The following is a 72089-nucleotide window of genomic DNA, read 5'->3' on the forward strand; positions in this document are numbered from 1 at the left end:
ATCGAAAAGAGATGAATTTTCCATTTCTATAGTTGGTTTTTATAGAGGTATTCACCAAAAATAGCTACAGGAGGTTTTGTAATTTTGGGGCATCCTTAGTGCAAATGCTGATTTGATGTTTCCAAAATGAAATAAGATCAGATATGTTCAGATTTGTTTCATATTTGATTTCATTAACTAGCTGTAAAGGTAAAATTGAATGTTTTAGAGGCAATTGGAAGTAGTGAATTTTTTGCCACTAGTATAGTTGAATTTCACGGCAAAAGCAGACGTGACAAAACAAAATTAGATTTGAAGCTCCAACACATATTATGATGTGTATCTGATATTTTCTTCAAAGAATATTTTGCAAATTGCTTTAAGGGGATATATCAAATATTTCTACAACAACATTTATGATTTTGATTGCAGGTAGATGAAGAAGACTAGTTTCAACAACATCAGGATGAAGACAATTTTAGTAGGAAACATGTTAGAATCATATTACAGATCTAGAATTTTCTTCTCCTCTAAAAATCTTTCTTCTCTACTCTTTGTATAGGTTCCAATTTTTATGACTAGTGAGACCACAAGGTTGGCTCCAGTTCTAGAGTTGTGATACCATTTTCTTCTTAGTATTCCTCTATTATGAACAACAACAATGTATTTCTTTTGAAGCATTTTATACTACAAAGTCATTCCTTCATGTTGTTTTCTAAGTTTTGACACACAGATGATGTATTGGTTTTAATGAGATTAATACAAGAGCTTCATTTTTCTCATTTTCATTATGATTCTCATCTCCTTCCTTTGTTATTTGCAATGTTTTGTATTTAAGAATAAATACTCAATTGCAATCCCTTAAGATTATATGTCTGGATAGATTTTCTATTGGAATAGAGAGCCATGTAAATGCTTATTTACCATGATAGGGTTGCATTTTTCACCAGGAGGATACTCAATAAGTATGAGAGTTCTTATGAAAATAGATGTCTATTTGCAAGTCAGATAGATATATTAGATGTTTGGATCTATGAGTATACTTCAGGTGTCCATGTATATGTTAAGGTTTAGTTGATGCCCGATGGATAAGGGATTGGTTAGCTTAGAAATTGCATGTTCTCTACTATTGCATACCTAGGTTATGCTGAGATCTAAATCTTTAATTGACTATCAATTTACCATTTTATGTACTAAGAACTAAAAGTGTTGGTCATTGCTTATTTGTAGACAATTTTTGGTTGTAGTTAGCTACTATGATCAAGAAATTTATCAGTAAACCATAGAAGAATAGTGACCATTTTTGCTATAGGGGATAGTCTCTTAGAGAAGAGTACAAAGTTAATAAGATCAATCGCTAAGGTTTTCCCACCTTGGCCCTACAGAGCCTAAAGTGAAGTGAGTCCTGATGACTCTATTAATGTTAGTCTAGAACTAACATTTAGCCTTGCTGAATATAGGATTTAGCTCATCCTTAGGCTTGTCCCTATCTTATGCTTTATGGTATTAGGTTTAAACCCACTTGAAATGTTCCTTACCTAGAAACAACTCCAACAAAATTCTTGTTGATGAAGAAATACCTTTGTCATTTCTTCTTTTTGTTGGGGCTATTTATTGTGGTCTCAAAATGCATGCTCCACTTTCTCCTAGAAATGGGGACTCCCTAGTAAATATTTGTCTCCCAAACCCTTAGTCTGGGGCCTAGGTCATTTTTGGACTCCCCCAGGAGTCCAAGTCAAGCCTTAATCATTGAATGGGTATCTGATGTGTCGAAACTAGAGAGAAAATGAAAAAATTGTGTTTTTAGTGCAAAAATGTGCACTAGCACACATGCACACCCCATTAGGGTGTGTAGGTGCACTCAGTGCATAAGTGTACATTCATCTTCCTCAAGAGATGCACACATGTGAACTTGTATGCACCTACAAAGGGTGCACACCCTGGGTCCAAGGTCTATATAACCCCCCCCCCCCCAACACTTTCATTGCTTTCTCAACTCTAGTTTTCTTCACACCTCTACACCCCATCACGTGCACTTCATCCTTAACACTTGCACATAACACAAACAATGTAAGACACCAGAAGGTGCACACATGTACACCTCCTCAAGGTGTGTATGTGTGTACCTTCTTTCACTTTTAAAAACCTAACAAACTAAAAAGAACAACACCTAAGTCATTAAAAGGTGTGCACACCTTTTAACCTAAAATTGAGTGAAGAAACCTAAGGAAAAGGTGCTCATGTGTACACCTCCTCAAGGTGTACACATGTACACCTCTTTATACTTTCCAATGCACAAAGGCATATTAGGGTGCACATGTGCACACTCTTTGTGTACAAAGCATCAAAACTTAATCTTTTCCCTAATATACATTGCCACAACACATGTTCGCACCTCACCAAGGTGCACATGTGCACACATGTGTAATTGCACATAAATGGTCAAATAGGGACTATTTAACACACCTAGCACACTTGTTAGGGTTTGTTAGGTTTTCTAATTTGGATAATAGGGTTTATGGGGGGGAATTTATTGTTTCTAACTGTCTTCGATGAATTTGTGCTAGGTTTTGATCTTTTAGGGGTTTCTTTTTGTGGTCTAATTTTAGTTTTTCAAAATAATATTTCTCTCTTATGCAAATAAAATTGCATCATCACCCTTCTCAATGGTAGAAAAGATAGCTTCTAGACCCATTTTTTTCAAATACCAAGGTTCACCCAGAGAATCTTGTTTCCAAGATGGACATGCTAAGATTAGAGATACAAAACTTGGTGACACTGACTAGAATACATTCCTCACCATTTGCAACAAGCTAAAGAACATATTTTCCATGGTATCTGCACTTATGTGTTCAAGCTTAGTCAACATAGCCTCACACCCAACTTTAGTATAGTCCTCAAAGTTGATTATGATGTTGGCAAAACATTATGTGTCTAAAGAAAATGTCGTTAAGAGTGTCAGAGTGGAGATAGTCTTGAACCTGTGACCTAGGAATATTGAGAAAGAGTTCCATCTCCCAAGAGTCGATCAATATGTGAAGATAACCTATGACTAGGTAGAAAGAGGGTATCAGGAGAATAAAAAGGAAGCCAAATAAATAATTCAATCTTCCTTCATAATAGATAGAACACCAGTAGGTCGTAGAGTTGACAAATTGGATATGACACAAGGGTACATGAAGGATGATATTGGCTAAGCAATTGTGCTTTTGAGCAGAGTAATGGGACTCCCTATGGTTGGACATCTTTACACATGGATGGTCCATTTTATTGATACCATTAGGATGACAAAAATGCCAATAGACTAGGATACTATCCTTAGTGATAATCTCCACAAGAAGCTCATGGCCATTAAAGCTGATCCAAGATTCTATATGACATCATACATGGTGTACTTATTGCAAGAAAGGTCCACAAACTACCTAGGACTTTATAAAAAGAGAAGCATGCAAGATGCTAATGTCTAGCCTTATGTGGTGTACCCTCAACTGGTCAAGAAGAAACTTTCAGAATAAAGCATAGACTATAGGGTGGTGAATGACAGTTTTATATTTGCAATCATTCAATTCATAGAGGGTGATTATTCCAAAAGGATGTTAGTGGAAGTAGTGGCCAAGATCACAGAGGTTGACACATACTACATCCAACTTAAAACATTCACTTACCTAAGGGTAGCCTGTATGTTGGAAAACCTAAAGAAGCTCTAGAGGTATCCACTGGATAGGCTCATTTTGTTGGAGATTACATGCTAACTTACATCTGAATATGATAGAGTAAAAAGACATCATAAGAAGACATGGCTCTAGCCCATGGTAATTGGTTCTTTCAAGGTCAAAAAAAAGTAGGATATAATGACCTTCAATTTGGATTGGGATCAATATCCCCTAGAAGAGTACAACTCCCCTTGCCCTTACTTCAACAACATAGGGATGGTGCATCATATGGAAGGGAAGCAATTTGTACATGAAGATGCATTGGAAGACCATTGGATGAATGCAATAGATGACTATGATATCTACATAAGGGACCATTGTAAGATGACTCTGTATTTGTTAGAAAAGGTGCTCAAGATGAAGATCCCATTAAAGGTTTTCGAGAAAGACACAAAAGATATTTTGGATCCTCCATATAATAGGGACAAGATTTATGATAGGCCTATTATGAATGCAAAGATAGGAAGAGATAAAAATGTAGAAATTAATCATAGATCTAGGCACATAATTCAATTCACAAAGGAATGAATCAAGAAGCCTTTCAAACTCGATCTAGTTCCTTAGGCTATTCCTCTTCAAGCCACAAGACACCCAATGAAGGGTAAGGGTGCAAAAGTTATAGTACCAACCTTCCCTACTCAATCCCTAGTGAGGCTAGAAATGGTACATCAGCATGAGAGGGAGGTTGAGTACTTTATGGTGAATAAGGGAAAGAAAAAAAGGAAGAGAGTTTCTACCAAGGAACAAGAGCCTAAAGCTCAAGATCTTGAATAAGAGGTCAAAAAAGTGCCCAACCAAGAACCACAAGAGCCCACATAGGAAGATTAGGTGAAAAAAGAATAGGTGGAGGGTGAATAGATAGAAGATGTATAGCTAGAAAATAGAGGGTACCTATAGTAGTTGCACCAGAGGAAGAAGCCTCCCCCATCACTCCAAAAAGAGCAAGGATAATATCTACTATGGTGGGGACACGAAGGAGAAGATTGAAGAAGAAAAAAATCCACCCCCATAGGTTCCAAAAACAATCCCAGATGCTGAAGCTAAAGAAGAAGAGGGTGAACAAATTGAATATGTCCCCTTAAGTCAGAGGACTCACTAAACATGGGCAACAAAAGAAGAAATGAGAATAAGCTCAACCTTGACCCCTCCATCTCCTCAAAAGGAGCCCATTCACATTTCAATATCAAAGGATAAACCACAACAATGGATAGATGATATGGAGGGGAAAGAAATAGATGTCTTTAATCTCTTCGATTTTGACTTCATGTTAGTAGGTACTAAGATGGTGGGAGAAAAGATAAGAGATACCCTAGGAGTGAATCCTCAGGAGAGGATTGGAGTCAAATGCAACCTCTACCTCAAGGACCTCTGGGTATACCACCACCACCATCTCAAGATTTTTCATTCTTAGACAAAGGCTCAACAACACCACTTCTACTCACTATAGAAACAAAAGAACAACTAGCAGAGGAAGAATAGCCCCAACAACTGCAAGTTGATGAAGTATCGAGGGAGAGGCAAATACGCAAAGAGCCTCAAAAAAATCCTCACAATATAGAGGCTAGGACCTTAGCCTAAGTAGATATAGAGACTCCAACTATTGATCTTTCTCAAGGGGAGAAGACTCCAAAGAAGACTGATAAGGGGAAGGGGCCTAGAGTAGAAACCACCTCTTGAGTCAAGTACATGTCTCCAATGGGTAGTACACTGACATGGTTGGAGAGAGAGGTTATGTTTCACAAAAAAAAGGTAGTTGGGTTTAACTGTTGATAAGGGAATGAACCTGTTACACCATATTTAGTCAAGTGTGGATAAGTTTGGGTCTATAGTGAGCCATTATTTTGGGTTGATGGATAAGGCAAAAGACCTTCAGGCATTGACATCAATACAAGGTCAAAGGTATTGTACACTCATGGAAGTATATACAACTTAGGAGCTTGATAAGCCCAATGATTGGATTGAGAAGATGTATGTTAGGAATAAAGTCATGCAAGGACTGTATGAGGATATTCAGAGATAAAGGGACCAAAATCAAGAGAAATTTTTGGAAGTAGAAAGGTACTATAACGTTGTTTGCCTTGAGATTTTTGAAGATGAGTGAAAAAAAAGCTCAACATGATGTAATCAGTGGTCCAAAAATTATGAGGAACCTTCAAAGATGCTTCATCAAATGAATATATCAAGAAAACATTCAAGACTGAGGATGTATTATTGGAGCTAGACACCAAACTTGAGGATTTTGCGGCAACCCATATAGAGGTCAGCAATTACCAACAATTATTAAAGGATAAGTATGGAGCTTTAGATTTACCAAAGGCTACCAAAGTAACATAGATAATTGAGAAGTTAAAGGGGAAAAATCCAGAGATCATTTTGGTGTAAAGGGGAAGAAAACCCAGATGCTAGAAATTCAATTTTGACACTTGGGAAAATTTTACATTTTTGGAACCTTTCATCAAGGTACATAGGTGCACTATTCTTAGAGGTGCATCGACAATTTTGAAGAAGTAGTAGTGCATTGAGACTTAATTGTCAATTGCTATTTTAAGAGCATTCCATGCATAAGAAACACATTCTAACAATAGTTCAATTATCAGAAACATTCAGAGAAGGTTAAGCTTCCTTTTTTAGAGCTTCTAGTGACTCTGAAATCCTCTTGCAGGTTCCTTCTTCTTATCTACTTCTTTTTTCATTGCTTTAAGTCATGTAAATGTTTATGCACCCATTAATTGATATAAACCAGGGTGGAGACCTACTTAGCACCATTTGGAGAGTTAGTTTGTATATAACTAGATTTTTTTAATTAGTTTTTTGCATGAGTTGTATTTTAGGAACTCTCTCTCCTAGCACAAAGGGAGGATATGATTTCTTACAAATACATGGATGTAATATGTACTCCAAGCTATTATTTTGATACAATAATATATGCTATTGGTGCTCTTATTATGAGTGTAGTTCTTGTCAGAGTATGTTATTTTTGTGAATGCATGTTCATGAATAATAATGGAGCTAGTGGTTTTATCATGTTGTTATGATTGTGTGACCTTTTAGTCCAGGTGTTTGCCTCATGTTAATGAATTCTATTAACATACTGAGTTGGAGAAAAACTCACCTATTATTCTTGCATAGCTTCTTGTCTCACATGAGCCTTCTTTCTATGGCCTTGTAATTTGATGAGAAGTGAAACATCTTTTGGTTATTATTGAGTTCCCATCAATGATTGCATCAGTGGAACTAAGGAAGCACTGCTCCTATTTTCATTAGTTTCCTACCTGATCTTTTGGATGATTTAACTCACAAACATGTTGTTACTATGGTTTATGTCCATTAGGAATTTTCCTTTCAAGTTATTTGCTTTGATCTCTCGTTACCTGATCATTGTTATTTTCTTTGCTAACACTTGGTTAAAATAGGAATTCATATAGTTGCATCAATAAATTGCATTCATGATAAAATAAAAGATACCAAAAATATATCTCTTTTGTGGTTACTTTTCAAAACAACAGATCAAATATCTTTTCTAAAATTGGATGGAACCAGCAAAGGCCTCCTCATGAACATACACATTTATCTTCAATTAAGAAGATTCTAGTAGGTCGTAAGATCACCTAGAACTTTGGAGCTGATCCTAGATTAGCTTTTCAAGAGAGGAGTTCGAAAGGATTCCTATCGTTAAGCATCATGCAAAATGATAGCTCAATAGGACTCAATCTTTCTTTGATCAAACCTTTTTGCAATAACTCTTGCACTTGTCTGTTAAGTTCTTCATTCTCAGGAGGGGTCAATCTATATTATGTTTAATTAGACAAATTAGCTCTAGGAATTAGATCCATACAATGACTTATTCTTCATATTGGTGGTAAACCATCAAGGATATATCCTACAAAAATCTCCTTGTACTTGTTCATTAGGCTTTTGATTTCCACTGGCACTCAACCAATACTATTAGGTGTTGCTATTACTTGGCCTCTATTGTCTTCTACCATTCAACCATTACTATTTTGTATTAATCGGCCATTACTATTTTTTTTTGACTTATCCATTACTACCACAACTCAGCCCTTTAGTAATTATAGAAAAAAAAAACTTGGTTCTTCTTCATTTTCATCTCAAATTATTTCTCATTGACCATACAAACTCTAATAGAAGTACAATTTACCTCATTTGGAACTTCAATCAAATGCAACAATTTTTTCTTCACTCCATTCACCCAAAGAGTATCTTGATTCAATCTACCATCATGCAAAAAATGTCCATCATACTACCAAGGTCTGCCCAATAGAATATGGCAACAATCCATAGGCATAATGTTACATTGAACTTCATCAGAGTAGTTTCCAATCTTGAATTTCACAACACATTGGTTACTTACCAAAAACTTATGCTCATCCTTGATCCATGAAACATGATAGGGTTTAGTGTAATGCCCCAACACAGAACCCAAAGAAAATAACCTAAAGTTTCACTAAGTTTTCCAAATATTTTTTTTAAACATAAAGATAAATAACAACAATAGTTATAATATAGTGGAATCAATAACTCACATACATACAACCATCAAAACATATTACATCTCTTAAGGTTCCATGACTTTGAATCACATTTAAGTTTAATTAATACTAAATTTGATACATAAAAAATCCATATCAAAGAATAATCATTAGTACAAATCCATTAAAATAATATAGAATTATAGGATGTCACTTGGAAATAATCAGAATGTGTAATCATCCATTGTACAAGTCACAGGGTATGAACAACTCAAAGAATATACATTATCTTCTAAGATCTTTGAAATCAAATATAGTACAATAGAATATAACCATCCAATATAAATATAAGATCATAAAGAAATGTACAACTACACAGGTACTATTGGAAATATAAGATAGGCTAAGTTACTAAGAGGGGAGGGCTGAATCGATAACTACTAAAACTTAATCTTAATTCACTAATTAATCATTGATCTAATTGCATGCATGAAAAATTGAAAGAATTAAATATTCATAACACTTTGACACACAATATGGTGACCAAAAAACCTTCCAAATAGAAAGTAAAAATGAGGTGGGGATGATACCCACAAGCTTTAGTACTGCAATATAAAGTTGGCCTGCTAAGGCTTGCAATGATCACTTCTAATGATCTACACTATTAGGAGCAATAAGGACTACTAGGTCCACCTTGCAAAATGATTTATAAACATACAATGAAGTATGCACTTGGTAAAGAGATTTACAAAAGACTGTTAAGTCTACCTTGTGAAAGGATTTAATTGTTCCATTTGTTATGATGAACCAATGGCTGATCTCTGATCTACAACTTTGATTTTCTGAATGAGATTCCTTTGAGTGTAATGATCACCTTGTTGTAATAGATAAATCTTTGTTGCTCCTTATACAACTTGTAACCTTCTTACTTCGCACTTCTATATTTCAATACCTCTTTGGATGTAATACAATGCAATGCATATATACCAGTCCAAATTACAATTCATCAAAGTTAGCTACAATACAAGTTTCATAAAAATACACAAAGTCCACTCAATTGTAGATACTTGGGTTTTGAAGACAAAATCAGTGAGGTTCTGATATTTGGCAACCATTGTCAATGGTTGACATCATCATGCACTCGGTAGATGTAGAAGCTTAGTTCATACCAATCACTTCCAAGTAGTTTGAACTCGGTCTACACCAATGACTTGGTGAACACTTTGAAACTTGTCCTATAAACTAAATCACTTGGTTGACATTGCATCACTCAGTCAATATTATCACTGTGAGCTCAGTATAAATTGAATCACTTGGTTGACACTATATAGCTCCACTAACACTAGATTCACATTGTTGAAGCTGTGAACTCAGTAAGCACTAGAGAACTCATTTTGCACTGAGAAACTTGATAAAAACTATGAAGCTTGTTTTACACTAATAATCACCAACTTCGTAGATACTGCTCAATGCAAACTAAATATTGTTCCTAGAACTTGGTAGCAACTGTAGAACTCAATAGAGCTTGAATTAATTGGTTAACACTTTTAACTCTACTATAAGCTCGGTAGCTACTAATCATCTAAATAAGTGTGTATGTTACTAATAAAAAAACTTGACTTTAATGTCAACAATCTCCCCCTTTGGCATTAGTGACAAAAACACTTATCAATCAAAACCGAATTCAAAAAGTTCAAAATAATTTTTAGTCTCCATCTTGTGTCTTCAACTTGATGACATACTCTGTTTTTGAGATTTTCCAAAATTTCTTTTGTAAGAGATTTTAATCTAAATATATGTACATGTATATGTATAATATTATGATGCTCCCCCTTACATATATATTCAACATACTTTACACATTATATACATCTTCTCATCTTCTACCTTTTTATTGTATCATTACATATTCTCCCTTTTACATATTACATCTTCTCCCCCTTTTTGACATAAATTCCAAAGGTGTATGCTACATGGTTATTCGAAAATGTGATAAGAAGTTATAATGTACCTTTAAAATCAGTGACATTGTCTTGTCTTAATTTTTTTGCAACACCTTGCTTGCACCTAATTCAATCTGAATTTTTGTTGATAACTCCATCATGTGATCAGCTATGGAGAAGTTGTTATCATGGATGAGATTTTTAGCATGTGTAATGTGTTTCTACAATGCATCCATGTTTGGAAGAATCATGCCTTGTATATCTACAAGTGTGGCCCTTATCCTAGATTCTTCCCTTAGTAGTTCTTCTTACATATCAATTAGAAATATGATCTTTGTGTAATGAGCAGAACTATAGCTCAAATCAAGTGACAACGGTGTGCACTTGCCTTCAGATCTTCATCTATCTTCGAGAGTTTATCTTTGATTTCCTACCAGAAGATAGATGTATCACATAGTTTACCGAATAGAGAAGTGACATTTTTGGTAGAGGTTTCCAATGAGCTAAGAATAGTAGATAGGTCTACTTGGTATAATGCAATCTTTTGTGCTACTAGCTCCAATACTTTATTTTCAAATTTCTTCTCTGCTCTTTGCAACAATTTCTCTTGCCCATTCAAATATTCATTGAATTTCTAGACCACTTCTGCTAATTGGGCCAAAATAGGTTGAGAAGTGTCAACCTCAGTGCTGAGTGCATCTATAAGAATGTTCTTTACATGTTCAAGAACTTGATGCTCTCTGTTTCTTTCTTCCCTAAGCCTCTATTGCTTAGCTTTCTTCTGCAAAATCTCTCCTACTATATGGATTTGATCAGGATTTAGAGGAGAGATATCCCAATTTGGGATAACTATATCCTCATCATGATCAATGTCTTCTTCCTTATCTTTGCCTTTGTCGGAGACCTTAGTTCTCAGTTGAGGCTTGCTCTCAACTATCTTAGTACTAATTATTTGTATACTCAGAATAATAACAATAGTGGAAATGGAAGGACTAGAAACAAAAGTAGATATTACACTTATTGAAGAAATATCTTTTTGCTAAGTGGCCAAAATTAATGAAGGAGGAAGCACTAACTGCTCTGTAGATGAAGTGTTGGTTACTTCAATTAGTGAGATACTAAGCTAAAAAGGTGCAAAGATTGGTTGAGTGCTTGGATTTGTAGTGTTTGTCACAACCAACTTCACAATAGCTTTCTCTGAGCTTGATGGATTTAAATATTTTCTCATAGAGTGAGGAAGTGGGGCTATAACTGCTATTGCAATCTTTTCAAGGTCATTTTCCTTAATGCTTTGAATCTCAGGAGGATTCTCCTTAGTGGCTTCCTATTCTTGTTCCTCATTATCTTTATTATCATCATCTATTTCTTTTTCATCATTTTCCTCTTCTTCCTTATCATCTTCACCATCATCTTTATCACTGACATTAACAAAAAAATCATGTTGTTGATGAAGATTGAAAATATTCTTCCATGTATTAGTGGCATTCTTCAATACATGTTCAATGCCATTGATCAATATTAAACAAGTGTTAAACTTTAGAGTGAGTTTTTCTTTGTTTTGCTCCATGGACTCTTTCACTTATTTTTCATTAAAGATTCACATGAGTTGCCTCAGAGTCTACTCATATATGTCCTTTGTCATTTTCTTGGCATGTTCCCATCTTGGCTTAATTCTTTCCATTAGTTCATTGGGAATCTATTGGGCAAGTTGGTCAAGTGAATATTTCCATTTACCTATCTTAGACATAACCATATCTTCAACTTGCATCTTCTCATCTGCATTTCTAGTCTCATACCTCAATGATTTATGTAAGGAAACTCAGGTGCAAAAACAACTTCCTACACTAATCCCTTAAGAAAAGTACTATGCAAATTCCTATTAAATGCTTACAATTTCAGATTTGATATTATGTAAACAATAATATTGCAAGAAACCATGAATATAGAAAATATATAGAGAAAGAAAATACATAAACACAAATATATGCTGGTGGGGAAAAACCTTTCGATAAAACAACCCCATCCCTTCAGAACCTGCACAATGTGTTATCTTCAACATAAAGGTTACAACACACTTGCAATGCAAGTTCTTTCATGACACGAAACACAAATCTAGTAGCAACCAACAATACACTTTTCACTCTCTCCTATCTACAACCATAAAAATGCTTATATCATGCACTTTCCATTTTTAGGGCAACTTCCAAAGAGCGACCATATTAGGGTTTTACCATTCTCTGAAAAAGTAGGAACCCACTAGATAGAGACTTGAGTGTACAATACTCAATGATCAATTGCCACGTCTTCACATTTTCACCCATCATCATATCTTCCAAAGATAGCTCTTACGCATCATAGGAATTTTTCATAACCATTTTAGTCATTATCTCTTTACAAACAATTCAAGATGCTAACACATGCAAGTGGAGTGACACATCAACATGCCAACTAGACATGTACACTCACACTTAATTACATTATTTGTAAAAAATAAATTTACAAAAAAAATAATAAGAATAGGAATTATCCAAGGTTGAGACACCTTATTCCTAATAATTTAAAGTTTTCCATGCCAGCTCCAAAATCAATCTCTTTCAATTTTTCTTGAAATGTGGGTGGAGGCCGTTTGAAAATCACATATTTTGCTTCTTCATCCAATTTTAGTTTCTTTCTAGATGTTCTCCTTGTAAACACTACAATAGATGAGTTGGTAGGATGGTTATGATAACCTCACCTTTCTTCTTTATTGGCTCTTCTTCTTCTTATTTTGTTTCATTTGCCTCATCTTCTGCATTATCTCCTTCTATATCATCTCCTTTACCTTCTGTCAATAGGAGAGTAGAGCTAGTTTGTCTTAGTTTTGCTATCCTCTTCTTTCATTTGCTAAAAGCCTGAGGAAGCTTTATCTCTAGTTCTATTTGGGCTTTGAATTCATCATATGTACCAAAATATGTGGCCTTGGGGTCCATCAATTCATTCAACAATACCTCAACAATATGCTAGGTGTCATCAATATTAACCTCATAGCCTAGAGGCTTGACCCATACCACTCTTGGTCTAACTACTTGTATATACACTTTGTCACAATCTATCATAAAATAAATATTATCCTTGTAATCTTCTACAAGTTTCTTAGGAATTATGAATCTGTCATTCATCTTATCCTTGAATGAATCAAAATATTTGTCCATGATATTGACATAGTTTTCACCCATCTCTGATATATACTCATTGATTTGATATAGTATAGGTAAATACTTTCTCCATACAATTTTACCTTTTGAAGGGAAAAAATTTTTGCACAAAGAAGAATAAATAGGTTAAAAGTGAACCAAACTTAAATAGGTTATTCTTTGATGTCCTGATTCTCTCCATGTTTTTGTTGAATTGATTCAACAACAACTCGGTAAGGTCAAAGGATATGTTGTTCTTCACCACCTTGAAAACAAGATCCACTACCTCACATGATACACTATTGAGTTTACTGGAGCTATATATCTTGTGTGCAATTATATGAATTCCAAACTTTAGCTACATAGCTGATCTTCATATCTCTTCCATCCCATTCGACAATGGTTTTCTTCTCTAGTTCTACCCAACTTAGGGTTTTAGTGGTCTTTTCCTTGGCCAATATTGGTAGCCCTATGATCCAATGAATCATTTTCTTTATAATGAGAATAGGCTTCTCCAACCATAATTGCCTATTGTACACACAGATAAGGATAAACCATATCCATTTTATCTAAAATTCTTAGGGCATGTGTGGAATGTGGGTTAAACCCTTGGTTTCCAAGTGTTGATGCTCGAGTTTTAATGCACCATTCACACATAGCTTTTCCAAAGTTTCATCCACTTATAGGGTTCCTATGTATTGAATTGAACAAAAAAAAATTAAGTGGATATCATTAACTAGAAGTACCTTAGATGGAATCTATGACTGAGCTCTAGTAGGATCAAGTGTTTCCACAATTGCTGGACTCAACTTGAAGTCAGGTGCTTTCCATTCAACTGCTTGAACTAACATCTCAGATCCTTTCTTAGTTTTTTTGTTGGAGGATACCATTTCTCGATAGGGTTTATGAAAACACCAAAAACCTCAACAACAATTTGCACAGATCACTTGGATGCATATAAATCACTCTTCACATAAGCTCTTGAAAATTCACGATGACAAATGAGTTGCTCAATGATAGACTATCTTCTACTTGTTTTGAATTAATTGCTCAGTATAGCCATTTATGACTCAATGTCCACACAATGACTAAGTTTCTCCTTACCTTGCTCGGTAGGGTCTTGCAATCTAACCTAGCTTGGTAAGGTCTATAATTTCCTTAGATACTCGATGATCCTTTTGCATCTTGAATGTTGATATGGATCTTTCCATCTAACTAACTGGAACTAATGTAAGATGTCTACTTTAGAATCTTATTTTCAGTTATCCTTTGTGGGAGATCAAGTATAAATGCTTGAGTCACCTAATTCTTGAGTGACATGTGCTTCATTGCTCAGACTAGCATTCTCAAAATATTTCATAATCCACTATTGTCTCATTTTTTTTCTGATGTAATCAGCCTCAGCTTTCTTCCCATCTTCAATTCCTCCAGTGTTCATATAGTTCTTGGAAAGATGTCTAAGTTTTTTACAAATAAAACATCTTGTAGTGGTGTCTCTTGTCCTCGTGTGATGTTTTACGTAGTTTATTCCAATGTGTCCAAATTCTCCATAGTAGTGACATCTGCACCAAGTGTTGTAGTCCCAACCAAATATAACTTTTACAATCTATTTTCTTGGATTCAATATATTAGTTTTTCATTTAGAAGATTTGTGCCCATGATTCTTGTATTTGTGACATTTTCCTTCAAATTTAGGTTTCTCTTTGCATTCATTAGCTCTATGACCATGCTTATTGCAATTGTAGCATTTTCCATTGAATTTAGCTTTACCATTGCTCCAACATTTGTTTGATGTATGACCTACCTTACCACAGTGACTACAAGTAGGTCTTTGATTCTTTTGAGCTCCTTTCTTGGATGATTCACCTTCTTCTATATATCCAATTCCTACTTTGCCTTTCTATCTATATTGGATTTTCTTATTTAATTGATCCATGTATATTTGAGATTTCATCATCCTCTCATTGATTTATTTTCTTTAGTATTTAGATCATTCTCCAATCTTTCATTTTCTGAACTTAGATTCATGATTTCTTCATTTACATTAGCAAGCTAATCAATGAAGTCTTCCTTTTGAAGGGATAGATGCCAAATTTCATTATTCTTTCCCTCTAACTCTTCTTTTATCTTGCTTTTCTCTTCCACAACTTCACACAATCTTATCGATAGAATTTCTTGTTCTTTTTTTAGCTTTTTTACTTCTTCTTGAAGTGTACCATTCTTTTCTAATAGTTTTTTGATTGCCTCATTAGCTTCATCTGAATTACTTTCTAAATGAATATCTTCAATTCTTTCTTCAATGTAGAGTTTGTCATTCATCTGTATTGCAAGATCTTTTCTTCTTTTTCAGGATTGAGAGAGTTTCTCCTTTGCTTTCTTAAGTTGTTCAATAGCTAATTCCAAATCTAGCTTTTCATTGTCAATAGTCTTATCAAGTCTGAATACATCCATTGCCTCTGATCTTTGCTCAAGTTGTTAAACTTCTTTTTTGAGAACCACAAAGCTTGAATACCAATTGTTGGAAATATAAGATAGGCTAAGTTACTGAGAGGGGAGGGGTAAATAGTAACCAATAAAACTTAATCTTAATTCACCAATTAATCCTTGATCTAATTGCATGCATGAAAAACTAAAAGCATTAAACATTCATAACACTTTGACACATAATATGGTGACCTAGAAACCTTCCAAATAGAAAGTAAAACTGGGGTGGGGATGATACCCACAAGCTTTAGTAGTGCAATATAAAGTTGGCCTATTAAGGTTTACAATGACCACTTCTGATGATCTACCCTGTTAGGAGCAATAAGGACTACTAGGTCCACTTTGCAAAAGGATTTATAAACATAAAATGAAGTATGCACTCAATAAAGAGATTTACAAAAGATTGTTAAGTCTACCTTGTGAAAGAATTTAACTATTCCACCTGTTAGGATGAACCAATGGCTGATCTCTTATCTACAACTTTGATTTGCTGAATGCGATTCCTTTGAGTGTAACGATCACCTTGTTGTGATAGATAAATCTTTGCTAGTCCTTGTACTACTTGTAGCCTTCTTACTTCACACTTCTATATTTCAATACTTCAATACCTCTTTTGATGTGATATAATAAATTACATATATACCAATCCAAATTAAAATTCATCGAAGTCAGCTACAACAAAAGTTTCATCAAAATACACAAAGTCAGCTCAATTGTAGGTACTCAAGTTTTCAAGACAAACTCAATGAGGTTTTGATACTCGACAACCATTGCCAATGCTCAACATCATCATGCACTTAGTAGATGTAGAAGCTCAATTCATACTAATCACTTCCAAGTAGTCTGAACTTGATTTGCACTGGTGACTCGGTGAACACTGCAAAACTTGTCATATAAACTGAATCACTTGGTTGACACTGCATAACTTAGTCAACACTATCACTATGAGCTCGATATAAACTGAATCACTTGGTTGACACTGTATGGCTTAGTCAACAGTACATTCACATTGCTAAAGTTTCAAACTTGGTAAGCACTAGAGAACTTGGTTTGCACTAAGAAACTTAGTAAACACTATGAAGCTCAGTTTACACTGATAATCACCAACTTCATAGATACTACTTGGCATGATCTGAATATTGTTCCTAGAACTTGGTAGAGCCTAAATTACTTGGTTAACACTATTAACTATACTATAAGCTTGATAGCTACTAATCATTTGAATAAGTGTGTGTGTCACTAACAAACAAACTTGACTGTAATGTCAACAAGGTACATCCATCAATGACATCCAATGATTATATCTTAATGGTATAAGAAAAATGCATTACCACCCAACCTTGTAGAAGCTAAATGGCCCACTCACACCATGCTGAGAAGATAAACTCAAGTCCTAAACATATATCAATCCACAAGTCATAACCAACATCTAGGTCAAGGAAATCTCGATAGTAAACTATCTCAAAGGGTACCGAGACACAAGTATCATCTAATCCTAGAGGCAACAAAGACATGTAGGAAATCTACTATGTAAGTGGGAAAGTGTAATCACATGAACCAACTCTAAGATCACCCTAGTAGCCTTTATGGACTTTGGCCCCCTAGTGTCTCTATGTGGCACTAGTATACTTTCATACAGACAAGGCATACTAAAAAAGAAAAGTTGCAACCAAGCATCCTCTCTACTCCTACCTTAGCCTGTACTAGCACTCGAGGCATGGGTGAGGAAAAAAAATGACTCTTATTAATTCATTTTAAAACCCATTTAATGAAATGTTATCACTTATTAAAACAACTTACAATGGGTTACCTAGGTAACCACTTTGGGCCACAGCCTCCATTGCAAGCCACTTCCCAACGTACACATAGATTACCTACCCTAGGTTCATGAAAGTAAAAATCATATAATCACAGTTTTCACCTCAACCCTTTACGAGCAACTAGAAAACACCTAAAAACATAGTATTCACCTCAGTCCTTTGTAAGCAACTAGAAAGCACCTAAAGACAAATCTCAATAATCATCTCAATCCTATACAAGCAACTAGAAGGCATCCAAAAGACAGAACACAATAATCACCTTAGTCTTATACAAGCAACTAGAAAGCATCCAAAGATAACTGATCGAAGACTCAAAGGTTACAATAGAAAAGTTACACCATTCACCTCAATTCTACACAAAAAAATTGGAAAGCACCACAAACATTTGAACAAACTCATCATAGAAAAATATGTGACAAATCACCATGGTTAGGTATAAAAGATCATATACAAACATCATCACATAACAAAACTCACCAAGCATCTAGTAAAACATCCTATTTGTTCAACGTACTAACTCAAACCCAAAAACCCATAATAGCAAATCACACATCACATAGAGTACATGCAAAAGTAAATTCCATAATTCATTAGGTTTGAAAAAATAAAAGTTCAATTTCCACTAACAAATTTTCAAGTTTTCTTTTTCTTTTTCAAGTATTACAATTGATAGGGTTTTCAATTACAATCCAAGGTTCACATTTTTCATTCTTCCAAAAGTAATCATAATTGATAAGCTTTCTTTTATGTTCTTAAAAGAAATAAAAATCAATTTCGTATAACTGAGTCCATCTTTTAGAAGTAACAACTCTAAAACTCAAATGAAAAGTACTAACAAATAAAAAACATGTCTATTCTAAATATTCAATATAAAATAATTACTATTATAACACCTTATAATTTAATAATATTATTAAATATTATTAAATTATTAACACTAATAACTATTAAATTAGTAATAAAAATGCATATAATATATTATTTATTAACATTAATAATTATTAAATTAACTATTACAATAATAATATTAATCTTTATTACAATTAATATTTAAAATAATTATACAATCAATGTATGCTCTGCTCTACAAACTCAGCGAAAATAACGAAAATAGCGAAAGCAGTGAAAAACCTTTCAAAAAACAAGCGCCTCAAATCGAGTTTTAATGCATTTTAGAAAAATTTAGGAAAGCAGCCTCCTCTAATGACCTATAATAAATTCAAAGCCCTTTCACAGTGCAGTCATGAACTAGGCAGCATTTGGGATGCAAATATAAACAAATTTGAAACTTTCGTCCAACAACATATTGAACGAAATAAGGACATTCATTACAATCAGTCCCATAATAAAGAAGATGGATGGCAAATGATGCACAAAAGGAAAAAGTGACCACAATTTTGGTATAATCAAAATGGAATAGGGGGAAAAGTTCAACAACAAAAAACCTTCTATAGTAAAACTAGATATGCGACGGATCCAAAGTTTAACCCTAGCCCCAAATTAAAAATGCCAAAAAAGCCTTTAGTGGTTTCTAAGGCTAATTCTATCCCCTTAGGAAGGGCTCAAAAAATCATTTCAAAAATTAAAAGCCCCTTGGCTCCCTCGAAATAGAATCTTGAGTGCAACCCTTAGATTAGAACTCCTAGCAAGGAGAAAGAAGTGTACATCCCACCACACTAAAAAAGAGATCAATTCACCTTTAAACAAAATGTGGAAAATCATCCAAAGCCTAGCTTCATGGAGAGATACTCAAAAGATGAAGAAATTATAATCAGCAATGCCTACAATGAAGGGAGATGGAAAGACTGTGAACATAAGGGTATCTATATGTATTGGAATGGTCCGTCAAGGAAGAGATCCAGTTTGGTGCACATTATTTCAAAGATTTGGGGTGACAAGATAAGTAGCATTAACTTTTTTGCTGAATTTTTTTGGTTTATTCTATGTTGAAATCCACAGGATAAAGAGGAAATATTGAAATCAGACTATGTTTTCTTTTACAAAAGTCACCATATTAAATTCTTAGCTTGGCAACCAAATTTCAATAAATACCATATTAAAAATTCAAAATCTATAATTTGGATGGAAAGCCTAGAGGTACCATCAGAATTAATGGAAGAAACAACAATTAAAAAGATAGGTAATTCGTTAGGAATAGTAATAGGTTTCGAAGATAACATTAATAGATCTAATAAAATTAGTGTTCTGATTAAAACAAACCAAACCCAATTAATAAATAGGAAAGTAATTACAAATAGATCTATTTACAATCTATCTTTCAAGAATTTTTAGGAGACATTAACAAATTATTAGATCCAAACCTTGCAAAATCATATATAAAAAATAATATTAAAGATCTAAAAAGGAGGATAGGAAAAACATTAGCAAGAGAGGAAGAGGAAACCAAAGAGAAACCAAGCTCTAAAGAAAACTCGACAAAGGAAAAAAAAGAAAATGTTACCATGGAAAGCAGACCAGAAAATAGAGAAGAAACAATGGACTTCACTAGGGATATAAAGGAAATGATGAAATCTGAATGGAAGGAAGACATTAGCTATTAGCACTCATTAAATAAATTTAAAAACTATACGGATTGTCAACTGGAAAAGGAAGTAATTGCGGAAATGGATTAGAACATTTTGAAATTAAAAAAGCTAATGCATGAAGCTCTCTTGACTCAAAATGATCTAATAGATTAAATTCTATTAGCAGAAGAAATTCATAGGGAACATAAAGGGAAGAACATAAAAATCATAGATACAGGGGAGACATCAGGAAGTTGTGAAACTCAAACAAAGAAGCAGAGAAATGAGAAAGAATCGATTCCCATCAAGCAAGAAGAACAGAGAGTAGAAAAGAGAGATGAGCAAAACTCAGATGTCTTTCAAGAAATAGGTTTTCAAAAGGAAAACTTAGAGCAAGAGACTATCATACCATCAACAGATTTTGCACAGTGGAGCAATATAACAATCAGGGAAAAAATGAAAAAGAAAAGCTATAGATTTTGGCAAACCCCTAGTAATGGACAGGATATGTTTGCATTAGAACTAGGAAAAATTGATAATGCTATAAGAGAGCCACCTTTTTCCTTAGATATAGATGAAATCTGGTGGAATATGACCATGAGTAGCCCTATCAAAGAAAAGAGTAACATAGAGGTTGAAGGGTCAAGGTCTAACCAGACCATACATGAAGAGGATCAACAAGTTAGTAATCTATTGATTAAAGAAATCATCTCAAAAGAAAATTGGGAAGGTGAGGAATCAACAATTGTGGAAATGGTAGTAAATGAACAAAATCTTGAAAAAATTGGGATAGCAACGAATAAGGAAGGAATGAAGACTCCAATTTGTGGAAAATCAAAACAAAATAGGGGAAGAAAGTCACTCAAAGAACTTAGAAAGGCAGCAAGACAGATTACGGAAAAAACCAAGATTCTCAATCTTCTATACAATGGGAAGGGGAAGTTCCTTCCCAAGGAGCAATGAAAATTACTACTTGGAATGCTAGGGGTCTTAATGCCCCTAGCAAAAAATGCTTACTTAAGCATAACTTAACTCTATTTGATTCAGACATTACATTAATTCAAGAAACTAAACTTAATAAAGATGAAGAAATGAAGTTGAGTCAGAAATTGGGAAAATGAAAATCAAAGGTTCAGTATTCATAGGGAGCTTCAGGAGGATTGGGAATTATATGGAACCCTCGGCAAATCAGTAAAGAATTACTCTCCTCCCAAATAAACTGGATGAGAGCAAGAATTATCAGCTCTAAATCAGACCTTAAAATTGTTATAGTAAATGTCTATGGGCCAACACCTACATTAGACAAGTTAGCAGTCTCGGAAGAAATTAGTACATTCATCAATATGATGCCCCTAGAAATTATCATTATTGGAGGAGACTTTAATGTGATTTTAAGTAAGGAAGAAAAACAAGGAGGGAGCACTCAAGCCTGCAAATCTATGGAAGACTTTAAAGATTGGATTCAGAAAGATTCACTGATGGATATCAAAACAAAAAAGGGTATCTATACTTGGAATAACAGAAGAAAAGAATTTTGTTATATAGCAGAATGATTGGAGAGATTTCTCCTAAAAGGAGAACTTAATTCGAACAAAATGGCTAATGCAAAAATTCTTCCTATGGCTGGCTCGGACCACTTCCCAATGAAATTAATAATTAAAGAGCAGTAAAAACCCAACAGGAACCCCTTCAAATGCAAAAAGATGTGGTTTCAGGATAAAACTTTTATGGATCATGTCAGAGAATGGTGGTAGGAGGAATAGTTCAAAGGTTCTAAAATGTTTTGCCTTGTCTCAAAACTGAAAAGTGTTAAAGAAAAGATATTAAAATGGAATAATCAACACTTTAAAAATATTTTCAAAGAAAAACTAGAAATAGAAGAAAAAATAAATAAACTATATAAAGAAATCATTGCAAAAGGAATGAATAATGAATCCTTTATGCTAGAAAAAGAATATTCACTAAAACATGAAGAAATCTTAGCAAAAGAAGAAATATTCTAGAGGTAGAAATCTAGAGAAAAATGGCTCCTAGAAGGGGACCAAAATACTAAATTTTTTCATAATAGCACTCTTTTTAATAGAAATTATATTAATATTTCAAAAATTAAGAACTTAGAGGGGGAGCAAATCGAAAACCTAGTAGAAATTGCGGAAATTTTAACTAAACACTTTAGTAACATGCTCAATAATTATGATTTTTCCAACAAAACAACCCAAGAAGAGATGTTAAAGTACATCCCGAAGCTGATAACTAAAGAGGATAATAAGTTCCTCTCTAAACCCTTCACTCTCCAAGAGGTAAAAATAGCACTCTTTAGTATGAACCTAGATAAATCACTAGGTCCAAATGGCTTTCAAGCTTTCTTCTTCCAACAATGTTGGGACATCCTAGGAGAAGAATTGTGGAAAGCCTTAGAAGCCGCACATAATGGTAGCACTATTCTAATAGAGATTAACCACACCTTTTTAACTCTTATCCCAAAAAAAATCAATAGTATTACGCCTGGGGATTTTAGGCCTATTGCATTATGCAACACCATTTATAAGGTTTTTTCTAAAATATTAGCCAACTATCTCAAAATATTTCTTCCAAAACTTATTTTGGAAGAACAAACCAGTGTTGTTCTTGGTCGATCTATTTTAGATGGTATTTCCATCGTATAGGAGACTATACACTCAAAAATTAAAAATAAGGAGGCTTTTATGTTCCTCAAATTGAACATTCAAAAATATTTTGATAAGGTGGATTGGAGATTTCTTTGTAAAACATTTAAGGCTTTTGGCTTTTCAAAACAATGTTTTAACATTATTTTTCAATGCATCTTGACTCCCAAAATCTTGATCCTCATTAACGACACCCCATAAGGTTTCTTCAACATTTCTAGGGGTATCAGACAAGGAGATCCTATATCTCCCTTTTTGTTTATTATTATGGCAGAGGCATTTGGTAGGGCTATTAAAGAAGTACAATCTAAAGACAAAATTAAAGGAGTAAGAATCACAAATGAAGTTGAGAATACCACGCACCAACAATTTTTTGATGACACCATTCTTGCTGGAATGAATACTCTCCAAGAGGTAGTTCATATTCAACATATCCTAGAGACATATACAAAAACATCGGGACAAATGATTAATGCTGAAAAATTAGAAATCTTCTTTCTTAACATTGCTAATGAAGTTGAAGACCAAATTTGTAATAAAATTGGCTTCAAAAAAGGTAAGTTTCCATTCAAATATTTAGAGATATATCTTGAGAAAAGTAATTATTCTAACCCAGGCTAGGATCATATTCTCAAGAAAATTGACAATCAAACATAATCATGGAAAAGTAGGTGGTTAATAAAGGTAGGCAGAATGACCAAGATCAAAGCTGTCTTATCAACCATCCCTTTTTATCAACTTTCTTGTTCTCATCTCCCAAAAAAATCAACTCAAAATTAGAAAGAAAACTTTGTGACTTCTTTTGGAATGGATTAGAGGATAAGAAAAAAGAAACCTTAATCAACTAGAGTAAATTTTGTAAACCAAAAGAATATGGTGGATTAGGGATCAAAAATCTAGAATGGCAGAACGAAGCCCTAGGGGCTAAGCAAGTATGGAGATTATATCATTAAATAGATATAAAATGGACTAAAATCCTTTACAATAAATATCTTAATCCTTTAGATAAAACTTCATTATTTAGAATTAAAAATCCCCCCAAAGGCTCTATAGGCTGGAATTTCATGGTTAAAAGCAAAAATTTGATCTCCAAGTACCTAACATGGGACATAGGGAATAGAGATGAAGCTTTATTCTAGGAAGATTCATGGAAGATAATCCCCCCCCTTATTAGTTATGATTTATCACTAGAAGCAATATTGTTCCTTAAAAATCTACGAGGGACAAAGGTCATAGATTACATAGAAGAATCAAATTCAGATTTGGATATAAATTGGAAATGGAAATCATTACCAGTAGATGGAATTAACCTATCTGATAAGGAGAAACTAGAACACATTTTTAAAAACCAAATTATTACAATTCGAGATAGGGAGGACATACTTATTTGGGCAGCTTCTAAATATGGGAATTATAAAGTGAAGGAAGGATATAGAGTGATTACAAATTCATAGAAATGGGAAATCAACACCCTCCCTTTGGACCTATGCTAGGATCTAGTAGGCCTTCTTAAAGCAGGAACGTTCCTCTAGGTAGCAATGCAAAAAAGAATATTAATTGCAGATAGAATTAGGAAAATGGGATTTGAAGGACCTTCAAGATGCATTTTATGCAAAGAAGTAGAAGAAAATGTAGAACACCTTTTATATACATGTAAAGTATCTTAGGACTGTTGGAGATGGCTTCAAAGAAAATTTATATGGACCTCCCCACTAGCTAGCAATTGGATAGATCATTTATTAGGCTGGCCTTAAGATGCCTCTAAGAAGATGTATGGTAAACTCTAGAATATTTCTCCAGCTATAGCTCTATGGAAAATTTGGAAAGAACGAAACTGTGAGATCTTTCAAAATCAAAGCCTATTTGAGCAAGCTCTCTATTCAAAAATAGAAGTGGTGATCTCGGAAGTGATGAATAGTGACCTTAGGAAGTGTCTAAGAGAAGAAGGATCCTTTTCAGAATGGGATACAGAAATTAAAAAAAGATGGCCACTGTTAGTCAACCCACCCCTCTATTACAAAAAGAAGAACAATCTCACCAGACTTACCTATAAATGGGAACCCCCGTCGCAAGGATGGAAGAAATTGAATTTTGATGGAGCCTCAAGAGGGAATCTTGGCAAAGCTAGAATAGGATGTATAATAAGGGATGATAACAATAACTGGTTAGTAGAAAGATTCAAATCTCTAGACAAGGTGATGAACAATATTACAAAGTTGGAAGCACTTAAAGAAGGAATTAATCTTAGCAGTAAACTCAAAATTTAAAAACTTATGATCGAAGGGGACTCCCAAATTATTATTAATGCTCTCAAAAAGGGAGTTACCCCAAATTGGGTGTTGAATTCCAAATTAAATGATATCATCAAATCACTCTCTGCATTCGAAAAAGTTAGATTTTTTCATATTTTTAGAGAAGGCAATAAGGAAGCTGATAAATTAGCCAATTTGGGTATTGATGGCATTAACACACTATCTTTTAATCATATCTCAGACTTGTATAGCCGATTGAACTCATCATAATTGAATCATACTTATGTGTGTGAATTGATTTAGTTTAAATTGGGCAGAGTACCTAAATTTTATTAAAATCTTACTTTTGTGTGATCGATATTCCCATGATGAAATCGAGAGGAGACTTTGATCATCAGGACGTCATCGCCATTATGATGCATCTAGATTTTTCTCTTGTCCCTATATATTAGTGTATTCCAAAACTTAATTTTCATTTTATATTGGTTAGTGATTGATTTAGATAGAGTCATAAGTTGAGGTCTGGGTTTGGCTTTATGGATTCCAACATTAGTCTTTATCATGCCTTTGAAAATTGCACAATGGCTTTTTGTGGGTCGATAAAACTAGAGAGATGGAATTGGCTTCTCCGACCAATTGACGACATGAGTCGGGTAGCTATTAGTCAGGCTTTAGGAGAAGGGATTTTCAGCTATGAATACTCTTGGAGGACTAACAGTGACAAAATAGGGATTTGGGTGGGTTGTTTATCTAGGGCAGGAGTGGAGAAGTGGGATATTATCAGGTTAACCCATAATATTTTTGATCCCTATTGGTTAGTAGGTTTGGAAATTGTTGTCGCCAATATTGATGCTAGGCTCTGTATCCCCCTCCTTGAGTATCATATGGAATTTGATATAGATAGTCCAAAAATTGGTAGGAGTCCTAGACGTCCATGCTTGGTAATTAGGGATAATGTCAATTTTTTCTGTGAATGGTCGAGAATGGAGTTGAGTATTAACTTCTTGTTAAGGTGGAGGGGAATTGTTGAAGACCCTGATAGGGAATGGTTAACCAACTACCTGAGGGAATACGATGCCTACATTCATCCAGATGTAGACTTTTCAGACTTGGAAGAAGTGGAATTTTGTTTGCCCAATTATGATAAAACAAGAAGGGGAAGAACTACATTCGAATTCCCTCTAGGTTCAAAGGCCTCCTCACATTCTGGTCTTTAAAAGAACTTGATAATCTCATGTACTGTGGGTCACTGTTATATCGACCTAGAATTTTGTAATGTGGGTCATTTTGTTTTTTATATCAACCTAGAATTTTGGTTTTGTGGTCAATTAGTAGTATGGTTTCTTCCTATAGATGTCTCTATCGAATACAACTTAGGCTAAATTACTACATGCAAGTGGAATGTAATAGTGTCCCCTCTTATTTTATCAGGGACATTTTGAAACTGTATATATCAAATTTATAATAAAGATATATGTTATGTAGCTAATTTCTTGCCTCTTCTCTAGTATTGATTTTAGTCTCTGGGATGTGGCCTATCCAAGACTTTCTTGTTATTTGGAATGCATTGAATTAGGGTTAATTTCTATTAAATTTCTCTTGGTTTGGCATTAATCAGTTTACAATTTTGCGCATTTATTTGAAACAGTGTATATGAAATGCATATACAGTTTACCCCTCATTCTATCATGACAAGATTTTTTAAGTGTTTCCTCCTCATAAATTCTGTAGTGGTTTGCTCCCCCTGTTAGAGTTGTAATTCGTATTATTACCCCTAATAATCATTCATCCTGTTAATTAGCACATTATGCATTAATCATGATAAAAATAATAATTTACAATCTCGTACTCTAATTTCTGATAATTTTTCAATATCTTTTAATCAGTAAATAATAAGAAAATGTGATTAAAAATAATAATTAAATATTTTTGAATTCTAATAATAATGAACTACTAATTATCCTTTAAAATATCTTTATGGATCGAGCCATCCTGATCTAATATTAAGGAAGTGATGGATTTCTTCATTTATCCTAACCCCTTACGTTTGGATTGGTGGTGGTGATATGTATACAGAGATCAGGTTTCTATTTCCCTTTATCCTCATATTGGTATGATAGACATAGATATGAATTTTGATCTATAAGATTGTAATTTATTGGGTATGTCCCTTTTACTTATGTATAATATAGGGCTTCAGTCCTAGGCAAGACTAGAGGTTTTCTTTCCCCGTTCTTTCCTACTAGTGCCCTTCAGAATGATGGACAGCTTGTAATTTTGATTTAATCAATAAAAATTAATCATGGCTACAACCGTTTATCGATAATAAAAAATAAATTAAAAATTATAAGCTATATTTAAAATTTTAAAATAAATTCAAAAAAACTATATTAAAATAAATTTTAATTAATAACATATTAAAATGGGAAAAACTGCAATTTCAACCTGTGACGTATTATCACATAGTCCCTTAGTGGGGAAGTCACATGACAGCTTGGATGCCAAGGGTAGTTGCTACCTTAGCAACGTCTACTGCCTTAGCAGTATGCATTGCTACTCTTGTAGCTAGGGGGGAGTTCACAACCTCTCTCCCATTATATATATATACACAGCCCAAAGTTGCATGGGTAAAATCAACAACACAAAAATGAATACATGTATATAAAATCATCATAGTAAATTTATTTACTATGGTCATTATATATATATATATATATATATATATATATATATATATATATATATATATATATATATATATATATATATATATATATATATATATATATATATATATATATATATATATATATATATATATATATATATATATATATATATATATCAATTTACATAAAAGATCTTATAAGGAAGTTATGAATAACTAAACAATTTTAACAATTCCATTTTTGACATTCTTTCTCAAACCCCGTCCTGAATCTCAAGGAATCAATTACAAATATATAAAATCTACCAAACAAGGGTGTCAATTCCTCCATTTATTTACAAATTCTTTTGAAAATGAAGAACAATAAAAAACTCAAACAAGGGTTTCAACCCAACTGAATTCTAAAAACAATTCCATCAATCACGAAGTAGACAGATATTTCAAAGCACGAATCTACTATGTACAACTCACAAGATCCAACCTAGATCTGATGCTAAAAAACTAATTGCATAGAACTCGCAAGCAATTCCCTTTTCCTTCGAAACCCTCTTCTTGGAGATTAGCTTCTCCAAATCCTGGTATGGACAAATGAACTATCTTTTCCTAATAAAGAGTTTTTCCCTAATTTAGGGCTTCAATTGTACAATCATGCAAAATCCCTTTTCTTAATTACTTTATTGTATTTTAATTTTCATGTGCAAGCTTTTTGTAATTTAATTAAAATATCTTTATTAAATCAATTTCTTTCTTTGTTAATTAATTCTCGAGATGTTTTTTAATAAAATATTTACTAACTTAAATAATAATAATATTTAGAGTTTATTATAAAAATGAACTCCTAAATATGTTTTTAAGTAAAATAAATAAATATAATTACGCCAAAATTAGAACTTCAATTATATCTTTAAAATTTAATTCTTCTATTTAATTAATTTCTCAATTAATTAATATAATTAAATATTGAATTTTTGTTATAATTTTTTTAATAAATTAAATTATTAAATACTCTTTTAATTTGATTTAATTATAACAAAAAATCACCACAAACCCACAAGACTAAATACGAAAACCCATTATAAAGTTCAAAATACTAGATCAAACTCAAGGGTCAAAATCACAAATTTATGTCCCTTGATGAATTTGGAAGGGTAGACAACTCAGATACTTGTCCTACTTTCTAGGACAAATTGCTTAAGGTTAGGATTTGGACTTAAGAATTATCTCCCCTCTTTTACCATTGAGATATTTTGATAGGGTATGCTCATCCTAGAAATTTAGGGAAGTTAATACTCAGTACCTACAGTCTACATAAAATCCACACATGTACATATACATATAATCTAAACTAAACAAACAATGGTGGGGAGTGGTGCATTGTGTAGATCTCAACTAGCAGGTGACTATGACTCCTGCCCTCAACCACATTAGAAACATCGTACATAAAGTGAAACATATAGGTACATCTTACACATTCAAGTATGGGGTAAGTATCCATAGAAAATGCATATAACTAATCCATCTAACTATCACCATGAAAGAATAATCATGCATAAATGCAATAACTAGTACCAAAGTAACTCATCATATAATCAATTGAGTATGAATTAATATCCAAAAATTTAGAAATCAAATGTCACTAATCATCAAACATAATCATAAGCTAGCCTAAAAGAGTTTGACAATATAATACAAAAAGTAAACTAGGGGTAGGCACTACATTTAGGTTGTTTCAACCTTTGTAACTACAACTTTAACCAACTCCTCTAATGCCAAAATTTCTAAACAACCGCTATCAATGACCACTTTGTAACATTTTCTAGCCATCTTACATCTAGTTTTGAAAAGACTCCTCCTTAGGACACATTCTTCAACAATTCTTTCACTACAAAAAGTTATCCTTACCATCAATTTTTCTCTAGCATCAGGTCCACTTGGGGAACCCTAAAGATGTCCTTGAATCACAAAATTTATGTTACCATTTTCATTCTCACCAGAGTATCTACAGTCAAAGGATCTATGCCTTTTTTTCACATTTAAAATAATTACCACAAAAACCACCTCTAGGATAAGAACTACCTCTTCCTCAGTAAGAACTAGTAACTCCTTTGTAAGAATTACCACCTTTCCACTTTATCATGCCTTTCTCATCACTTTTCCATTTAGATTTTCCTTTATCTTGCATAGAATTGTCAGATCTACGACTATCTCCATAAGATATACCTCTACCTCTCTGGAATCTACCACCTCTACCTCTTTGTCTTTGCTCATGATTCTTTTCCAAGATCTCCTCAACTTGTTGATATGCTTCTTCCACACTATCCAATTTTACAAAACTTATTTCATCTTGAATTCCAAATCTCAAACCATTCAAGTACCTTGCAAGTTTCTCAACTTCATCATCGAGATGTCTAAATATGATGTCAAATCTATAGAATTCCTTAGTATACTCCTTCACAGTCATGTCTTTTTGTCTCAAATTTTGCATCTTCCAGAACAAGCTAACTTGGTAATCAATAGGAAGGAACTTCATCTTCACCTTATTCACCATTTTCAACTAGGTTTTGATCTTCTCTTTTCCTCTTCTCTATCTATCAGTTTGCAAATGTTCCCACCATAGTGGGGCATGACCTTTAAACATAGTGACTACAATCTTTACTTTCCTATTATCAGGAGTGCTTTCAAACTCAAATAACTTCTCCATATTAGATATCTATTCCAACATAACATTATTATCCAACTTTCTATCATAAGAAACAACTTCCATAATAGGCTTTGAATGTGCCTTGGACAACACTCTCAATAATATTTCCTCATCTTGATCCTCCTCAAGTTCTAGATTAGGGTTTGGTGACATTACTTCATCATTACTCATATCATCAAGATGTGCTCCTCTCCTCTAGGTTGTCTCCACATCATCTAATCTGGTTGTAATCTATCTTAACATGTCCAATATGGCATGTTATCAACATTTCCTCTACCTTGAACCATTTTGGCAAACAAGTTCCTACAAGATCATAACCCTCTATAATTTATAGTTCAAATCCAAAGATCTTCCAACCTACAACCAAAATCAATCAAGGTTCTACATGACTAAATCTCCTCAAGGATGAATCTCAAGCTCTGAAACCACTTTACATAGGGTATTTTGGAAAATTAGGGCCAAAGGCACACCCAACAACCCAATTTCCCTACAAAGTTAATACAAAAAAATTAAATAATAGAAAAAACACCAACGATGAAGAAACAACATTATATCTATTGATTATTATTTGCAAACATGCCCAATTGTGAGGCCTTCTGGGTTGCAGCCACCAAAAATGATTACAAATTACAACTTTAAGTTCCACAATCTCTATAAATTCTAACTCTATACTTTCTTCCCTATGATCATTTTCATTTCTCCCAAACTCTCTAAGAACTACTTAACCTAAGCCTAGACACCTCTACTTATACTTGCCAAAATCACTTATAGAAGATTCTATATCTTTACATAAAAGAAGACTGACCTTAAAATACTTTGCACACATCCCAATGAACAATCCTTACATTAAATTCATGACTCAAATTAAATAAAAAATTCAACTCATACTAAGAACTTATCACAAACAAAATCATCCAAAGAAGGAACCGAGCATCAACAAACCAATGAGCTCACTCAACACATAAAGGAACTCAACAACTATAGAGCTTGACCAAAGCATGAACTCAACCAACACTATAGGAACTCAACCAACATTATAGGAACTCGGCCAAAACATGAACTCAACAGCAACTACAATTCGACAATAATTGATATAATGCACAAAGATGAGTAGGATAGAAAGACAACCTAGGATTCTCATGCATGAGTAGCCATAGGTGTTCCAACTATTCTTGAGTCTTCCATTCCAAAGGTCTTCAGTATCTCCTTCATATACTCTTATTATGTAATGTATATAGCTCCTTTCATTTGATAAACTTACAAACCAACAAAGAATTTAATCTCACCAAATATTAGCATCTCAAATTCTTTCTTCATCTCATTAGAAAATTATTTAAAAAATAAATCATGTTCTCCAAATATGATATAATCAACAAATATTTCAGCTAATAATGTCATATTCTTAGATTCACTTTTCAAGTGCATATTCTTGTTATCATTAGTTATTGCAAAACCAATTCTCACCAAATATGTATGTAATCTTTCATACCATGCTCTAAGGGCTTATTTCAAACCATACAATTTTTTATCCAACTTACATACCATTTTCTTCTTGCTAGGTTCAACAAATACTTTAGGTTCTTCAATATAAACTTCTTCTTCCAAGATTTCATTCAAAAATATAGACTTGACATCCATTTTATATACCTTGAAACCTTTGTGACCAAAATATGCAAGTAATGTTCTTACTCCTTCCAACCTTCGAAATGGGGAAAATGTCTCTCCATAGTCAATTCCTTCTTCTTGTGCATATCCCTTACAAAATAATCTTGCTTTGTTCCTTGTGACTTCACCTTTCTCAGTTAGCTTGTTTCTAAATACCCACTTTGTTCCAATCACATTCTTATCCTTTGGCCTTGGTACCAATGTCCATGTCTTATTCTTCTTTATTTGATCAATCTCCTCATTCATTACTTTACTCCAATCTTCATTTACCTAAGTTTCTTTAACTACTCTTGGCTCAAACTCTCATAGTAAAATGCATCATTCTTCTTTTCATGAATTTTTAATCTTTGTCTCTAATGATTTGATCTAGTGTATGGTGTCTTCTCACATATTTTGCTAAGATAGGCCTAGATCTTCTTGCTTCTTGTGGTAATTCACTTAATTGAGCTTGGTCATCTTCTATAGGTATCTCATAGTGTAACTCAGCTTCCTATGTCTGGTGTTCAATCTCCTCTTTATGTGACTTACCTCCTATAGCCTGATGCTTAGCAACTTACTGAGTGTCAACAAAGCTTCTTTGTTGACACTCAAGAGTGCCATTCTTTAGATGCTCGAAAATCTCCTTCTCTAGTTTTGGTAACATACTTGGTTCTCCTTCATAGATGTATACACAATTTTTGTAATCTTTAGGTTCCTTCTTTCATTCTTCTTCATTCTTTTCTTTCTTTACTTGACCTTGATTCAATTTATAAACAATAGTACTTACAACTTCTCTCCAACATTTATGTGAAACATTCTTTTCCATGATCACTATTCTTGTACAATCCTTGATTGATCTATTTCTTCTTTCAACTATCTCTTTTGGCTTCACAACACACACCCCACTTTGGAATTCCAAGATGGGGACCCCTTTTTTCTTTCTAGAGTGAGAAACCCCATTCTCTAGAATAGGGCACCTAGTTAGGTACTTCAGTGAAACTGATCTCTCTCACTTGGTCTAGGTTAGTCTAAATTCCCTAGTCAATCAATCTAAAATAGAGTCAACATGACAAAGAGTTACAATTGCACAAGTTAAACAAAATGACGGACACATAGTACACATGTGCACCACTAGAAGGTGCACAATATGCACTCAAAAGCATCAAGACCCAAAGGGATGCATCTACTTATATGAACAAGTGCACACTTATGTAGGTGTGCACCCTTGAAGGTTCCCTATACACACATATGCAAGGTCTCCTACCTATAAATACAACCTTCATCCTTTCATTTGGATACTTTGCACCTTGGTGTCATCTCCATCTTCTATGGCTACAAAGATTGCACCCAAATTGGTGGCTTTCAAATATCAAGAAGTACCAAAGAAGTTTAGATTCATAGATAAACACTCAAAGTTATGAGACACTAAATTGGGTCACATAAATTAGAATGCATTTCTAATACTATACAACAAACCCAAGGAATGATTAGAAATGGTGTCAGCATTGATCAGGAGTGGGCTAGTAGTGCAGCTTCCCATCTAGTATTCATCCAGTCATCTAAATTGATAATAACTCTAGCTCACAACTACATAATAGTAGAAAAGGTAGTTAAGAGTCTGATGGGAGAAATTGTGCTAGACATAAGGCCACAAAACATAGAGAATGTCTTCCATCTCCCAAGGGTAGATCAATACTTGCAGATCACTTATGACATGGCAGATCGATGCTATAGGGAGAATGAGTGAGGGGCAAGGGAGATGGTATAGGGGAAGTACCTCATCACTAGGTTACCATTGAATCGAAGAGGTGGAAATATTGACATGACCCGAGGATATATGATCAACGATATTGGCTACTCTATAGTCCTTTTCAGTAGAGCCATGGGCCTCCCAGCATAAAGTCACCTAGAGACCTAGATGGTAAGTCTCATATAAATAATTAGAATAGGTAGGATGCCAATTTATTGGGCTATGATCTTTATTGAAAACTTAAATGAGCAACTCATCTCACTGAAGAATGACCCACGATTCTACATGACCTCCTATGTCATGTACCTCTTAGCAGCAAGACCAACATATTATCCTAGTTTGGTTAAGAGAGGGAGTATGAAAGATGCAAATGTGTTGCCATACATACTCTACCCTCAGCTTGTAAAAAAGAAGCTTCATTTCAAAAGTCTCAAATATATATTGATGAATGATGGATTCATCTTTGCTATTATTCAATTTACTAAAGGGGACTATGCTAAAAGAATGTTAGTAGAAGTGGCAACCCAAATATCAAAAGTAGGAGCTTATTTCATAGTGTTTAACACATTCACCTATATTTGAGTAGCTAGTACCCTTCTGTGCCCAAAAAATTTCCCTCATTATCCTTATTGGAGATTGAAAGGAAACTAGCCTCAACATATGATAGAGTGCAGAAATAACACAAGAAGACATGGATTTGGATGGTCAACATTAGAACCATCAATGGCAAGTAGAAATATGACATATCCACTTTTGATTATGAATGGGATCCATAATCCTTGGAATATTATGTGGCACCTTGCCTCTAATTATTAATATTGGGATGATATAAAATCTTTTAGGGAAAATTTCATACTATATGTGGCAATTGAAGATCACTGGATGAACTATGTAGATGACTATGATGTCCAGATTAGGGACTATTGTAGGACAAGTCTAGAAAGGGCACTTAATTTGGTGGTACCCCAAAGGTGTGGAACAATGATACTCCTGATGGATGCATTATACAATAGGGACAAAATCTATGAGTGACCCATTATGAATGTAAAGATTGGGTGAGAGGAGAATTATGACATCCATCATAGAGCCCAAAATATTATACAATTAACCAAGGAGTGGGTCATGAAACCTTCCTACTTGGATGTAGTTCGCCATGCTCCAACTTTGTAAGAAACCACATGACCAAACAATGATACCTATGTTAGGATTAACCTCAGATAGAAATAACAATTAGGTGAAAATATAAACAATAAAAATAATAATAGATCACATAGAAGAGAACACAAGACACCAAGATTTAACATGGTTCACCCAAACCTTGGGCTACGTCCACCAAATAGCAAGTCTAATATAATTACAAATTGGTGATTATAGCTTGATTACAATCCATAATCCCTTACAACTCAATAATGCCACAAGAATCAATTTTTGCATCACAAATAATGAAAACCCCTAACCCCAAAGAATTATGAAGTATGTATAGTACTTCTCTTATCAATCACCACAAACTAACAATCTCCCACTTGGGGATTGATCAAGCTCCACACTAGACAATAATCTTTCAGTTGGAGACTGATCCTGTAGCAATATCGCTACAACATGGGGCTCTCACTGGATCAAACCACCCTAGATACTGCTATTCTTTTATTTTGTTCAATCTAGAAGTCCAACCAAAGCTAAAGATAATTTTAGCTTCTCCCTTGTCACTACCTTTGTAAACGTATTTGCTAGACTATCATCTATATGTATCTTGTCTAGCTTTAACTGTCCATCATCCAAAACTAGCCGAATAAAATGGTACCACAACTATATGTGTTTTGTCTTTAAATATAGAGAAAAATTCTTTGCACGATGAATTACACTCTGACTATTTGTAAACAAATAATTATAATTTTGAAGGTGTCCCAATTCTTCCAAGAATAATTGAATCCATATCATCCCCTTGGCTGCCTCTATAGCAGCAACATACTCTACCTCTGTAGTAGATAAAGCATTAACCTTCTACAATCAAGAAACCCATCTCACTAGTGTCCCACCAACAGTAAATACATAACCTATAGTACTTCACCTGGTATTAGTATCCCCTACCAAATATGAGTCAACATATCCTTGAAAAATGGTAGTAGAGCCCCCAAAATGTAGACACTTACTGGATGCACCTCTCAAATATCTGAGAATCAATTTTACTACATTCCAATGCTCAATTCCTAGATGACTCATATACCTACTAATGACTCCCACTATATGTGCAATATTTGGCCTTGTACATACCATAGCATACATCAAGCTTCCTACAACTAAATCATAATGTACCTTGAACATCTTATCCTCCTTGTCTTGTGTCTTTGGACACATCTTCTTAGTCAAATTCAAATGACAAGGTAAAGGTGTGCTAAAACCTTTAGCATTCTCCATAGAGAAATGTTACAACACCTTCACAATATAATCAGCTTGAGATATATTCTTTCTATATCTATAAATCTTCATACCAAGGATTAGTTTTGCTACCCCCAAATCCTTCATAGCAAATGAACGTGCTAACTATTTTTTTAACCCCTTAATGTGATCCATTTTAGACCTAACCACAAGCATATCATCAACATATAAACATAAAATAATATAGTTATCATCATCCAACCTCTTAAAGTAAACACAATAATTTGAATGACACCTACTATATCTATGCTCATGCATAAAACTGTCAAATTTTAGATACCATTGTTGAGGTGCTTGCTTCAAGCCATATAAACTTTTTTTCAATATGTACACTAAGTTCTCCTTACCTTTGACCTCAAATCCCTATGGCTATGCCATATATATCTCTTCATCCAAATTACCATGAAGGAAGGTTGTTTTAACATCAAGTTTCTCCAAATGCAAATCTTTAGTGGCCATAATACTTAAAATAGTGCAAATAGAAGTCATTTTAATAGTAGGAGAAAATATCTCATTAAAATCAATTCCCTTTTTCTGTGTAAATCCTTTTACAACTAACTTGGTTTTAAATCTTTTTCTTACCTCCATCCTCTTGTTTTGACCTATAAACCCATTTATTTTTTAAATCCCTTTTACCTGTAGGTAACTTGCGTAAGTCCCATGTCTTATTTTTTAGCAAAGAATCCATTTCTTCTTTCATTGCAAACTCCCACTGAATCTTTGTATCCACTTGCACAACTTTATCATATCATTCAGGTTCACCAACATCAATAAGTAAAATAGAATACAAAGAAGGAGAAAATCTTTTTGGAGGTCTACTTAGCCTTGTTGACCATCTAACATTCTCTAGCATGTGTGGTATTTTTTGTTATGATTGTTGAACATCATGATTGTTGCACATCCTAGATTTTCAAAATCACAATTATATGATTTTCAAAATGACAAAGCCTATAACCAAATTCATCAATTCCATATCCAAAAAATACATATTTCTTCAACTTAGCTTCCAACTTGGTTCTATTTTTAGAATCTATATGAGAAAATGCTTCACAACCAAAGGTTTTGAAAAAAGAATAACTCACTTTCTTACAATTCCATGCTTCCTCTAGAATACCATATCCTGAAGGAGTAGAGGGACCTCTATTAATCAAATATACAACAGTATTGACAACCTCCACCCACATGTTTAAGGGAAACCTTGCATACAACCTCATGCTCCTTGCACACTCCATTATAGTATTGTTCATGCGTTCAGCCACTCCATTTTCCTATGGAGTCCTTGGAATATTTTTCTTTCTATGAATACCATTAGTGGAGCAATAATCTTCAAATTCATGACTGCATCACTCACCACCATTATCAGAGCTGAGACATTTTAATTTCTTACTAGTCTCATTTTCAACCAACATTTCCATTTCTTAAAAGTTTGAAATACATAAGATTTTTGTCTAAGGAAATAAATCCAAAATTTTCTAGTTACATCATTAATAAATGTAACACAATAATGAGAGCCAACAAGGGAAGATACTTGAGTTGGTCCCCATACATCTGTATGCACAAGCTCTAATCTCTCACTTTTCTTTTCCTTCCCACTCTTCACAAACCTTGCTCTTTTTTTTTTTCCATACACACAACTTTCATAGAAATCCATATTAACACATTTAAGACCTAGTAAAATTTTGAATGAAATAATTTCATACCTTTCTCACTCATGTGCCCAATTCTATTGTGCCATAGCGTTGTATCAAAATCTATAGCAATTATTTACTCTCCCTACTCAACTGCAACAAGTGTTCCTAAATATTCATTTTTCTCTAAAATAGTTAAAGTAGAAGGAACAATATGACTTGTACAAAGATATAAAGTGCCTACTTCTATACCTTTTTCTACTACAAGGGAACCTTTTGATACTTTCCAATTATTATCATTAAAAGTAACTACACAACCCTGATCACTAAGTTGCCCTGCTAAAATTAAATTCCTACTCATCCTTGCAATATGTCTTACCTCATGTAGCAGCCAATGGTTCTCATTCTACAACTTAATCTTAAATTTTCTCTTTCCAACAATCTGATAGGGTTCATTATCCCCCAAATAAACAAGCCTAAAATCCCCTTGGACATAATCAATAAAATAAGCTCTATGAGATGTAGCATGAAATGAAGCACCAAAATCTAAAATCCATGAATCATCAATACTTCCTAAAGAAAGAAGCCAAGCATCTTCCGTTGATTTGTTACTTACCACATTTGTCTCCTTGTCCCCTTCTAGTTTATCTCCTCCATTATTCTTTCAAGTCGAACAATCTTTCTTCTTATGCCTTGGTTTCCCACAATACTAATAATCTCTTGGTCCTCTAGATTGAGACATCTTCCACTTTGACTTTCCTCTTGATTTCCCATGATTTCCAGAATTATTTCCTCTCTCATTCATTCTGCCTCTACTTTGTGTGTTTAAAGCACTTCCTAATGTAGATCCACCTGAGGTTTTCCTCACTTAGAATAACACTGATCACATCATCAAATTTTAGGGTATTAGATCCAAAAATAGAATTACTAATAGCAATTACCAAGCCATTCCAACTTTTAGGAAAAGAACACAAAATCAAGAGAGCCCTAATTTCTTCATCAAAATTAATACCCACAGAAGATAACTAACTAGTAACAATATTCAACTCATTTAAATGATCTACAATGGATCCACCTTCTTCCATCTTCATATTAATAAATGCTTTATGAGAAATACCTTATTTGAAGCATAGGGCTTTTTGTTAGGGTTTACATCAACTCTTTTGTCTTCTTCACTTTTGTATTGTTAAATGTCATTGATGGTGCTAGGCATAACCAAATACTTCCAAGTGCCTTTCTATCTAAAATATCCCAGTCCTCATTTGTCATAGTTCCTTGGTTCTTAGTTTTTCCTTCCAATTGCTTCCATAAATCCTTATGATAGAGATAGCCCTCCATTTGCATTTTTAATAACTAAAAGTTCTACCCATTAAACTTGTCAACCTTCAACTTACCCTTATCTACCATTGCTCCCACTCAACCATGAGACTTTCCTATAGAGGATAACTAAAAAAATAAAACAACCTGGCTCTAATACCACTTGGTAGGATTAACCTCAGATAGAAATAAAAATTACATGCAAATATAAACAATATCAAAAAATAATGGATCGTACAAAAGAGAACGCAAGACACCAAGATTTAACATGGTTCACCCAAACCCTGGGCTAGGTCTAACAAATAACAAGTCCAATATTATTATGATCTAATGATTACAACCTGATTATAATTTGTAATCCCTTATAGCTCAATACAATCGCAAGAAGCAATTTTTGCATCACACATAATGAAACCTCCTAACCCTGAGCTCTTTTATACAAGTATTTTTGCTACTTTAGGGTAATAATTAACAACCTACATATCCAAAAAAGTCACCTATAAGGCTCGAGATAGTACATCATCACAAATGAGATGTTTCATACTTCTAGGCTAAGAGGGTAAAAAGTATTTAAGGGTGAACCCACAATAGTGGGTTACACTTTTTTTGGAGGAAGAAATCCCTCCAAAAAAGCGTGCATCGGAAAAATTGTTGGAAGAGTTTTGATAGAAACAAAAATTAAAAGTTTCTATCAAAACTTTATAATTTTGATCGAAACTAAATAGTGCTTAGTTTTGATCGAAACTAAAAAGCAGTACATAGTTTCGATCGAAACTATGTGCTTAGTTTCGATCGAAACTCAGCACAACCTATGGGCGGTTAGGAAACTGCGCACAGATTATTAGTTTCGATCGAAACTACAAAATGAAATTTTAGAGAAATGAACATGCCAAATAAAAGGGGGCCCAAGCTATTGTCCAGTCATTGTTTCGATCAGAACAAGAGGATTGACTGGCATCCGTCCTATCAACCATCCAGAAAAGGTACAAAATACTTGTTTTTTCCCTTCTTATGTTGTTTTAGTTGAAATTTATGTGTTTTTAGTATTTAAATATATGTTTCTTTGTATATTTTATTATTTTTTATGTATGCACATTTTTATGTGTGTGTGTGTGTGTGTGTGCGCGTGTGTGCGCACATGTATCATGTGTATATAAATACATATATATGCATATATATATGTATGATATGTATATGCATATATATATATATATATATACGTATGTGCATATATACATGATATGTACATATATATGCATATATATATGTATATGTATATATATATATGTATATGCATATATGTACACATATATGCATATACACATGATATGTATATTTGCACATATCATGTGTGTATGCATATATATGTATATATATACACATATATATGAATACATATGTATATATAGATATATGCATAGACACATGATATGTATATTTGCACATATCACATGTGTGTGTATGCATATATATGTATATATCCCAATGCTATCACTCACCATAATTTCAACCATAACACTAAATCATTTTCTTAATCATAACATTAATTTTAACCATATCCTAAAACCTAAACCTAACCCTAAGTATAACTATATTTCTAACCTAAGGATGACCCTATATATAACTATATCTTCAACGAAAAATCTAATTTTAACATTAAGTATGAAACAAATCCTAACCTCAACTCTATACCCTTACTATAATATTTATCCTAACCCTTAGTCTAACCTTAACCATAAATAAACCCTAAGTGTACTCTAACTATTTTACCTAATCTAATCTCTAAAACTAGCCATAACCATGACCTTTAAAAATCTCTAACACTAATTCTAACTTCGACTATAAGCTTTACTCAATTTCTAATCATAACTGAAATGCTAACTCTAATTTTTTAAACCCCAATCTAATTATTTCTCTAACCTAATATGATACTAAAATTAACTATATATCACTAATCCAAACCCTTACCATGGTGTAAAACCTCAACCATAAAGCCTAACGTTGACCCTAGCCATAACCCAAACATAAAACCTAGGTATGTCATTTTAACCCAAACCCTATTCATGACCAACCATGATGTAAACCCTAACCTTAACCTCAAATAATATTTTCAAACTATATCTAAACCTCAACCCAACCAAATTCTAATTCTCTCCCTAACTAAGAGATAATATAAACATTAATCGTAACCCTATCCCTAATCAAAGCTATAACTCTAACCCTACATGGTGCATTATATGAATGCTAACATTGGCCTTTATTATAGCCTTAACCATAAACCTTGACCTTAACTACAATCTTAATCATAACCAAAGTTACGCTAACAATAATCCTAAGAAAAGTATTTCTCTAACCTAAGAATAATTCTAAACCTAACTATATCACTAATAAAAAACCTAACCCAAACCTTAATCATGATGTTAAACCTGACCTTGACCCTAAAGCTTAATATTTGTAGTAACACTTATGCTAGTCATCCCCAAACCCCAAACCTAACTATATTTTATTCCAACTTTTAACTCTAATTTGCTAACCATGATTTAAACAACCACACCATAACCTTAATGCAAAACCCTAAACCTAAACTTTATCCTAGTATGCACACACACACACACACACATATGCATATACACATGATATGTATATTTGCACATTTCATGTGTGTGTGTATATATATGTGCATATGTACATATATATACACACACATGATATATGTGCAAATATACATATCATGTGTATATGCATATATCTATATATACATATATATATGCATATTTACTTCATGGACCTAAATTACATTTGACAAGTTTATGTGCACACGTATGTCTAAAACATTTGAACATTCAATCTAACATCTAGAAATATAAATTGCACACATAGTTCTTAAAAGGTCCTTGAGTTACAAACATTATATATAACAACATGTGTGTTTTAAAATTTAGTTTTTTTAAGGTACATGTTCATTTATGTTTTAGGACTTCTATATATATGTACACATGTACACATGTTTAATTTTATTAAAACAATTTAGATTGTTTTTTTATTTTTTTCAAGTTTATTAAATGTTGTACATTTTAATTTTAATTTTGAGGTTTACACATTATACACACACCTACATACATTGACACATGGCTGATCAACATCCTTCTATCCCCCCCTGAGCAACCTGTCCCCCTTGAGCAACCTATCCCAGGCCTTGAGCAGTAGCCTATACCTGGGCCCAAGCAGCCTATCCCAGGCCCTGAGCAATAGCCTATCCCCCCTGAGTAGCATCATGTCACCCATGATTAGCTACCTATCCCACCTCAAGAGCTCTATGATCACACTAACTGGGAGATTCATAGACTTCAGGATTCCTTGACTAGTGGCACATGCTCTAGTGTCTATAGTGGTACATGCCAGAGTATCTTATGTAGCCTGACATTTATTCGAGATGAGATTCATGGTGCTGCCCCATATTTTGCACAGACTATACAGACTGTCCTTGACAGTAAGAGATGAGAGGTATCCTCTGGTCTTTCACTCCAATAGGTGCAGGGCTTAGTGCCCAAAGATGTCCTCAAGAGAGAATGTTTCCCTCATTATCTTTCACAAAAGTATGTGAAGGGGTATTCTCCCCTTAACTGTACAAATCCATAGATGGGTGCATTGATATACTCATGCTTCCTTGCTACCCATGGTCATTATCCAAATAAAGAGCAAATTCCACTCTATTTTTCTCGGCAGCTTTATGTAGAGGTTCGCTTATGCAGGGCGGTGAACTACACAAATTTACGAGGACATTTAGGATAGGGGTGTGGTAGACTGGCTAATAGGTAGCCAGGTTGTCCCCCACTGGCACATAGATCGATTATTGGAGTGAGGGCACCTGCTATTTCCCCTATGTTAGGTCCATCAGCTAATGAGGCCATGTGTAGCACTTAGTTATGTGGGGTCATTCAAGGAGTTGGAGAGATTGCTGCAGTTGTCAGATCTATTTTGAGTGATGAGGTTGGTCAATATTTGATGTCTCATCAACATTCTAGACCAGCATCCTATGCTTCATCTTCAGGAGACTTGTACAGTGCAACAGGCGTCCCTTCAGTGGCTAGCTTAGAGGGTCTCACTAGAGTGTTGGCATGAGATACTATGATTAGTCGGGTTGAGGATCTATTAAATACATATAGATTTGTATTAGAGCATCTTGGCATACCCATATTAGATGCTCGAGATCGTGTCCATGGTAGTACTAGGACACATCCTCAGCCATATTCCTCTCATCAATCAAGTAGTGGTCATGGTGGTGGTGCACATGATGATCCACCTATTAACCACTCTTTTGCTCCAGAGAGATATATACATACCATAGACCCTTTAGCCAGTGTTACAGGGTAGGCTCAGAGTTCAGATGTGGGCCTTAATGATGTTGATTTGAGCTTGTCAACCACAAGATGGATGGACTTGTTGACACATGATGATTCTACTTCTATAATATCTCATCTACATAGTCTACTTGGCTTGTCATTATTAAGACATTTGCTAGTCACCAGTCATGGGTCTCGTGTAGATGTAGAGATGGACCTTGATGCGATGCAACAAAATCTAGATGCATTAGTGGACACGATCGATGCTAGGAAGTCTGAGTATTATCAGATGCCACAATCTACATAGGTAAAAAAAAAATTGGTCATGTTAAAAATTTGATCATTTGAAACTAATTTAATTTACACATGTGCATGTGTGCACATTTATGTGTATCATGCACATAGATTTGTAATCATAGATAAATTTTAATTTGATGTGTTGCACGTGCACATGTAATGTAGGGGGACACGCCTCTTTTTACTCCAGCTTTGATGCTAGATTGTGTACATTGTCGAGACTCATTGGATGATGTTAGTAGTGGATAGGTAATGTTTATTTATGTTTTGATTATGTGTACATGTATTTCAATATCACTTTCTCTTGATTAAATGTATATTGATATCACTTTCTCTTGAATTTAAATATAGGGGTCAGTACATCCTAGTGAGCACCTTGATAGTTAGTCTTCAGACCGCGTTGTGAGGAGGCGTGGCGATGATAGTCCTGCACCTGATGATCTATAGTTTTTTTATCTAGATGATTTGTTCTAGACTTTCATCTAGAGAGACATTCATATATTTGATAGACACTTTATATACACACATGCATGTTATATTTATATTTGACTTGATATAGATGTACTTGGATCTGCATGTCTACATGTGTGCACGCTATTTATATTTGATATTATCTTCTGATAGATCTCTAGATAGATACATGTTTTTGTTATTTGTTCTTGAGATGATTGATACATGTTACATTATGTTGTGGAATCTAATACATTATAGATCTAGATCTAGTATATTATAAATTGTTTTTAGAAGATATGTATGTAATTAATTTAGATATATACACATGTAATATATTGATTAAATTTAGATACATATATAAATAGTTCATGTAATTTAAATGTCTGGTAATATATCATGTATTAAATGTTCAAGTATCAAGTAATTAGTTGTACATAATTCCTAACTTTAGTAAATCTATAGAACTCATCCCTTTTATTTGTACACATATCCTAGAATTTTATCCCCTTAAGCCCAATGTTCTAATTTAAGTCCAACTTAAAACATGTACATGTTCAAAATTTAGTTAAACAAATTGCAATTTGAACTTGAAAGCTCACATGTCAAGTAATTAGTTAAATCGAAAGCTCACATCTCCTAAATTTGAAAGCACATGTCCTAATTAGTTAAATTGAAAGCGTACATGTGTCCTAAAATTGACAAGTTAAATGAAATAGAAAGTTCAATATAATTAATTTTACAGATCCCTAATTTCATCCCCTTAAGACAAGTGGTGTTTGAATTTCTTTCCCTCAAGACCTGCACATGTTCGGTAATTAGTGTACACACATACATATAAGTTCATAATTTCTATAATTAGTTACTTTATGACAATTTGAATTCAAGACATTGAGTTAAAAATGAAAGAGTAAAAGTTCAATTTATAAAATTAGTTATTCCACCAAATTTCAAATTGATCAAATGATTGTTCAACCAAATTTCAAATAGTTTGAACCAAATTTCAAATTGTTCTTGAGTTACATTTCAAATTTTAATCATAGAGAAATTTTAATTTGTACACATATCATAGAATTTTATCCCCTTAAGCCCAATGTTCTAATTCAAGTCCAACTTAAAACATGTACATGTTCAAAATTTAGTTAAACAAATTGCAATTTGAACTTGAAAGCTCACATGTCCTAAAATTGAAAGCTCACATGTCCTAAAATGGAAAGCGCATGTCCTAATTAGTTAAATTGAAAGCATACATGTGTCCTAAAATTGACAAGTTAAATGAAATAGAAAGTTCAATATAATTAATTTTACAGACCCCTAATTTCATCCCCTTAAGACAAGTGGTGTTCGAATTTCTTTCCCTCAAGTTACACATGTCAGGTAATTAGTGTACACACATACATATAAGTTTATAATTTCTATAATTAGTTACTTTATGACAATTTGAATTGAAGACATTGATTTAAAAATGAAAGAGCAAAAGTTCAATTTAGAAAATTACTTATTCCACCAAATTTTAAATTGATCAAATGATTGTTCAACCAAATTTCAAATAGTTTGAACCAAATTTCAAATTGATCAAACGATTGTTAAAACCAAATTTCAAATAGTTTGAACCAAATTTCAAATTGTTCTCAAATTACATTTCAAATTAGGAGTTGTTTCTATCTCATATCAAGTGGATCGGCTCGTTCTTGGATAACATTTAATATTTTCTCATGATCATCAATATGGAGCCTCCACTTACGTATTCCAAGTCCTTTGATTGGATGAAGAGTTAGACCAGTGGCAATAACATGGTTACTATACTGATATACCTTATTGTTAGGTTGATAATCAGTGAAATGAATCGCATTTTTAAGTATTTTTCTTTGCTTCAAATGTGTTCCCTGTACAACAACAAAACCTACACATGTACACATTTAAAAAATACATCAATCTTGAATTTAAGTCAAAGAATTTGAATTCATAAAAACATAGATACTTGACATGCATGTACATAATTCAACTATATACTCACCTGTGGGAAAAATAATTTCATCACTTATTTCAGTCTTTGTTAGCTTCTCTCTTTCCATGGTGCAATGTAATAAATAATAGCTAACACCTTCTACATTTTCTGATTCTGCCATGACTGCAAAAACATTTCCTACACAAACTTATATATGTCAAAATTCTGGATACAAGTCATGTACATAAGTACATATATATAATAAAAATTAACCAAAATTATGAAAAAATTATACATGTACATGATCTATGTATATATATAGTTCATACATACCAACTTTAATCAATCCTAAAATATGGTTATAATCACTAGAAATCAATGGAATATCATCATAATTTTTGTCCTCAAACTCATTCCTATTAATAACATCTAGTGGCACCAAAGTCCATTCACCCACATATCGACGTTCTTGATTAATGCAACCATCATAGTTTTCATCAATACATTCTCTTGTGTACAATGACCACACATTACTATTTATACTCATAACTGAATGCAAAGATCGTGTCTTCTCTACCCTCTTGCATGCATGCATTGATCTTCTATAAACACCTGAATGTACACAAGGTCCATAATTTATTTAGAGATCACCTAAGGTAACATATTATATATAAATTTAAGATTCAATTTAAAAATATGAACAAATTAATTTATATATACTTGATACCTCCCAAGACACTCTAAATGGTATGACTCGATCCACTTGTGATGATGTGTTATCTATATTTGTTGGCACCAAAAAATGTGTATTGCACCACTTAACCACATCATGAGCATTATTCATGTGATATCCTTTATAGTCCATTTGATACTTTCTTAAAGCACATTTGATACAAGCTCCTACACCATCATGCTCACCCTTTCCATTTCCACTCTCAAAAAAACTCCAAATGTGTGGTATATTAAGGTATCGATGATATCTACATAATGCATAAAATGGTCTAGCTGATTTAAATTTTCCTGCACATCCATCTGACCATACAAAATGTTTTTCTATTTTAATGTTTTTGTTTTTCAAATATTCAAAAAATGTCTTAAAACAATGTTCCACAAAATGTGTGTCATGTTCTTTGTCATCACTAATGTAAAAGTGATACTCTTTTTTAACGACTCGTGCTTGATCTTTACTTTCCACACCATCCAGATCAATTTGTGCATGTTGATAAAACACTTGAACCATAATAGTAACCTTCTCTGTATAGTAGTATTCTGCTTGAAGTTGTTTTTGAGATACGAAAGAGTAATTCTCTGCAAAGTCAACAACAGATAGAATTATTTCGAGTGGGAAAGTTTCTCTTAGTGTTTGAAATTGTTCTGCTTGCCACTTAGCAAGAAATGCATGTCATATATATGGTTGAATCAATTTATGAAAATTTGACATAAATTCTCTAGCCGATATCTCATCCTCTACATATTCTAACCTTGTTGATTCTTTTTCAGCTTTTGTTTCTAACTTTATGTACTTACATCTCTTACATTTTACCATCCTTGTCATATTAGTATCTTCTTCTCTCAAAGGAAATTGAGTCAAGTTACCACATGTTTCAAAAGTTCCTCTTATGCAATCTATTTCACCTATTGAACAATCATTTGGTTTGTCACATAAGATTGATGTTATGAATTGACTCGGTCATTTAGGAAAAGTATTTTGAGAAGTTCCACCACTTTCTTCTATCATCTTTTGAAACCCTTCATAGTATAGATCAAATTCAACATGATATCAACAACAACATGTTTCAAATGATTTATTTATCTTCACAAAATAGGGCTTCCATCTTTCAAAAATTGTTTGTCCAATCTTTATGTTAGGATTTAAATTACAAAATGAGAGATACAATTCATGTTAAGTGATATCCAACCAATGTTTTGCGTGTTGAATATATTTCTTAGGCTCAATCCTCTTCTTGATGATATCTCTTCTATTTGGTGAAGGATGAGCATTATCAATCCAAAATTGAATAACTAAGTTCTTAACTGTTTCCCCAATCATGTCAGATTGAGGAGCTCTATACATTAGTTCCCAATTTCCTTCTAATGTACTATCATTCAAATTGTTTCTCCTTTTCAGATAATGTAGTACTATATTCTGACTATACCCAAAATGAGATGATAATGAAGAGATCTATCTATTTTGGGATGTTTTCTTATTTAAAATAGATGTCAGTATTGTTGGAAATGATTGAAAAGCTCATGAGGGAGATTGTTGGAAATTATTGGAGAGATCATACATAAAAAGTAATGGAACTGGTAAAGAATGTTCTCAATCATTGTTTTGTCATTGATGTCAAACTTGCTGCTTGCAGGAATGACAATTGCTTTAGTGATCCAAATACTATCAATTGATTGATTGACAAGGAGGAGGCAATCAATAAGATGTAACTAGTACACCTAGAGAAAGGTTGAAGTTATGATGTTGTAATGAAGTACAAGGATCAGCTAAGCCATTGATGAAAAAGTGTATTGATGGCATACTCTAAGACACAGTAAATGAGCACACTAAAACATATCAAAGATGCAAGGTTTTAACTAAGTCATTTGTAAAGCCTAACTAAGTTCATTAGAGAGAGAGTCGAACAAGCTAGTAAGTGCTGAACAGATTCCTAGTTAAAGTCAAGCAAGTTCAACTTCAATAAGTGTCGAGTGAACTTTAGGTACCAAGCATATACAAGTGACGAGTAGATACAAGTGTCGAGCATATACAAGTGCCAAGCATATACAAGTGCCAAGCAGAAACAAGTGCCAAGCAGATATAAGTGTCGAGCAAATACAAGTGTCGAGTAACACAAAGATGTCGAGCATCAGTAAACCAATAGTGCTGAGTTGCTGAAGATTCGTCAGATCTGAATTGACAAGGTTGTTATCTTGAATTTTGTGAATTAAATAGAAGATAAGAGTGATGAGCTAGTGGCACAGAACACCATGTAGAATATTTTTGGAGAATACAACTGGACTCTAGACGAAGTTTCTAGATAAGAGAAAGATATGGGGTAGATACATTGTATCCTACCTAATCCATTTGAAACCCTAAAGTTGGAGAGGGAGAATCGAGTAGCAAAGGAAATCCAAATTTCTATTTAAGGAATAACAAGGTCACGAAGCAAAGAGAGAGGAGAGGTCAAGCATGAAAGTATAAAGTGTTGAAGGAGGTGCTAAGGAGTAAGAAAGCATAGTTACTCTGCTTCAACAGATGACCACATATATGATTGCATTGGTATGATGAGTAAGAAGACTCAAGGAGATGAAGCTTGAGATGACAAGCTGTCAGAGCTGAAGTGATTAAAGCCAAGCAAAGGATTGAGATGAAGTGTGATCTGAAATCTACAAGATATGTTGTAAGTTGTATAAGATCAAAAAGCCATTATTGTTACTTTCTAACAATTGTAATAGTTAGTTTAAATCCTATGGACTTAGGTTGGTTTAATAGCCATGTTGTAAATCATTTAACAAGGTGACATTCCAATTGAATGTTCTAAAGTCCTTTGATCAGGCCCATTCCTAACATTATGGTGAAATTGTCTAACAAGGTCACATTTAATAGTGTGTTGTAAACCTTTAATAGGGCATCACTTTAAAAGAGTGAAAATCAAGTAGCATATTACTGGTGGTTTTTTTCAAATTGGGTTTCCACGTAAATCATTGTGTCATGTGTTGATCTTGCATGCTTTATCCCTGCATATTGATTTAGTGTAATTTGCTAGGATGATTGATGAAAAGTTTATGGATTCACTATAATTTGAAAAAAAAAATTATTATTATTGCAATTGGACCTTCAATAACTAATTCACCCACCCCCCTCTCAGTTATTCTAAAGAATTCTAACAATTGGTATGAGAGCCAAACTACTGATTTAGTTTAAAGGGACTAGAAGTAGAAAAGATCAGAATGCCTAAGAGAGAAGTCCCCAAGCTCAACAAAGAAAAATTTGTTGCATGGAAAAGTTTGATGAAGCTACATCTTGGATCCATAGGATATTATTCCCAAAATTCAATTGTTACTGATCATGTTGATCCAACTAGTACTCTTACTCCAGAAGATTTGAAAACCAAACAGGAACACAATCAGACAATGCTGGAGATTGCTTCTGCACTCAACTATGCTGAATTTGATGATATTAAAAGATGTGACACTACATTCAAAATGTGGAAAACCCTATCAGACATCTATGGAGGAGATCAGAATGTCCAAAGAGAAAAAAGAGAAAGCCTTAGAGGAAAGTTTGATGATATGAAAATGGAGGAAAGTGAGAATGCTGCTCAGTATAGCGCAAGAATAAAGGAAGTGGTAAGTGCAATAAGATGTTTGAATGGTCAATTGGATGAACATACTATTAATAGTAAGTTCTTAAGAACCTTGCTCCCTATCTATGCTATTAGAGTATCAGCAATACAAAAACTAAGATATGTACTAGGAAACAATCTAAGTTTTGAAGGAATAGTGGGTAGACTTATTGCATTTGAGTTATCTAAGTTTTGAAGGAATAGTGGGTAGACTTACTTCTTTCAAGGCCAAGCTATCACTGAAAGATGCTGAATAGGTAAAATCAAAGAAAAGAAGAAAAATGAAATACGTATCCAGTGACAGTAGCACTGATGAGGAAGATGTGGAACAATTGGAAGCATTGCTAGCTAGAAGATTTCACAGAGGCAAAGGAAAATTCAAAGGTAAGATGCCTATCATTTATTTCAATTGCAATGAAGTAGGACATATTGTTGCAAGGTGTACACAGAAAAAGGATTTCAAGGAAGGCAACAAATACAAATATAGAAGAGAAGATGACAAGAAAGATTACAAAGACAAAGGCAAGAAATGTTATATTGCTGAAGAGAATTCTAATGATAATGATGATGAAGTTTTTTATGTAGCCATGAAGGATCAGTCTGATGAAGAAGAACCTATAGCACTAGTAACATGTATGAACAAAAATGACAGATGGATCATAGACGGTGGATGCTCACATCACATGATAGGAGACAAAAGTAAGTTTGTTAACTTTACTCAGTATGATGGAAATAGTGTTAGATTTTGTAATGATGCTCCATGTCAAATAAAAGGAAAAGGCTCCATTAAGCTTACAGAACAAATTTCATGTGATAATGCATACTATGTTGAAGGATTAAACCACAATTTACTGAGTGTCTCACATTTAGGCAATGTAGGATGCAAAGTAGAATTTGGAATCAAAACTACAAAAATCTATGGTACTGATGGCAAATTGATAGGGAAAGGAGATCAAACAAGAAGTAATCTATTTTACATTGATATGGATGATGTTTCTTGTTTTGTTGCAAAATTTGATGATGATTGGTTATGCCATAGAAGGCTATGTCATGTCAACTTTGACAATCTGGTCAATATCAGTAAAATGAAGAAAGTCAAAGGTTTACCTAAATTGAAAAAACCTGACAATATCATGTGCATATAATGTCAGCTAGGAAAGGTGACAAAGTCAAGTTTCAAAAGCAAAAACTATACATCTAAAGAAGTACTTGAGTTAGTTCATACAGACTTATGTGGTCCAATGGAAGTACAAAGCTACAAAAGAGGAAAATACATAATGTTGTTTGTTGATGACTATTCTAGGATGATGACTGCTATGTTCTTAAAGAAAAAATTTGATGCTTTTCAAATGTTTAAGTGGTATGTGGCTAGAGTTGAAAAGGAAACAAGAAAAAGTTTGAAATGCTTGAGATCAGACAGAGGTGGTGAATTCACATCAAATAAATTTGAGATATTTTGTAATGACAAAGGAATCAAAAGAAAATGTCAGATCCTAGAACTCCCCCACAGAATGGAATTGCTGAGAGAAGAAATAATTCTGTGATTGACTATGCCAGAACATTAATGATGGAGAAGACTGTTGCTCTAAAATACTAGAGAGAAGCTATAAGTGTAGTTGTTCATACACTAAACCAAGTAAAAGTTAAGAAAGGTACTAATACAATACCTTTTGAATTATGGTATGGTCACTCACCCAATGTAAAACATTTCAAATTATTTGGTTGCAAATGCTTTATCCTTAAACATGCTAGAATTGGGAAATTTGATGCAAAAAGTGATGAAGGTATATTCCTTGGTTTCTCCACTAGAAGTAAAGCATATAAGTGTTTGAATACTAACACTAACAAAATTGTGGAAAGTGCAAATGTAAACTTTGATGAGCATACAAAAGTCCATGCTAAAGAACCCAAGAGAATGAACGAATACATAACCTTTATGTATTCTTATGAAGGAATGCCTGTTGACGAGAATGTTGTCAATCAAATTAAAATTCAACAACAAATTTTAGTTTTGGCCGAGTCACAACCAGTGAATGCAGAGTTACATTCAGAAGCCGAGTTACAAAATAAAGAAAATGCACAATCTGATCCTGAAGTCAGTACACATGAAATAGATGAAGAACAACCTGACAACAAAGTGCATAGTGACCCTAAATCTGAAAGATCAAACATGCAAACAAGAATAGAACCAAGATTATCCAAATATTTAAAAAGACATCACCCTACTAAGCAGATAATTGGTGAAAAAGATGCAAGACCAATGACAAGGAACAGACTAAGAAATGAATCATGTTTCATCAGAAAACTTGAAACTAAGACAGTATATGGTGCATTACAAGATGATGACTAGTATAAATCTATGGAAGAAGAGATTGATCAAATAAAGAAGAACAAAACCTGGAGTTTGGTTCCTAGACTAGTTGACAAGAATGTGATTGGCACCAAGTGGGTATTCAGAAACAAGCTAGATGAGAATCGTGAGATTACTAGAAACAAAGCTAGACTAGTATGCAAGGGTTACGCTCAAGAAGAAGGATTAGACTATGGGGAAACATTCGCTCCTATTGCTATAATGGAAGGAGTAAGAATTTTACTTGCATGTGCTACATATAAAGGTTTTAAAGTTTATCAAATGGATGTAAAGTCTACTTTTTTAAATGGTATAATAGAAGAAGAAGTCTATGTTGAAAAACCAAAGGGATTTGTTGATGAGAAAAATTGGGATATGGTTTGTAAATTACGTAAAGCACTCTATGGATAAAACAAGCACCCAGAGTATGGTATGAGAGACTTCACAAGTATCTAGTGCAAATAGGATTTGAAAGAACTGATGATAACAACATGTACATCAAATAAGAAAAAGGTAAGGATATTATTGTATCTAAAATATTTGTGGATGACGTAATTTTTTGACGAAAGGAAGTGCTTTGCAAAGGCTTTGCTGACAAAATGAAACATGAGGTTGAAATGTCTATGTTTGGAGAGATCAAATTTTTTGTTGGATTACAAGTACATCAACTAAAATATGGTATATTTGTGACACAAAAAAAATACATCAAAGAGATACTTAAAACGTTTGGATTGGAGGAGTCCAAACTAGTGAACACACCAATGGCAACAAGAACTAAGCTATCCAAAAATGGTGTATCAGCTAAAGTCAATCAAACAATGTATAGATCCATGATTGGAAAACTACAATATGTTGTACATAGTAGACCAGACATAGCATTAGCAGTTGAAATAGTGGCTAGATTCTCTGCTATTTCCAAAGAAAATCATCTCATAGCAGTAAAAAGAATAATGAGGTATCTCAAAAGAACTAATAACTTTGGTCTATATTACAAAAAGAATGAGAAGTTTGAACTCAATGCATATACAGATGCAGATTGGGGAGGCAACATTGATGATAGAAAAAGCACAAGTGGAGGTGCATTATTTTTAGGTAAAAGGCTAGTTACTTGGACTAGCAAGAAACAAACATGCACATCCCAGTCCACTGCAGAATCAGAATATGTGGTAGCAGTAGTCAATTGCACAAAATTTGTGTGGTTCACACATCTATTGAAAGGAATGAAAGAAGAGGTAACTAAACCTATGCTATTGTATTCTAATAATACAACTGCTATAAACATATCCAAAAATTCAGTAATGCAAGCAAAAACCAAGCATATTGCAATCAAGTATCACTATGTGAGAGAATTGGTAGAAGACAAACAAGTGAAGTTGGAGTACATTCATACAAAGGAACAAACTACAGATATCTTCACCAAACCATTGCCCAAGGATGCTTATGAATATCTTAGCGGCAAGTTGGGGGTAATGCCCCTAACTCAAGTAGTATAAAATAACAAGGAAACTGTCTTGCATCAACAAGAAAAAATCATTGAAATGTCAAAAGAATGATGCAAAGGATGACAACAGGAGCAGAAACTCCAAATCAGTTAGAAGCATGGTGACAGAGGGAGAAAACATGAGATGCAAAGCTTATACTTCGCATGTTAAAGATGCTACATCTTTGGCATTTATGTCAAAGAGGGAGAAATATGCAAAAAATTGATCAATACAAAGCAAGAGGGAGATATATAAGAAAGAGGGAGATATATAAGATCAGTAGTAAGGATGCAGCAGTCAAGATAATGCATACAATCTTGGTGGTAACTAAGTTGATCAATTGATCAGTTTGGTTTGCCATCAATGCCAAATAGGGAGATTGTTGGAAATAATTTAAAAGCTCATGAGGGAGATTGTTTGAAATGACTGAAGAGATCATACATAAAAAGTAATGAAACTGGTAAAGAATGTTCTCAATCATTATTTTGTCATTGATGTCAAACTTGTTGCTTGCAGGAATGATAATTGCTTTAGTGATCCAAATACTATCAATTGATTGATTGACAAGGAGGAGGCAATCAATAAAATGTAACTAGTACACCTAAAGAAAGGTTGAAGTTATGATGTTGTAATGAAGTACAAAGATTAGCTAAGCCAATGATGAAAAAGTGTATTGATGACATACTCTAAGACATAGAAAATGGGCACACTGAAACATATGATAGATGCAAGGTTTTAGCTAAGTCATTTGTAAAGTCTAACTAACTTCATCAGAGAGAGAAAGCTGAGCAATCTAGTAAGTGTCGAACAGATTCCTAGTTGAAGTCGAGCAAGTTCAAATTCAGTAAGTGTTGAGTGAACTTCAGGTGCCGAGCAGATACAAGTGCCAAGTAGATACAAGTGTCGAGCAAAAACAAGTGTGGAGCATATACAAGTGCCGAGTAGAAACAAGTGCGGAGCAGATACAAGTGTCGAGAAAATAAAAGTGTCGAGTAACATAGAGATGCCAAGCATCATTAAACCAATAGTGCCGAGTTGCTGCATTATTTAAAATATCTCAGATTCGTCAGATCTGAGCCAACAAGGTTGTTATCTTGAATTCTATGAATTAAATAGACGATAAGAGTGATGAGTTGGTGGCACAGAACACCATGTAGAACATTTTTGGAGAATACAACTGGACTCTAGAGGAAGTTTCTAGATAAGAGCAAGATATGGAGTAGATCCATTGTATCCTACCTAATCCATTTGAAATCCTAAAGTTGGAGAGGGAGAATCGAGCGGCAAAGGCAATCCAAATTTCTATTTAAGGAATAACAAGGTCACGAAGCAAAGAGAGAGGAGAGGTCAAGCATGAAAGTATAAAGTGTTGAAAGAGGTACTAAGGAGTAAAAAAGCACAGTTACTCTGCTTCAACAGATGACCACAGATATGATTACATTGGTATGATGAGTAAGAAGACTGAAGGAGATGAAGCTTGAGATGACAAACTGTCACAGCTGAAGTGTGATCCAAAATCTGCAAGATATGTTGTAAGTTGTATTAGATCAAAAAGTCATTATTGTTACTTACTAGCAATTGTAACAGTTAGTTTAAATCCTATGGACTTAGGTTGGTTTAATAGCCATGTTGTAAATCCTTTAAAAAGGCGACATTCCAAGTGAATGTTCTAAAGTCCTTTGATCAGGCCCATCCCTAACAATATGGTGAAATTTTCTAACAAGGTCACATTTAACAGTGTGTTGTAAGCCTTTAATAGGGTAGGCTTTTAACAGGGCACCACTTTAGAAGAGTGAAAATCAAGTAGCATGTTACTGGTGATTTTTGTCAAATTGAGTTTCCACATAAATCATTGTGTCATGTGTTGATCTTGAATGTTTTATCCTTGCATATTGATTTACTGTAATTTGCTGGATGAGTGATGAAAAGTTTATGGATTCACTATAATTTGAAAAAAAAAGAGTATTATTAGGGCATTTGGACCTTGGATAATTGATTCACCACCACCCCCCCACCCCCCTCTCAGTTATTCTAAAGAATTCTAACAATTGGTATGAAAGCCAAATTGTTGATTCAGTTTAAAGGGACTAGAAGCAGAAAAGATGAGAATACCTAAGAGAGAAGTCCCCAAGCTCAACAAAGACAAGTTTGTTGCATGGAAAAATTTGATGAAGCTACATCTTGGATCCATAGGAGATTATGCTAAAGATTCAATTGTTACTAAACATGTTGATCCAACTGGTACTCTTATTGTAGAAGATTTGAAAAATAAACAGGAACACAATCAGACAATGCTGGAGATTGCTTCTGCACTCAACTATGTTGAATTTGATGATATCAAAATATGTGACACTACATTCAAAATGTGGAAAGCCCTATCAGACATCTATGGAGGAGATCAAAATGTCCAAAGAGAAAAAAGAGAAAGCCTCAGAGGAAAGTTTGATGATATGAAAATGGAGGAAAGTGAGAATGCTGCTCAATATGGCGCAAGAATAAAGGAAGTGGTAAGTGCAATAAGATGTTTGAATGGTCAATTGGATGAATATACTATTAATAGTAAGTTCTTAAGAACCTTGCTCCCTATCTATGCTATTAGAGTATCAGCAATACAAGAACTAAGATGTGTACCAAAAAACAATCTAAGTTTTGAAGGAATAGTGAGTAGACTTATTGCATTTGAGTTATCTAACTTTGATAACTACAGACCTGAGAATGTTGAATCTACTTTCAAGGCCAAGCTATCACTGAAAGATGCTAAACAGGTAAAATCAAAGAAAGGAAGAAAAATGAAATATGTATCCAGTGACAGTAGCACTGATGAGGAAGATGTGGAACAATTGGAAGCATTGCTAGCTTGAAGATTTCACAGAGGAAAAAAAAAAATTCAAAGGTAAGATGCCTATCATTCGTTTCAATTGCAATGAAGTAGGACATATTATTGCAAGGTGTACACAGAAAAAGGATTTCAAGGAAGGCAACAAATACAAATATAGAAGAGAAGATGACAAGAAAGATTACAAAGACAAAGGCAAGAAGTGTTATATTGCTGAAGAAAATTTTGATGATAATGATGATGAAGTTTTTTATGTAGCCATGAAGGATCAGTCTGATGAAGAAGAACCTACAGCACTGGTAACATGTATGAACAAAATGACAGATGGGTCATAGACAGTGGATGCTCACATCACATGACAGGAGACAAAAGTAAGTTTGTTAACTTTACTCAGTATGATGGAAATAGTGTTAGATTTGGTAATGATGCTCCATGTCAAATAAAAGGGAAATGCTCCATTAAGCTTACAGAAAAAATTTCATGTGATAATGCATACTATATTGAAGGATTAAACTACAATTTGTTGACTGTCTCACAGTTAAGGAATGTAGGATGCAAAGTAGAATTTGGAAACAAAACTACAAAAATCTATGGTACTAATGGAAAATTGACAGGAAAAGGAGATCAAACAAGAAGTAATATGTTTTACCTTGATATGGATGATGTTTCTTATTTTGTTACAAAATTTGATGATGAGTGGTTATGGCATAGAAGGCTATGTCATGTTAACTTTGAAAATCTGGTCAATATCAGTAAAATGAAGAAAGTTAGAGGTTTACCTAAATTGAAAAAACCTGACAATATCATGTGCAAACAATATCAGCTAAGAAAGATGACAAAGTCAAGTTTCAAAAGCAAAAACTATACATCTAAAGAAGTACTTGAGTTAGTTCATACTTACTTATGTGGTGCAATAGAAGTACAAAGCTACAAAGGAGATAAATACATAATGTTGTTTGTTGATAACTATTCCAAGATGATGACTGTTATGTTCTTAAAGCAAAAATCTGATGCTTTTCAAATGTTTAAGTGGTATGTGGCTAGAGTTGAAAAGGAAACAGGAAAAAGTTTGAGATGCTTGAGATCAGATAGAGGTGGTGAATTCACATCAAATGAATTCGAGATATTTTGTAATGACAAAGGAATCAAAAGACAAACTTCAGCTCCTAGAACTCCCCCACATAATGGAATTTTTGAGGGAAGAAATAGATCACTAATTGACTGTGCCAGAACATTAATGATAGAGAAGACTGTTGCTCTAAAATATTGGAGAGAAGCTGTAAGTGTAGCTATTCATACACTGAACCGAGTACAAGTTAAGAAAGGTACTAATACAACACCTTTTGAATTATGGTATGGTCACTCACCCAATGTAAAAATTTTCAAAGTATTTGGTTGCAAATGCTTTATCCTTAAAGATGCTAGAAATGAGAAATTTGTTGCAAAAAGTGATGAAGGTATATTCTTTGGTTACTCCACTAGATGTAAAGCACATAAGTGTTTGAATACTAACACTAACAAAATTTTGGAAAGTGCAAATGTAAACTTTGATGAGCATATAGAAGTCCAAGCTGAAGAACCAAAGAGAATGAATGAATACAGAACCTTTGTGTATTCTTATGAAGGAATGCATTGTTAGAATTCTTTAGAATAACTGAGAGGGGGGGGTGAATCAATTATTCAAGGTCCAAATGCCCTAATAATATTTTTGCTCAACTTATAATGAATCCATACACTTTTCATCCATCCAAACTTAAATCAACCATCTTAGCAAGTTACAGCAAATCAACATTCAGTAGTAAAATATGCAAGATTAACACATGACACAATGATTTACATGTAAACCAAATTTGAGAAAAACCACCAGTAACATGCTACTTGATTCTCACTCTTATAAAGTTATGCCCTATTAAAGGCTTACAACACACTGTAAAATGTGACCTTGTTAGAGGGTATCACCAAATTGTTAGGAATAGAACTAATCAAAGGACTTTAGAACATTCACTTGGAATGTCACCCTGTTAAAAGATTTACAACATGGCTATTAAACAAACCTAAGTCCATAGGATTTAAACTATCTGTTACAATTGATAGAGAGTAACAATAATGGATTGTTGATCTAATACAACTTACAACATACTTTACAGATTTTAGATCACTCTTCAATTTAGTCCATTTTCTTGGCTTTTAATCATTTAAGTTCTTACAGCTTGTCATCTCAAGCTTCATCTCCTTGAGTCTTCTTAGTCATCATACCAATGCAATCATCCTTGTGGTCATCTATCCAAAAAAAATTTCTGTGCTTTCTTCTCCTTAGCACCTTCTTCAGCACTTCATACTTTTATGCTCAACCATCTTCTCCTTTTTTTGCTTCATGACCTTATGACTTTTTAAATAGAAATTTGGTTTTCCTTTTCCACTCAATTCTCCCTCTCCAATTTTAGGGTTTCAAATGGATTACTCTTATCTAGAAAACTTCATCTAGAGTCTAGTTGTATTCTCCAAAAACATTCTACATGGTGTTCTGTACCACTAGCTTATCATTCTTATCTTCCATTTAATTCACAGATTTCTAGATAACAACCTTGTCAGCTTAGATATGACAAATATTCGATTTTCAAAATAATGTAGCAACTCGGCATTATTGATTTACTAATGCTTGGCATCTTTTTGTTACTCGGCTCTATTAGTTTTATGATGCTCGGCATCTATTTCTGCTTGGCACTTGATTTTACTTGGCATCTAAAGTTCACTCGGCATCTAAAGTTAACTCGACATCTGAAGTTGAACTTGGTCGGCTTCAACTAGGAATCTGTTCAGAACCTACTAGCTTGCTTGGCTCCCTCTCTCTAATGGACTTTAGTTAGGCTTTATAGATGTCTTAGCTAAAATCTTACATCTTTGATATGTTTTAGTGTGCCCATTCTCTATGTCTTAGAGTATGTCATCAATACACTATTTTATCAATGACTTAGCTGATCCTTGTACTTCATTACAACATCATAACTTTAACCTTTCTCTAAGTGTTCTAGTTACATCTTATTGATTGCCTCCTTGTCAATCAACCACTTGATAGTATTTGGATCACTAAAGCAATTGTCATTCTTGCAACTAGCAAGTTTGACATCAATGACAAAACAATGATTGAGAACATTCTTTACCAGTTCCATATGATTATTCCAACAATTTTTCTCATGATCTTTTCAATCATTTCCAACAATCTCCCTCTTTGGCATTGATGGAAAAACCAAACTGATCAATTGATCAACTTAGTTACCACCAAGATTGTATATGTTGTCTACTACTTTTCTTGGTTGTTGCATCTTTACTACTAATCTCATATATCTCCCTCTTTCATATATATCTCCCTCTTGCTTTGTATTAATTAGTTTTCTGTATATTTCTCCCTCTTTGACATAAATGCAAAAAATGTAGCATCTTTATCATGCAAAATATAAGCTTTGGCTTCTTGATGTCTTCTCCCTCTATCACCATGCTTGTGACTGATTTGGAGTTTCTGCTCTGGCTGTCATCCTCTGCATCATTCTTCTGATATTTCAATGATTTGTTCTTGCTGATGCAGGGCAGCATCCTTATTTCTTTAAACTGCTTGAGTTCAGGGTATTACCCCCAACTTGCCTCTAAGATATTCATAAGCATCCTTGGGCAATGGTTTGGTGAAGATATCTACAGTTTGTTCCTTTGTGTGAATGTATTCCAACTTCACTTGTTTGTCTTCTACCAATTCTCTGACATAATGATACTTGATTGCAATATGCTTGATTTTTGCATGCATTACTAGATTTTTGGATATGTTTATAGCACTTGTATTATCACAATACAATATCACAGGTTTTGTTACCTCTTTTTTCATTCCTCTCAATAGATGTGTGAGTCACACAATGTTTGTACAATTGACTACTGCTGCCACATACTTTGATTCTGCAGTGTACTGGGATGTGCATGTTTGTTTCTTGCTAGTCCAAGTAACTAGCCTTTTACCTAAAAATAATGCACCTCCACTTGTGCTTTTTCTGTCATCAATGTTGCCTCCCCAATCTGCATCTGTATATGCATTGAGTTCAAACTTTTCATTCTTTTTGTAGTATAGACTAAAGTTATCAGTTCCTTTAAGATATCTCATTATTCTTTTTACTGCTATGAGATGATTTTCTTTAGGATTAACAGAGAATCTAGCCACTATTCCAACTACTAATGCTATGTCTGGTCTGCTATGTACAACATATTCAAGTTTTCCAATCATGGATCTGTACATTGTTTGATTGACTTTAGCTGATTCATCATTTTTGGATAGCTTATTTCTTATCGCCATTGGTGTGTTGACTGGTTTGGACTCCTCCAATCCAAAATGTTTTAAGTATCTCTTTGATGTACTTTGATTGTGTCACAAATATACCATGTTTTAGTTGATGTACTTGCAATCCAACAAAAAATTTGATCTCTCCAAACATAGACATTTCAAATTCATGTTTCATTTTGTTAGCAAAGTCTTTGCAAAGCACTTCCTTTCCTCCAAACACTATGTCATCCACAAAGATTTTAGATACAATAATATCCTTACATTCTTCTACTTTGATGTACATGTTGTTGTTATCATCTGTTCTTTCAAATTCTATTTGCACTAGATACTTGTGAAGTCTCTCATACCATGCTCTAGGTGCTTGTTTCAGACCATAGAGTGCTTTATGTAGTTTACAAACCATATCCCTGTTGTTCTCATCAACAAATCCTTCTGTTTGTTCAATGTTAACAAACTTAACAAACTTAACAAACTTACTTTTGTCTCCTGTCATGTGATGTGAGCATCCACTGTCTATGATCCATCTGTCATTTTTGTTCATACATGTTACCAGTGTTGTAGGCTCTTCTTCATCAGATTGGTCCTTCATGGCTACATAAACAACTTCATCATCATTATCATCAAAATTTTCTTCAACAATATAACACTTCTTGCCTTTGTCTTTTTAATCTCTATTTTCATCATCTCTTCTGAATTTGTATTTGTTGCCTTCCTTGTAATCCTTTTTCTATGTACATCTGGCAGCAATATGTCCTACTTCATTACAATTGAAACAAATGATAGGCATCTTACCTTTTCCAATTGTTCCACATCTTCCTCATCAGTGCTACTTTCACTGGATACATATTTCATCTTTCTTCCCTTTTTTGATTTTACCTGTTCAACATCTTTCAGTGATAGCTTGGCCTTGAAAGCAGATTCAACATTCTCAGGTATGTAGTTGTCAAAGTTAGATAACTCAAATGCAGTGAGTCTACCCACTATACCTTCAAAACTTAGATTGTTTCCTGGTACACATCTTAGTTCTTGTATTGTTGATCCTCTAATAGCATAGATAGGGAGCAAGGTTCTTGAGAACTTACTATTAACAGTATCTTCATCCAATTGACCACTCAAACATCTTATTACACTTACCACTTGCTTTATTCTTGTGCCATACTGAGCAGCATTCTCATTTTCCTCCATTTTCATATCATCAAACTTTCCTCTGAGGCTTTCTCTTTTTGCTCTTTGGACATTTTGATCTCCTCCATAGATGTTTGATAGGTCTTTCCACATTTTGAATGAAGTGTCACATCTTTTGATATCATCAAATTTAGCATAGTTGAGTGTAGAAGCAATCTCCAGCATTGTCTAATTGTGTTCCTTTTTGTTTTTCAAATCTTCTGCAGTAAGAGTACCAGTTGGATCAACATGTTCAGTAATAATAGAATTTTGGACATAATCTCCTATGGATCCAAGATGTAGCTTTATCAAACTTTGCCATGCAAAAAAGTTGTCTTTGTTGAGCTTGGGGACTTCTTTCTTAGGCATTTTGATCTTTCCTACTTATAGTCTCTTTAAACTGATTCAATTGTTTAGCTCTAATACCAATTGTTAGAATTCTTTAAAATAACATAGAGGGGGGGGGGGGAATCAGTTATTCAAGGTCCAAATGTCCTAATAATACTTTTTCACAACTTATAATGAATCCATACACTTTTCATCCATCAAAACTTAAATCAACCATCTTAGCAAGTTACAACAAATCAACATGCAGCAATAAAACATGCAAGATTAACACATAACACAATGATTTACGTGGAAATCCAATTTGAACAAAACCACCAGTAAAATGCTACTTGATTCTCACTCTTCTAAAGTGATGCCCTATTAAAAGTTTTCCCTATTAAAGGCTTACAACACGCTGTTAAATGTGACCTTGTTAGAGGATTTTACCAAACTGTTAGGAATGGACTTGTTCAAAGGACTTTAGAACATTCACTTGGAATGTCACCCTGTTAAAGGATTTACAACATGGCTATTAAACCAACCTAAGTCCATAGGATTTAAACTATTTGTTACAATTGCTAGAGAGTAACAATAATGGATTGTTGATCTGATACAACTTACAACATACTTTGTAGATTTCACATCACTCTTCAGTTCAGTCCTTTTTCTTGGCTTTTAATCACTTCAGTTCTTATAGCTTGTCATCTCAAGCCTTGTCTCCTTAAGTCTTCTTACTCATCATACCAATGCAATCATCCTTTTGGTCGTCTATCCAAACAGAGTTTCTGTGCTTTCTTCTCCTTAGCACCTTCTTCAGCACTTCATGCTTTTATGCTCGACCATCTTCTCCTTTTTCTGCTTCATGACCTTATGACTTTTTAAATAGAAATCTGGTTTGCCTTTTTCGCTGAATTTTCCCTCTCCAATTTTAGGGTTTCAAATGGATTAGGTAGGATACAATGTATCTACCCTAGATCTTGCTCTTATCTAGAAAACTTCATCTAGAGTCTAGTTGTATTCTCCAAAAATGTTCTACATGGTGTTCTGTGCCACCAGCTCATCATTCTTATCTTCCATTTAATTCACAAATTTTTAGATAACAACCTTGTCGACTTAAATCTGGTGAATCTTTGATTTTCAAAATAATGCAAGAACTCAACATTATTGATTTACTGATGCTCAGCATCTTTGTGTCACTCAGCACTATTCATTTTCTGATGCTCAGCATCTGTTTCTGCTTGGCACTTGATTTTACTCGGCATCTGAAGTTCACTCGGCATATGAAGTTGAACTTGCTTGGCTTCAACTAGGAATCTTTTCGACAGCTACTAGCTTGCACGGCTCCCTCTCTCTAATGGACTTTAGTTAAGATTTACAGATGTCCTAGCTAAAACCTTACATCTTTGATATGTTTCAGTGTGCCCATTCTCTATGTCTTAGAGTATGTCATCAATACACTATTTCATCAATGACGTAGCTGATCCTTGTACTTCATTACAATAGCATAACTTCAACCCTTCTCTAGGTGTTTTAGTTACATCTTACTGATTGCCTCCTCCTTGTCAATCAACCACTTGATAGTTTTTGGATCACTAAAGGAATTTTCGTTCCTGCAAGTAGCAAGTTTGACATCAATTGCAAAACAATGATTGAGAACATTCTTTACTAGTTCCATATGATTATTCCAAAAAATTTCCTCATGATCTTTTCAATCATTTCCAACATGCCTGTTGACGAGGATGTTGTCAATCAAATTGAAATTCAACAACAAATTTCATTTTCAGCCGAGTCACAACCAGTGAATGCCGAGTTACATTCAGAACCCGAGTTACAGAATAAAGAAAATGCACAATTTGATCCTGAAGTCGGTGCACATGAAATAGATGAAGAACAACCTAACAACGAAGTGCATAGTGACCCTAAATCTAAAAAATCAAACATGCAAACAAAGACTGAACAAAGATTATCCAAATATGTAAAAAGAAATCACCCTGCTGAACAGATAATTGGTGACAAAGATGCAAGACCAATGACAAGGAACAGACTAAGACATGAATCATGTCTAATCAGAAAACTTGAACCTAAGACAGTATATGGTGCATTACCAGATGATGATTGGTATAAAGCTATGGAAGATGAGATTGATCAAATAAAGAAGAACAAAACCTGGAGTTTGGTTCCCATACCAGTTGACAAGAATGTGATTGGCACCAAGTGGGTATTCAGAAACAAGCTAGATGAGAATGGTGACATTACTAGAAACAAAGTTAGAGTAGTATGCAAGGGTTATACTCAAGAAGAAGGATTAGACTATGGGGAAACATTCACTCCTGTTGCTAGAATGGAAGGAGTAAGAACTTTACTTGCATACGCTGCATATAAAGGTTTTAAAGTCTATCAGATGGACGTAAAGTCTGATTTTTTAAATGGTATACTAGAGGAAGAATTCTATATTGAACAACCAGAGGGATTTGTTGATGAGAAAAACAGGGATATGGTTTGTAAATTACATAAAGCACTCTATGGTCTGAAACAAGCACCTAGAGCATGGTATGAGAGACTTCACAAGTATCTAGTGCAAATAGGATTTGAAAGAACTAATGATAACAGCAACATGTACATCAAATCAGAAGAAGGTAAGGATATTATTGTATTTGAAATATTTGTGGATGACATAATTTTTTGGGGAAAGGAAGTGCTTTGCAAAGGCTTTGCTGACAAAATGAAACATGAGTTTGAAATTTCTATGTTCGGAGAGATCAAATTTTTTGTTGGATTACAAGTACATCAACTAAAACAACAAAGAGATACTTAAAGCGTTTGGATTAGAGGAGTCCAAACCAGTCAACACACCAATGGAAATAGGAAATTAGCTATCCAAAAATGATGTATCAACTGAAGTCAATCAAACAATGTATAGATCCATGATTGGAAAACTACAATATGTTGTACATAGCAGACTAGACATAGCATTAGCAGCTGGAATAGTGGCTAGATTCTCTACTAATCCCAAAGAAAATCATCTCATAACAGTAAAAAGAATAATGAGGTATCTCAAAGAAACTAATAACTTTGGTCTATATAACAAAAAGAATGAGAAGTTTGAACTCAATGCATATACAGATGTAGATTGGGGAGGCAACATTGATGTGCATTATTTTTAGGTAAAAGGCTAGTTACTTGGACTAGCAAGAAACAAACATGCACATCCCAGTCCACTGCAGAATCAGAATATGTGACAGCAACAGTCAATTGCACAAATATTGTGTGGCTCACACATCTATTGAAAGGAATGAAAGAAGATGTAACTAAACCTATGATATTGTATTGTGATAATACAAGTGCTATAAACATATTTGAAAATCCAGTAATGCATGCAAAAATCAAGCATATTGCAATGAAGTATCACTATGTCAAAGAATTGGTAGAAGATAAAAAAGTGAAGTTCAAGTACATTCATACAAAGGAACAAACTATAGATATCTTCACCAAACCATTGCCCAAGGATGCTTATGAATATCTTAGAGCCAAGTTGGGGTTAATGCCCCTAACTCAAGCAGTATAAAATAACAAGGAAGCTACCCTGCATCAACAGGAACAAATCATTGAAATATCAGAAGAATGATGTAGAGGATGACAGCAAGAGTAGAAACTCCAAATCAGTCACAAGCATGGTGACAGAGGGAGAAAACATGAGATTCAAAGCTTATACTTCGCATGTTAAAGATGCTACATCTTTGGCATTTATGTCAAAGAGGGAAAAATATGTAGAAAACTAATCAATACAAAGCAAGAGGGAGATATATAAGAAAGAGGGATATATATGAGATCAGTAGTAAGGATGCAGTAGTCAAGATAACGCATACAATCTTGGTGGTAACTAAGTTGATCAATTGATCAGTTTGGTTTGCCATCAATGCCAAAGAGGGAGATTGTTGGAAATGATTGAAAAGCTCATAAGGGAGATTTTTAGAAATGACTGAAGAGATCATACATAAAAAGTAATGAAACTGGTAAAGAATGTTCTCAATCATTGTTTTGTCATTGATGTCAAATTTGCTACTTGCAGGAATGACAATTGCATTAGTGATCCAAATATTATCAATTGATTGATTGACAAGGAGGAGGCAATCAATAAGATGTAACTAGTACACCTAGAGAAAGGTTCAAGTTATGATGTTGTAATGAAGTACAAGGATCAGCTAAGCCATTGATAAAAAAGTGTATTGATGACATACTCTAAGACACAGAAAATGGGCACACTAAAACATATCAAAGATGCAAGGTTTTAGCTAAGTCATTTGTAAAGCCTAACTAAGTTCATTAGAGAGAGAGAGAGCCAAGCAAGCGAGTAAGTTCCAAATGGATTCCTAGTTGAAGTCAAGCAAGTTCAACTTCAGTAAGTTCTGAGAGAACTTCAGGTTCCAAGCAAATACAAGTGTCGAGCAGATACAAGTGCCAAGTAGAAATAAGTGTCGAGCATATACAAGTGCCGAGCAAAAACAAGTGGCGAGCATATACAAGTGTCGAGCAGAAACAAGTGCCCAGCAGATACAAGTGCTGAACAAATACAAGTGCTGAGTAACACAGAGATGCTGAGAATCAGTAAATCAATAGTGTCGAGTTGCTGCATTATTTCAAAGATCGAAGATTCATCAGATCTGAGTCGACAAGGTTGTTATCTTGAATTCTGTGAATTAAATAAAAGATATGAGTGATGAGTTGGTGGCACAGAACACCATGTAGAATATTTTTGGAGAATACAACTGGAATCTAGATGAATTTTCTAGATAAGAGCAAAATATGGGGTAGATACATTGTATCCTACCTAATCCATTTGAAACCCTAAAGTTGGAGAGGGAGAATCAAGCAGCAAAGGCAATCCAGATTTCTATTTAAAGAATAACAAGGTCATGAAGCAAAGAGAGAGGAGAGGTCAAGCATGAAAGTATAAAGTGACGAAGGAGGTGATAAGAAGTAACAAAGCATAGTTACTCTACTTCAACAGATGACCATAGATATGATTTCATTGGTATGATGAGTAAGAAGACTCAAGGAGATGAAGCTTGAGATGACAAGCTGTTAGAGCTAAAGTGATTAAAGCCAAGCAAAGGATTGAGCTGAAGTGTGATCTAAAATCTGCAAGATATGTTGTAAGTTGTATTAGATCAAAAATCCATTATTGTTACTTTCTAGCAATTGTAACAGTTAGTTTAAATTCTATGGACTTAGCTTGGTTTAATAGCCATGTTGTAAATCCTTTAACAAGGTGACATTCCAAGTGAATGTTCTAAAGTTCTTTAATGAGGTCCTGATGCAGGAGCATCTTGCATGGAAAAAATAAAAATAAAAATAAAAATAAAATTTGAAAAAAAAAAATTGAAAAAAAAAAAAAAATTTGTGTAAGAGAGAGAAAGTGACGAAAATTAGAAGAGAAATAATAAAATAATAAAAAAAGGGAAAAAGGAGAAAAGAAAGGAAAAGGTGATTTCTATTTTCGAGGTGCATAGGTGGCATAATAGAAAATTTTTTTTTTAAAAATGGTTGTCATTCCATTTATCGAGGTGAGTGGGTAGAATTCTAGAAAGTTATGAATATTGTAGAAAGTTTTGGAAGTTCTAGAAGGTTGTGGATAAGTCATGCATGGGGTGGTAAGTGCCTATTTAAGCAAGGCATATGAGTATTTCTAAATGAAGCTCAAGGGGAAGCTCGAGGAGTAAAAGCTCAAGGAGAAGCTCGATCAGTAGAAGCTCAAGGAGAAGCTTGAGGAGTGGAAGCTCAAGGAGAAGCTTGAGAAGTGAAAGTTTGAGAAGTAGAAGCTAGAAGATGTTGAAGAAATCAAATCATCTTGTGGGTGTTGTAAGGATTTTTCAAGTATAATAAAATTATTTGTGAAGCATTTTTTTTTGGTCTCTATATTGTTGCATTCTTGGTTGTGAGTTGTTAGAGTGGTGTGGCTCTCTATCAAGTGGTATCAAAACCATCCCTATCAGGTCCATTCCTAATAGTATGGTGAAATCCTCTAACAAGGTCACATTTAACAATGTGTTCTAAGCCTTTAATAGGGCAGGCTTTTAATGGGGCATCACTTTAGAAGAGTGAAAATCAAGTAGCATGTTACTGGTGGTTTTTCCCAAATTGGGTTTCCACATAAATCATTGTGTCATGTGTTGATCTTGCATTTTTTATCCTTGCATATTGATTTACTGTAATTTTCTAGGATGATTGATGAAAAGTTTATGGATTCACTATAATTTGACAAAAAAAAGTTTTATTAGGGCATTTGGACCTTGGATAATTGATTCACTCCCCCCTCTCAGTTATTCTAAAGAATTCTAACAATTGGTATCAGAGCCAAACTGTTGATTCAGTTTAAAGGGACTAGAAGCAGAAAAGATCAGAATGCCTAAGAGAGAAGTCCCCAAGCTCAGCAAAGACAACTTTGTTGCATGGAAAATTTTGATGAAGCTACATCTTGGATCCATAGGAGATTATGCCCAAAATTCAATTGTTACTGAACATGTTGATCCAACTAGTACTCTTACTGCAGAAGATTTGAAAAACAAATAGGAACACAATCAGAAAATGCTGGAGATTGCTTCTGCATTCAACTATGCTGAATTTGATGATATCAAAATATGTGACACTACATTCAATATGTGGAAAGCCCTATCAGACATCTATGGAGGAGATCAAAATGTCCAAAGAGCAAAAAGAGAAAGCCTTAGAGGAAAGTTTGATGATATGAAAATGGAGAAAAGTGAGAATGCTGCTCAGTATGGTGCAAGAATAAAGGAAGTGGTAAGTGCAATAAGATGTTTGAATGGTCAATTGGATGAAGATACTATTAATAGTAAGTTCTTAAGAACCTTGCTCCCTATCTATGCTATTAGAGTATCAGCAATACAAGAACTAAGATGTGTACCAGGAAACAATCTAAGTTTTGAAGGAATAGTGGGTAGACTTACTGCATTTGAGTTCTCTAACTTTGATAACTGTAGACCTGAGAATGTTGAATCTTCTTTCAAGGCCAAGCTATCACTGAAAGATGTTGAACATGTAAAATCAAAGAAAGGAAGAAAAATGAAATATGTATCCAGTGACAATAGTACTAATGAGGAAGATGTGAAACAATTGGAAGCATTGCTAGCTAGAAGAGTTCACAAAGGCAAAGGAAAATTCAAAGGTAAGATGCCTATCATTTATTTAAATTGCAATGAAGTAGGACATATTGCTGCAAGGTGTACACAGAAAAAGGATTTCAAGGAAGGCAACAATTACAAATATAGAAGAGAAGACGATAAGAAAGATTACAAAGACAAAGGCAAGAAGTGTTATATTGCTGAAGAGAATTCTGATGAAAATGATGATGAAGTTGTTTATGTAGCCATGAAGGATCAGTCTAATAAAGAAGAACCTACATCACTGGTAACATGTATGAACAAAAATGGCAGATGGATCATAGATAGTGGATGCTCACATCACATGACAGGAGACAAAAGTAAGTTTGTTAACTTTACTCAGTATGACAGAAATAGTGTTAGATTTGGTAATGATGCTCCATGTCAACTAAAAGGAAAAAGCTCCATTAAGCTTACAGAACAAATTTCATGTGATAATGCATACTATGTTGAAGGATTAAACTACAATTTGCTGAGTGTCTCATGGTTAGTCAATGTAGGATGCAAAGTAGAAGTTGGGAACAAAACTACAAAAATCTATGGTACTGATGGGAAATTGATAGGAAAAGGAGATCAAACAAGAAGTAATCTATTTTATCTTGATATGGATGATGTTTGTTTTTTTGCTGCAAAATTTGATGATGAATGGTTATGCCATAGAAGGCTATGTCATGTCAACTTTGACAATCTGGTCAATATCAGTAAAATGAAGAAAGTCAGAGATTTACCTAAATTGAAAAAACCTGACAATATCATGTGCAAACAATATCGGCTAGGAAAGATGACAAAGTCAAGTTTCAAAAACAAAAACTATACATCTAAAGAAGTACTTGAGTTAGTTCATACTGACTTATATGATCCAATGGAATTACAAAGCTACAAAGGAGATAAATACATAATGTTTTTTATTGATGACTATTCCAAGATGATGACTGTTATGTCCTTAAAGCAAAAATCTGATGCTTTTCAAATGTTTAAGTGGTATGTGGCTAGAGTGTAAAAGGAAACATGAAATTTTTTGAAATGCTTGAGATCAGATAGAGGTGGTGAATTCACATCAAATGAATTCAAGATATTTTGTAATGCTAAAGGAATCAAAAGATAAATGTCAGCTTCTAGAACTCCCCCACAGAATGGAATTGTTGAGAGAAGAAATAGATCTGTGATTGACTGTGCCAGAACATTAATGATGGAAAAGATTGTTACTCTAAAATACTGGAGAGAAGTTGTAAGTGCAGTTCTTCATACACTGAATCGAGTACAAGTTAAGAAAGGTACTAATACAACACCTTTTGAATTATGGTATGGTCACTCACCCAATGTAAAATATTTCAAAGTATTTGGTTGTAAATGCTTTATCCTTAAAGATGCTAGAAATGAAAAATTTGATGCAAAAAGTGATGAAGGTATATTCCTTGGTTACTCCACTAGAAGTAAAGCATATAAGTGTTTGAATACTAACACTAACAAAATTGTGGAAAGTGCAAATAAAAACTTTGATGAGCATACAAAAGTCCAAGTTGAAGAACCAAAGAGAATGAACGAATACATAACCTTTTTGTATTCTTATGAAGGAATGCCTGTTGACGAGGATGCTGTCAATCAAATTGAAATTCAACAATGAATTTCAGTTTCAGCTGAGTCACAACCAATGAATGCTGAGTTACATTCAGAAGCCGCATTACAAAATAAAGAAAATGCACAATCTGTTCCTGAAGTCAGTACACATGAAATAGATGAAGAACAACCTGACAACCAAGTGCATAGTGACCCTGAATCTGAAAGATCAAACATGCAAACAAGGACAGAACCAAGATTATCCAAATATGTAAAGAGACATCACCCTGCTGAATTGATAATTGGTG

The sequence above is a fragment of the Cupressus sempervirens genome, chromosome 10, assembly GCF_028749045.1.
Source record: "Cupressus sempervirens isolate cs-2001-9-10 chromosome 10, ASM2874904v1, whole genome shotgun sequence".
Taxonomy (NCBI): Eukaryota; Viridiplantae; Streptophyta; class Pinopsida; order Cupressales; family Cupressaceae; genus Cupressus; species Cupressus sempervirens.